Raw genomic sequence first — 53,821 nt, forward strand, 5'->3', positions numbered from 1 at the left:
TGTGTATAAACACAGTCCTCCTCCCTACTCTCACCAGAATCTCTGGGCCTGTTGGCTTGATGTGCTGAATGCCCTGCTAGCTCAGTAGCCTCATGTGGTGTCGTTGGGTTGAGCCACGTCTCCGTGATGACCATGATGCAGCAGTCCTGTATGTTGTTCTGTGTAGAGATGATGAGCTCCAGCTACTCCATCTTACTGGTGAGCGATCTTGTGTTGGAGATGAAGAGATTTGGCAGTGGAGGTTTGTGCAGGTTTTTTACTAGCCTAGCACGTCTGCTGGCCTGACAGCCACGTTTCTGCTTCCTCTCTCTCCGCTGACTTTGTCACCTCCCAGCTGGAACTATAATCCACGGAGACCCTGGCAGTCTGATGAACTCTGCTGGGATGTTATGATCTGATCTCCTGCTGTGCACTGAGCTGATGTGTATCAGTTCTAGTTGGCTGTATTTGATGTTTACATGTGCACATGTGATGCTCAGTAACAGGTAACCTAACAGAAAGCTGATTAAAGAGCAACGTTTCGTGGAGTTCTCATCCCCAGCTTATACATTCACCACCATCTTTCCCTTAAACGAAGTGAGAGTCAGCTGCCCCTTTTCTCTCAGAATGTTTAGTGCCCTTTTGGAGGAGTTCTAATGCTTAATATGCTGCTGTACAAAACCTGAGTGAACTTAAAATTTGTCCCTGGAGAGTTTTGAGAGCTCAGTTTGGTTGCATCCATCAAATGGCTGCAAAACAGCAGCCTGATCTGCTCATGCCTGAACTTTTTTGCCTGCCACTTTCAGTTGACATCACATGGCAGCGTCAGTGCCAACTTCAGAAAACAGGCTGCGTCCCAAACCACAAACTACAGAGCTAAATAGTGAGTTCCACCTTTAGAAGTTTGTTAATTAGTGCAGCATGTCAAACACAGTGTTTTGGGACGCAGCCTCAGTTACGTCATCTTTAATTTCACAGAGTGAGAATAAATATAAATCTGTCATAATGTAACGTCCACATCACAGAAGCAGCGTAGTTTGATCCTAATATGAAAACTCACTGAGAGAATCTGGGTTTATGTTAGTTAGAGATCTACTGAAGCCTGAACTCCTTCTGAACGCACTGACCACCGCGCCAGCTTCCCATTTGAATCCCTTCCACCTTAAATGGTTCAGCAGTTCCATTCTGGCACCTGTACAGGTGCAGTTAACTACTGCACGATTTAAGGTGGAACGGAAAACTCGAATGAGAAGCTGGTGAAGAAGAAGCGAATTTCAGCTCCATCATGGTGGCCGGAGTCATTCATGGTTGAACAGAATTTACTCTGTTATCTGATATCTTACATTGAATCCTTGCTGAAAAAAAAAAAGACCATTAGAACCATTAGGATTATAGCCTTGCACTCTAAAAAAGGTTGGGTGGAAATCCCAGAGGGGAACCGTCAGGGCCCTCTACGCTCTCAGAGAGCGCTTAAAATATTCTAAAATAATATTTTAAAGTTGAGCAGTTCTGGTTTTATCTGATCATATTTTGTTAATCAACATCTAAACAAATACAAATCTAAGCAAATAAATCCTTCAAACCTGCCTATTCAGTTTGTACCAGACTGTGAAGGGTTAAATTAGAGAAGCCCCTCTGTCTCCCCCTATCAGAATTTTGCTGTATCTGCTGTTGCTGAAAGACTGTTGGTGATTTGGTGGTCCAGCTATAAATCTGCAGAGGACCAAGCAATAGTAATTCACTGAGAGACCAATTTCAAATAACAGTAAAACTGACCAATCATATCGTCCCTCTAAATGGGTGGGCTTTGTTATCGCTAACTTTATGATAGGTTCCACCTGCTGTGGAGACACACAGGCTCTGGGGACACAAAGCTAGCGAAACAAGCTAGCTAGCTTGTTGGTTCATGATGGAAGCTGAGGGTAGCGTTACCGCTAGTGATGAGGACATCGCTGCCAGTTTATTATCGACACCATTTTCTAGATTAACTTTCAATGAGAAGTTGGAGTTAATCAGTAAAGGACGACCAACACCAGAGCTTAACCTGGTGCAAAAAGGGTTTTGAGAGGCATTTCAGCTTCAGCAGTTACACCACGACACCCTGGATGACGAGATGACCAAGGAGCTAAAGCTCTGCTGATGGGACTGCTTGCTGTTTGGCACAGAGAGTGGGTTTTGGAACAGAGATGGATTTTGTGATTTAGGAAGTTTATCAGCCCATCACCATCAGAACACTTGAGAAGGAATTGTTCATGAATTTACAGCAATGGATCGGCTGCAGAACTGCACCATCAACCGCTTCATCCAGAAGGACAGGAGGATGGACTTCGTTCTTAAGTAATGCCCTGATCAAAGAGTGGGTTATGAATTGTTGTGAATTGATGGAATAAAAAGGAACCAGGGAGCACAGAACTGTGGTGTATCAGCTGGTGGCGCTGTTTTATTTGCAGACTTCTCTTGGTTGTTTCCCAACAGGCAGCAGTTTCATCTTCACAGAACTAAACAGTGTTAAACAAGCTCAGTTTTAAAACTGGTTCAGACAGAATGAGTTATATAACTACTACTGCTAGTGTTGATTTACAGACTGTCTCTGCATTAGACAACACAGGCAAAGCTGAAATTCCCCACAAACACAGAATGCTCATGAAATATTCTTCAACTCCTGCACATCTCAGTAACTAACATTTAAGAAATAAAAGGCATAAACTGCATTTTTAGGGACAGCTGACTCTGCATAGAGAAACATGGCTGATTCCGTAATTCCCACATACAGATCAGCTCGCAGCTTTCAAGATAAAAACCACAACGATAAAGCACAAATAATTACTAATGTCCACCAAACAAGCGACGGAGTTTACTACATCTCTAATTTACACAGAACATCACTGGATATTCAAGACTTTCCAAGGATTAACAAGGATTGTTAGACAAAAACTCGGCCTGGCTCACCTTCACAGAACACAACAGTACTGAGACTATAGGGAAGCAACGTCACAGCAAGGAACAAGAGTAACGGTGAAGGCGCATAACGCCACCTACTGGTCTTAACTGGGAATAACACCACCTTATATTACCATCTTGTATGAAATGCTGTTGGTTGTGTGGTAGGAGGCCGTGACGTTTTGAACCCCGGCCCATCTCTCCATATTCCTCTGAAGTGCACACGGAGCTTGTATGATGAAGCGATCACCTGTAAGGAGGATTTGCACTTTGCCCAAGAAATGAGCTGTTTGTGTAGATGATAATCCTCTCAGAGCTGCTTCCTCACTGCATTTCTAGGGCATTGAGTCTTTAAGCTCATGTTGCTTTTTGAGATTTTAGTTGTCTTCATGCTGATATTTGAAACAGGATTTTAAAGGAGTTGTTTTGACTGTAAAGTCTTCACTACACTCAGGGTGGGATGTTAGTATTAAGATATTAACCCCCCCAACATGACTGAGGCGGGACAGTGCCCACCATGTTTATCCTGTCTGAGTTTCCTGGGTCATGGGGGGCTGAGAGCACTTTGTTTTGATTTGAGCTGATGGGGTAAAAAGCTACGGTTGTGTTTTTATTAAAGCCCAAACTTTTCTTAACACTTTTTTATAAATTGACTGTTGACCATCAACTAATGACATCAGTGGTAAATCTGCATTCCTTGTCTTCCATCATTAGAATGACATCATTTAATATTTTATCTGCTTAATTTGAATGATTGACAGGTTGTTCAAGTTCATATCTGATCTGCTTCTGAAGGGCTTTATTTGGTGGGGCAGATTTTCTCACTTGTGTCTATAAATAAGTAGAACAGAAGTAGATTAAAAGTTCAGTCAGAGAGTCTTTGGAAAAAGACAAACATAGCCAAAAATCTGTAAAATAACCGAGTTTATCTGCAGAACTTTTAGTGCCGTTACTTTATTGAAGGTGTTTGATCACAATGATTTCAGACAAATCTGTAAAATAACAGTTTTTATCTGTAAAACCTTTATTGGATTTTTCTGTAAATTTATTGTTTTTGTCCTTTTTTTGAATTTAGATATTTAACTGTAATTGTTGCTGCCAGTCATTTGAGTGTTTAAGACTTTTTTACAGTGCAGGCCTGAAGGGGTTTTTATACCATAATGATCTGTTTTTGCTTTTATTTTAGTTTAGTTTTATCTGGAATAAATGAAAATAAACATAAATGCAGTAAAACAAGGTGTGTGTGTGTGTACAATTTGTGTGTGTGAGTGTGTGTGTATGTGATAAATGTGTGTTTGTATGTAGTATCCGGGCTTCATGTGTTATCTGACGTTGCAGGTTTGGAATGTTTAAGTGAGGGGACCCCTGGTCCAAAGGTCCAAGGGTTAAGGTCTCCTTCCTCTTTAGTTCCAGATGAATGAGACTATTCTAAGAAAAACTATATGTTCTGCTCCCTTTTTCCACAACAACCACCCTATATAAGCAGAAGGTTATATTGTCCTGAAGGGGACACTTTAGAATTGGCACGGATCCCCTCTCAGGTACTTCATGGTGCTTGATATGATACTGTTCTACTTTGTAATAAACATCTTATACAAGCAAGACGGTGTCAGCGGAGACTCCTTCATCATCTTCACATCATCGCTATTTAATAAATAACAAGAATTTGGCCAACACCCTTAGCGCTCTTACTCCCGCACCAAGTCGGCAGATAAGGTGAGCGTTTTTTTTACATCATTGTGCGCTGGTTTGTTCGTTGGGGCTGTTGTGTGTTTGCTGTCTAGTTGCACTGTAAAGAATCATGTGTGTGTGAGCCATGCTGTGTTGATGTTTGGCGTATTTCTCCATTCTAAATTGGGTTTTATTGCATTGTAAACGCTGCAATAAGGGGGGAGTATAATAGGGAAAAGGAAAGCTGATGCAAAAGTGTAGAATAGCCTAATTAGTAACGATACGGTGAGCTAAATAACACCATGCGAGATTAATGAAGGTTGGGCCCTTATCTTCTTAACAGTAAGACGTGTATATTAGTCACTGCGTGAAAGTTGGTTTGAAGAAATAGTCGGATTAGGTTAGAAAGGAAAAAAAGTAAAAAGTAACACCCCGGGGCCCTGGGAAATTAGATTAGAGGGGGAAATTAGATTAATGGGAAAAAAGAAGAAAGACAATAGAGATGAGAAGAGTTAAAGAGAAATAAGAGAAGTTAAAGAAAATAGAGAAGAGAAGAAAAGAGAAAGAAGCCGCAGATTTGGACCAAAGCCCGCTGGGAGGCGGTTTTAGACGGGCTTAAAATCCGGGAGCCTCAGAAAAGAGGACTTTATGAATTTACATAAAACTTATGAGCCTCTTTCAGGGGACTTTGATAATATTTATAAGCCTCTTTCGAAGGGACTTTTGTAGGGGTAAATTGTATGAGCCCCCAAGAAGGACGTTTATGATTTTGGAGAGAAGTGGAGAGACCAGTGAGGATATGTTTGTGTGCATGGGTAAAGAAAAATTTAATAAGGTGTTATTAGAGTGAAATAAACTGAAATGTCTTTATTGATGATAACTTGGAGTTTAAAGGAGGAAAACATTTGTTATAGATACAAATGACCTAAGTGTTGGCAGATAACGTGCGTGAATCATATTGAATTGCATATTGTGTTGTTAAAAATACCTAGTGGATTCATTTGATATTTAATTCTTATATGTTTCTTCCTTTATCCACCTATGGTGTGTGAGAATTGGAGTGGAGAAAGAGAAAGAGAAGAGGGAGCAGCTGGTCAATGCTGACACGGATTGGGGTCTGCTGACGACCGCATGTCCATCTGACTCCAATTTCCAAGGCCAGTGTGTTTTATCCACGAAACTCTTTTTTGACAAATGCATTCTAAATATATGGATGTATAGTTATTTATAATCATTATTGTTGATACATGTGTAATCTGGTTTTACTTATAGGCTATTATAAGATTATTTCTCAATTTGGGGTTAATAGAGTATATCCATTTGTTTATACGATACTATATGTTGTAGTCTTTTAAAAGAGAGGTTTGGCAACAGACTGACTGATCAGTGCATTTAATTAATTAATGGAATACACTTATTTGGTTTAGTTTGTGGATAAGACGATTAAATTGATTTTGCAAAAATTGGGAATTAAACAGCGTCTTGGTGCAGTCTATCATCCGCAAAGCCAAGGGATTTGTGAAAAAATTAATGGTGTTTTGAAAAATCGTATTGTTAAAATCTGCCAGTACACAGGTTTAAATTGGATAGCGGCACTTCCGCTGGCGCTAATCGTGTGTCGCTTGAGTGAGCTGCATGATTTGCATATGACACCTCATGAGTTGGTTATGGGAAGACGAATGCCAACACCTTGTCTGCATACAAGCGGAAAGGGTCCAAGCGTAGCCCTTTTGGAAGATGAAATGCGAGCATATGTTACATATATGGCTAATTTGCATAAAAGAATATTTATGTACGTTTCTGACAGGCAAAGAAAAGAGGAAGTGCAGGCGAGGCTCAATGAGCAAAAGAGGAGCACAGTGCAACCTGGAGACAAGGTGTTTGTGAAGGTGTTTAGAAGGAAGTGGTATAACGAACGCTGTGAAGGACCCTACAGATCTCCAGAGTCAAAATCCAGAAGAAGAGATTGTCCATGTTGTGGACAACGTTGATGATTCTTTGCACCCTTCTGATGATGCCAGAAATGACTCTGCAGTTAATGGACAGGATAGAAAATTTGGTGACATTGATTTTTAACATGTCCCAGAAACAGCAGAGCCTATTTCAGTGGAGTGCAAAGTGCCAGAGGTTACAAAGGGCTGTGATTCCGCTGCAGGAGAATTCAGAGATTCAGTTAGATGAAGGAGTCCAAGACCAGTTCGGAACAGGGTCAGACTAAAACGTTATGAGGACTAGGGTTGAAGTGACCTTAGGGAATTCTACTCTTTTAGCATTGAAGTTTACTGAAGGTATAAATGTGTCACATTTAACTACGTTGGCGCCTCAGATGATTTCGACAACGTCAACTCCTTTGAAGAAGGTTATCAGGGCTAAGTTAGGAAGAGCGGTTTATCTCCCCTGTCGATGTGGAAGATTTAATGTTGGTGGTAATAATCCTCCTAAGTTGAAAAATAGTCATGGTGAAGATGTGTTGTTAACAGGACCTGAAGTTAATACGGTGCCTCGTGATCAGAGGAAGTATCTTTTGTTTAATGACCGGAGGTGGTTGAAAGTTAGGGATGATTGTTCACTTGTTGTGCGTAATGTTACATGGGAAGACCAAAGGGAATACACATGTACTTATTTAGAGCCAGAGTTTAAATTTGTTCCATTTCAAAATGTGTGGAGAGAGGGTTATATAACGCGTAAGGTAGTAGTTATGATAGAAGATTTGAGTTCTACTGAAGTTTTCATGGTTGAACCATTAAGTGCTAAATGTCAATCTTATGTGTTCTTGTGGCTGTTATACCAGCAGCAATCAGCAGAAGATAGGGTAATGGCTCTGTCAGAGCATCTATTTAGACCTAAACATAATTGTTCTTGGTTGAGGGGGAGTTATCATGTGTGAATTTACTTGATCAGCATGAAAATATGATAACAGCGATCCCTGATCCGTTGGAAGTGAAATCTCTGGGGGCTAAAGTTTTTGTTCAGATGATACTCATAATGGGCCTGGAAAGTTTATGGGAATATCAGACTGTAACAACTATATTATGGACTTGGGTGAGCATAAATATGAGGCTATGGGTGACTTGTATAAAGTGACTTTTCAGGTACCACATCACAAACTGAGTAGAACTTTGATGGTGCGGAACCAAAAGTTGCCTGGAAATGTGACTATAGGGAATGTTAAGGATATTTGGTGGGTTTGTGGTGATAAGGCATATATATTTCTACCATATGGGTGGATAGGATGCTGTTATATGGCGATGTTGAAGCTGCCGTATGAGGTTTTTACTGTCCAGAAGGGAAAAGTTTCTGATGAGATTCAATCTGATGCTATTTCTGGAAGTAGGAAGAAAAGGGAACTAGCACAATTTCATAATCTGGAGTCCTATCATTGGAGGATAAGCCTAGGAGAGAAGTGGGGTATAGGATTATTTCCATGGTATGGGGTGACATTTTTGGCAGATCATATTGATAATATTACCTACACCCTACAGGATTTTGCAAATGAGACTATAAGGGGTTTTGAATACTTGTTAAATACTCAAAAGAGTCACAGACTGACGCTGCTGAGACATGACATGGCTCTTGATTACCTTTTGGCCAAACAAGGTGGCCTATGTGTGGCTCTGAGCTTAACTGGTGATGCCTGTTATACTTTGATTCCTGATAGTTCTGACAAGATGACTAGTGTCATAGATGCATTGAAGCATATAAGGGATGCGTTTGGCCCAGCGGAAGGAGCTGGATGGTCTGCGAATGCTTGGTTGCAGGAGAAATTAGGACGATCGGGAGCAGTGTTGGTTCAGATTATGGTAGCAGTCCTTATATCATTGAGTTTGATGTTCTGTTTCTGTACGTTGTTGTTGACCTTTGTGAAGGCTATGATATTGAGATGGGTTGGAGTTGTGATGCCTGGAGATCAAGTTCAGATGCCATTACTACATAGGACTGACACAGATGATGATGAAGAAGGGGTGATAGAAGGTGAACTGATGGAGAAATATCCATTTTGAATATCTACTCTTATTATAGTCTTAACATTAATTTCTGTTATTATTTTGGTATTTAGTGGTCTCTTACTATAGAGTGGGATGAATGCAGGGGGAAATTAAAAAGGTGATTTATAGCTTGGAATAATGTGAAAGTATGATACTGTGAATTTCACATTTACTTATAAGGTGTTAATCTGTATTTGATGTTTTAATTTGCATCTGTTGTTTTTGCAAAAGATACTGGTTGGTGGTTTTCTTTTCTTTCTTTCAAGAACAATGCTGGGAGAAGACCACTGTAAGGGTGACTGGATCTTTGGGGACCCTGATGTTCATGGACAATAAGATGGGACTGAAGAACTTTGAATAAGGACACTGTGATACAATGCCCAGAGTCAACACATCATCGACACTACACTGAGAGTCGACGCTGCTGAGGAGCTGCAGTGTGATACATTTTTATGTCTTCATATATATTTGCATGGTATTGGAGTTTGTTATATTATATTGTAATGTGTGATATTGATAGAGGACATTTATAAGGAAGTGATAATCTTAGTAAGACATAATAGTAGGATTGAGTGTTTAAGTTGTTTATTGCATGAGTAGTACTTAAATGTATAACACTCTCTTGGGTTTTAATTGTTTGAAGACGGATGTTTTCTGTTATGGGGTAAGTACATTGGGACCTCAGATGTTTTTTTCTTTTTTTGGGAGTTTAGGGATATTGGTGTTAGGCAGGGAAAGGTCCATTGGAGGGTCTGATGGGTCGACCAGCCTGAATGTGGACATTGTTTTGATTTTATTTTCTGAGGTTTCCATATGTATTTGCTTAAGTTATATCCTTACACGACTTATTAAAATTTCTCCTTTTTAAATTGATCTGCAGTACTCTAGGCAGAGGGCCCGTGAGAGTCCCTCACCGTAACCGTAACGATCCCTCACCGTAACCGTAACGATCTGTTTTAGTCTTTATTTTAGTTTAGGTTTGTCTGGACTGTAAGGCCTGAAGGGGTTTTTATACCGTAACGATCTGTTTTTGCTTTTATTTTAGTTTAGTTTTATCTGGAATAAATGAAAATAAACATAAATGCAGTAAAACAAGGTGTGTGTGTGTGTACAATTTGTGTGTGTGAGTGTGTGTGTATGTGATAAATGTGTGTTTGTATGTAGTATCCGGGCTTCATGTGTTATCTGACGTTGCAGGTTTGGAATGTTTAAGTGAGGGGACCCCTGGTCCAAAGGTCCAAGGGTTAAGGTCTCCTTCCTCTTTAGTTCCAGATGAATGAGACTATTCTAAGAAAAACTATATGTTCTGCTCCCTTTTTCCACAACAACCACCCTATATAAGCAGAAGGTTATATTGTCCTGAAGGGGACACTTTAGAATTGGCACGGATCCCCTCTCAGGTACTTCATGGTGCTTGATATGATACTGTTCTACTTTGTAATAAACATCTTATACAAGCAAGACGGTGTCAGCGGAGACTCCTTCATCATCTTCACATCATCGCTATTTAATAAACAACATGTGTAACAGTGAATCTGAAATGTATCTCATTTATAAACTCATGTCTCTGTGTTTCTGTTCAGTGAATCTTTTTCTGAATCACATTTTAGAGAAAACAGTTTATTTTATTCTTTATTTACTCTGAAAAATTTTAACACAGAACTGTTTGATTTCTCTCATATTTACAGTCTGAGATCAAACTGATAAACAACAAACACATTTCAACCAACCTGACCCCCCCCCCTCTCTCCTCTCTCTGCCCACCCTGTTTTCTCTCTCTCTCTTACTATCTCTCTCTCTCTCTCTCACTGTCTGTCTCACTCTCTTTCTCTGTCTCTCTTACACACACTCTCTCTCTCTGTCCACCCTCTGATTTCTCTCTTTCTGTCTCTCTCTCTTTATCCCTCTCTCTCTGTTTGTGTCTCTCTCTGTCTGTACCTCTCTCTCTCACTCTCTCTGCCCACCCTGTTTTCTCTCTTTCTCTCTCTCTCTCTCTCACACACTGTCTCTCTCACACACTCTCTCTCTCTGTCCACCCTCTGATTTCTCTTTCTGTCTCTCTCTCTTTATCCCTCTCTCTCTGTTTGTGTCTCTCGCTGTCTGTACCTCTCTCAATTCAATTCAACAAGCTTTATTGGCATGACCGTATTGAGTTACAGTTTTGCCAAAGCATCATCAAAAAGGAACATGAAAAATGAACATTAAGAACATAGAGCTTTAGAACAAGAGCATAAGAACTCTTAATTTCATTTGATGTAAAAAAAAATAAGACAAGAATCACATAAAATAATAGCAAAAATAGTGCTTTGGAATTGAGTTGTAAAGAAAATTAAGAGGAAAAATAATAAATAATAGATTGTGTGTGTGTGTGTGTGTGTGTGTGTGTGAGAGAGTATGTGTGTGTGTGTGTGTGTGTGTGTGTTTGGGTGGGTCACTCACTGTCCCTCATATTGTGGCAGGCAGATACATATCGTGCTGCTAAGGCGCTGCTCTCTCTCCTCTCTCCTAGCAGGATGGGCAGCTTCTCATTATTACTGTGGCGGCTAAATTGGGGGTGAATCTTCTCAAATTTAGTAAAGTATATTTTCCTTAGTTTTGTATTTGTTACTCTCAGTGAGGAAGTGCAGCTCTGTCTCCACAGTGTTACTGTCACACTGCTGGCAGAGTCTCAGCTTTTTAGGCAGCCAGGATCTCTTATAGTGGCCGGTCTGCACGGCCAGGCTGTGGTCGCTGAGTCTGTACCATGTTCTTATAGCGGCCGGTCTGCACGGCCAGGCTGTGGTCGCTGAGTCTGTACTGTGTTCTTATAGCGGCCGGTCTGCACGGCCAGGCTGTGGTCGCTGAGCCTGTACCGTGTTCTTATAGCGGCCGGTCTGCACGGCCAGGCTGTGGTCGCTGAGCCTGTACCGTGTTCTTATAGCGGCCGGTCTGCAGGGCCAGGTTGTGTTCGCTGAGTCTGTACCGTGTTCTTATAGCGGCCGGTCTGCAGGGCCAGGTTGTGTTCGCTGAGTCTGTACCGTGTTCTTATAGCGGCCGGTCTGCACGGCCAGGTTGTGTTTGCTGAGTCTGTACCGTGTTCTTATAGCAGCCGGTCTGCAGGGCCAGGCTGTGGTCACTGAGTCTGTACCTTGCCGTTATAGTGGCCGGTCTGCACGGCCAGGCTGTGGCCACTGAGTCTGTACCGTGTCCTTATAGTGGCCGGTCTGCACGGCCAGGCTGTGGTCACTGAGTCTGTACTTTGTCAGCGTGGTTCTGTGTTTAGTGTCAGTCACTGTGTTCAGGTTCCCCGCTACAGTGTACTGACGTTTTAGGGCCAGAGAGCACTGCATTGTGCTCTGTGTGTGTGTCTGTGTGTGTCTGTGTTCCAATGGGTGATGTAGTTCTGTTTTTGGAGTGTTATGATGTGGTTTGGTCTGATTGTGTGTATTACAGGCTGGTCCTCTGTAGAGGTTATTCTGTGTCACACAGATCCACTGAGTCATAAACCCAGAATCCAGCGTAGAGTGGTTCAGTGAATGTGGTGGTGAGTGTGTGTAGGTGGGTCAGTGTGTGTGTGTTAGGGGAGATGGTGTAGAAGGACAGAGTGCCGGACCCCCAGTCCAGATACACTCCTACTCTCTTAGAGGGGGAGGAGGGGGCAGGTAGATCAGTTCTCTGTTTATTGTGATAGACAGAGTATCTGTTATTAGAGCAGTTCAGACTCCAGGAGTGTTTATTGTATCCAAACCCAGAGTCATCACTGAGTCCTTTCCTCCTGATTCCTCTGTATGATACTGATATATAAACCTCTCCGCTCCACTGAACCTCCCAGTAACAGCGTCCAGTCAGACTCTCCACACTCAGAACCTGAGGACAGTAATCAAATCTGTCTGGATGATCTGGATACGGCTGAAGTTCTCCCACATCCTCCACCTTTCTGTTCCTCTCAGACAGAGAGAGACGACTGTTCACTGTGTTTGGATCCAGAGTGAGATGAACAGCATCTGTACACACACATACACACACACACACACACACACACATACACACACACACACACACACACCCAGACACACACACACACACACAGATACACACACACACACACACACACACACACACACACACACACACACAGATACACACACACACACACACACACACACACACACCCAGACACACACACACAGATACACACACACACACACACACACACACACACACACAGAGGAGACATAGAGAATTTTAATGTGAGTGTATATAATGTTTGTGTGTTTACAGTGTATGTGAGTGTATGATGTGTATGGGTGTGTGTGTGTAAGATATGAGAGTGTACATGTGTGTATGGTGTGTTTGTATGATATTTATGTTTGTGTGTCAAAATGTGTGTTTGTATGTACTGTATGAGATGTGTGTGTATAGTGTATATGTGGGTGTGTGTCTATAGTGTATAGTGTGTTGTGTGTGTATAGTGTGGGTGTGTGTGTTTACATTTCTTCAGTCCTGGTTTCATCCTGATCTTCCCTCCATGATCCACCCTGAAGAACAAACACACACATTTATAGATCTATATCAAATAAAAACCAAACTAAAATAAAGAGTAAAACAGATTGTTACGGTATAAAACCCCCTTCAGACCTTACGGTCCAGATAAAACTAAAATTAGCTCTAAATCACACTGCTACGCTAGTCAGCTCTAAATCACACTGCTACGCTAGTCAGCTCTAAATCACACTGCTAGGCTAGTCAGCTCTAAATCACACTGCTAGGCTAGTTAGCTCTAAATCACACTGCTAGGCTAGTTAGCTCTAAGTCACAGTGCTAGGCTAGTCAGCTCTAAATCACACTGCTAGGCTAGTTAGCTCTAAATCACACTGCTCAGCTAGTTAGCTCTAAATCACACTGCTAGGCTAGTCAGCTCTAAATCACACTGCTCAGCTAGTTAGCTCTAAATCACACTGCTAGGCCAGTTAGCTCTAAATCACACTGCTCAGCTAGTTAGCTCTAAATCACACTGCTAGGCTAATCAGCTCTAAATCACACTGCTCAGCTAGTTAGCTCTAAATCACACTGCTAGGCTAGTCAGCTCTAAATCACACTGCTCAGCTAGTTAGCTCTAAATCACACTGCTAGGCTAGTCAGCTCTAAATCACACTGCTCAGCTAGTTAGCTCTAAATCACACTGCTAGGCTAGTTAGCTCTAAATCACACTGCTAGGCCAGTTAGCTCTAAATCACACTGCTAGGCTAGTTAGCTCTAAATCACACTGCTAGGCCAGTTAGCTCTAAATCACACTGCTCAGCTAGTTAGCTCTAAATCACACTGCTAGGCTAATCAGCTCTAAATCACACTGCTAGGCTAGTTAGCTCTAAATCACACTGCTAGGCTAGTTAGCTTTAAATCACACTGCTCAGCTAGTTAACTCTAAATCACTCTGCTAAGCTAGTTAGCTATAAATCAAGTCCTGTCAAGAGGCTTTTATTGTCATTCCATCTATGTACAAGTACACAGTGGAGTGAAATTATGTTCCTCCAGGAACAACACGGTGCAACAAGGAACAAAAAGTACAAAAGTACAAAATTACAAAGTGCGAATGTGCAGACAGTGTGCAAACAACAATTAAGCTAGAAAACAATACAATAAATACAATAAATTAAACAGACATTAGACACAGTAAACAGACAGGACAGTGCAGCATCGACACAGCACAGATTTCTGGACATGAGGTAGTGGAATAAGGTGCAGACATTTTTAACGTGATGTGATTTGTAAGTTATGTTAGATAACAAACAAACACAGCAGTTACTGAGGTAGTAAACAGTTACTGAGGTAGTAAAACAGTTACTGAGGTAGTAAAAACAGTGTAAACACAGTGTTAGCAGCAATGTTCCAGATAGATAGTGCAAGTAGAGCATCAAAAGAGGTGTGTATGAGTGTGTAGGGGGGGATTTAGTTCAGTCCTTGTGAGTTTAAAAACCTGATCGCTTGAGGAACAAAGCTGTTGCAGAGTCTGGCAGTGATGGCACGGATGCTCTGGTACCTTCTGCCAGACGGCAGCAGTGAGAAAAGTCTGTGTGAGGGATGGATGGGGTCGTTCACGATGCTGGTGGCTTTGCGGATGCAGCATGTGGTGTAGATGTCCATGATGGAGGGGAGAGAGACCCTGATGATCCTCTCAGCTGTCCTCACTATGTGCTGTAGGATCTTGCGGTCGGAGGCGGTGCAATTCCCAAACCAGGCAATGATGCAGCTGCTCAGGATGCTCTCCACAGTCCCCCTTTAGAATATGGTGAGGATGGGAGGGGGGAGATGAACTTTCTTCAGTCTCTGTAGGAAGTAGAGGCACTGCTGGGCTCTCTTGGCTATGGAGTTGATGTTGAGGGACCAGGTGAGGTTCTCTGTGATGTGGACGCCGAGGAACTTGGTGCTCTGGACGATTTCCACAGCAGAGCCAGTGATGGTCAGTGGGGCGTGGTCACCCCGCATTCTTCGAAAGTCAACAACCATCTCCTTAGTTTTGTCTACATTCAGAGACAGGTTGTTGGTTCCGCACCAGTCTGTTAGCCGCTGCACCTCCTCTCTGTGCTGACTCATCATTCTTGCTGATCAGACCCACCACAGTCGTGTCATCAGCAAACTTGATGATGTGGTTTGAGCTGTACTTTGCAGTACAGTCATGAGTCAGCAGGGTAAACAGCAGTGGACACAGCCCTGAGGGGCTCCGGTGCTCAGTATGGTGGTGCTGGAGAAGTTATTACCTATCCTGACTAACTGAGGTCTCTCAGTCAGGAAATCCAGGACCCAGTTACAGAGGGAGGCGTTCAGGCCCAGCAGGCTCAGTTTTCCAATCAGCTGCTGAGGGATGATGGTGTTGAATGCTGAACTGAAGTCTATGAACAGCATTCTGACATAGGTGTCTTTATTGTCCAGGTGGGTGAGAGCCAGGTGGACTGTGGTGGAGAGGGCATCATCTATTGAGCGGTTGGGGCAATATGCAAATTGCAGTGGGTCCAGTGAAGGAGGGAGCTGGTCTTTGATGTGCCTCATGACAAGCCTCTCAAAGCACTTCATGATGATTGGAGTGAGTGCAACGGGATGGTAGTCATTGAGGCAGGACACTGGAGACTTCTTCGGCACAGGGATGATGGTGGTGGACTTGAAGCACGTTGGAACGACTGCAGTGCTCAGAGAGATGTTGAATATGTCCGTGAGAACATCAGCCAGCTGTTCAGCGCATTATCTGAGCACTCTGCCCGGTATGCTGTCGGATCCTGGAGCTTTTCATGGGTTGACTCTGTGTAGAGTTCTCTGCGTATCAGCTGTGGACAGACACAGTACTTGTTCATTTGGAGGAGGTGTGGTCTTCCTCGCCGCCGTGCCGTTCTGTGCTTCAAACCGAGCATAGAAGTTGTTTAGCACATCTGGAAGGGAGGCATCACCGTCACAAACAGGTGGAGGTGTCTTGTAGTTGGTGATGGCCTGGATGCCCTGCCACATGCGCCGTGTGTCAGCAGTGTTTTGAAAGTGATTATGGATTTTCTTTGAGTAGGCACGCTTAGCCTCTTTGATGGCCCGGGAAAGCTTGGCTCTTGCTATCCTGAGGCTTGCTCTGTCCCTTGACTTGAAAGCCTTGTCATGGGTTCTCAGCAGCATGTGCACCTCTGCAGTCATCCATGGTTTCTGCTTGGGGTGACTTGTGATGAGTTTGGAGACAGTACCATCATCAATGCACTTGCTGATGTAGCCAGTCACTGATTCTGTATACTCCTCCAGGCTGATGGAGTCACCGGAGGTTGCTGCTTCTCTGAACGTCTCCCAATCAGTGTGCTCAAAACAGTCCTGAAGATCAGAGATAGCTCCTGGCGCCCAGGTTCTCACTCGCTTCTGGTCTGGTTTGGCACGTCTGATGAGCGGTCTAAAGAAGTCCTTGACCACAAAAATGCCATGGAAAAATGAACAGATAAACCTGTTGAAAAGGGACGCAGAGCAAACTGGAAATGGAGGAAAACTAAACTAAACAAATTCTTAAAAACTGTATTAATATTTATAACAATGCAGTACAAACAGAGAGACAGAGGTAATTGATCGCTTGTTAAATCCTAAATTCACCAATGATTCAACCAATGACACTTCAAGATCAAAATGTAATGATTTTGCATGATTTTTAATAGAAAAATCACTAACATTGTCACATTTTATTACTCCAAAACTACCAATAGACTATTTTTATTCAACAGCTAAACACTATGAATAGTTTTAGAAAGATAACTGAGACAGAACTTCAGAAAGAATGCAGTTAAATTCCTCCACCTGTGTTTTAAATCCTGTTCCAACAGCAATTTTAAAGAAGTATTTGACAGTCTTTGTCAGTTTACATTGTAAACTGTACTTTGGAAACCAGCACTTTTCCAGACACACTCAAAACAGCAGTTGTAAGGCCACTATTGAAAAAACAGATCCTTCAGTTCTTAGCAATTACAGACCAATTTTACATTTTTAAGTAAAATAATTGAAAAAATAGCCTCCCACAGCTTAATGAATTCGTAAATGAACACAATATTCTTGAAAAAATCCAGTCTGGCTTCAGAGCAAACCACAGCACTGAAACTGCTTTAGTGAAGGTGGTGAATGATCTGAGAATAAATGCTGATGCTGGTGATGTTTCGGTACTTATGCTTCTGGATTTAACTGCTGCATTTGACAATATAGACCACAGAATACTTTTAAGTCAACTTGAGAACTTGGTTGGTCCTAATAGAACTGTGTTAAACTGGTTCTCTACATATTTAACTGGAAGACACTATTTTGTAAACAGAGGTGAACATATGTCGGATCATGATATTCTCTGTGGTGTACCACAAGGCTCTGTACTAGGTCCACTTCTGTTTTCTTTGTATTTGCTGCCACTGGGTCAGATTATTAGGAAGCAGGGCATCAATTTTCATAGTTATGCAGATGATACACAGCTGTATATATCTGTGGCTCCAGACAATGTCAGTTCAGTAGATAAGCTCACTATGTGTCTGTCCAGCATAGTTAGCTGGATGAACAGCAATTTTCTAAAGCTAAATGAAGACAGAAATAATTATAATTGGTAGTGAAGCAAAGAGGAACAATGTGAATGAAAGACGTGGAAATCTGGCTGTACAAATAAAAACTGAAGGTAGAAATCTTGGTGTAAATCTAGACTGTGATTTAACTTTTAATGCACATATTATAATTAATAATATTACCAAAACTGCTTTTTATCATCTAAGGAATACAGCACGAGTCTGACCTGATCTCTGTCTGCAATATGCTAAGAAACTGGTCCATGATTTTGTGTTTTCTCGACTTAACGACTGTAATGCTTTGTTCACAGGACGTCCTGCAAGTACAACCAACAAACTACAACTTTATTTTAGTGTTTAATTCGTTTTTTATTGTTGTTTCCTTTGTTTTTACTGGAACATTACTTACTTTTATGTTAATCTTGCTACATTTTTATTGTCTTTTCTTTCTTTTTATTTATAGTTTAAATTGTATTTATGAATGAATCCATTTTCTTCTATTTATTATTTGTTTATTATTTTTGATTATCTTTTTCTCTCTTCTTCCTCTGTTGTTTTTACTTTGTATTGTGAAGCACTTTGAGATGCATTTTTAATGTATGAAAGGTGCTATATAAATTATTATTATTATTATTATTATTATTATTATTATTCGGTTGTTCCTGTGTGTAAATAATCGTTAATCCTCACTTTTCCTTCACAACAAACAGCACATCAGGACCTAAAGCTGAACACAGTGAGAGTTTAGTTTAATGTACTGAAGGCGCTGGTTGTTGGTGCCTCACTCTGAGATGAGTGATGAGTGTGATGGTGAAGAAGGCGACACAGGAGAGGCTACAGAATAACACACACATACATTTAGACTAACAGAACAACAACACTAACATCATTAAACCACAACACTGTCCCTTAAGGGCGGAGCCACGGCACAGCTCTGCATAAGACGCCTCTAAAGCTCTTTCTCGAAAGCGGAGCCGCCACAGTATCATATGAACAATATGAACACAGGACAGCAGAGCTCACAGCTTTAATCGTTTACTCTGGAGCTGTAACACAGTCACTATAATGAAGTTTATGATTAGTTTGTGAAACTGTGAAACGAAGCTATTTCCTGATTTTTCCACTGACAATAACAGAATAAAAAACAAGAATTGACCCATTTTTCTGTTTCTCAGTACTGTTTTTTAAATGAACATGGAATGACCCAAAGATACACGGACCTCTATAATACCAAAAAGACTTCGGTCATATGTAGAACCATCTACAGCACATTGTCTATCAATCTGAAGAACAATTTCACCACCAAAGAGCTCTTTAATCACGCAAATGGTTCTTTTTGTGTTCCTAGTTCTATATAGAACCCCTGTCTTTACTAAAGGACCTTTGAAGAACCATCTGTTTTTAAGAGTGAACTACCGCATGTGGGGGACGGGCATATTTGACTATAAGCGAATCAGAAACTGCTCATTTAAATGATAACTCTCTGGGCCAATCAGAAAACGCGACCATCAAATTCTCTCATACACTCTATCAAGTTCTCTCTCACTATCAAGAACACCTTAGAATTTGATAGTGAGTGTGAGAGTTTGATAGCGAGAGTGAGAGTTTGATAGCGAATGTGAGAGTTTGATAACAAGTGTGAGAGAGTTTGATAGTGAGTGTGAAAGAGTTTGATAGTGAATGTGAATTTGATAGCGAGTGTGAAAGAGTTTGATAGCGAATGTGAATTTGATAGCGAATGTGAGAAAGTTTGATAGTGAGTGTGAGAGGGTTTGATAGTGAATGTGAATTTGATAGTGAGTGTGAAAGAGTTTGATAGCGAATGTGAATTTGATAGCGAATGTGAGAAAGTTTGATAGTGAGTGTGAGAGGGTTTGATAGTGAATGTGAATTTGATAGTGAGTGTGAAAGAGTTTGATAGCGAATGTGAATTTGATAGCGAGTGTGAGAAAGTTTGATAGTGAGTGTGAAAGAGTTTGATAGCGAATGTGAATTTGATAGTGAGTGTGAAAGAGTTTGATAGTGAATGTGAATTTGATAGTGAGTGTGAAAGAGTTTGATAGCGAATGTGAATTTGATAGCGAGTGTGAGAAAGTTTGATAGTGAGTGTGAGAGGGTTTGATAGTGAATGTGAGTTTGATAGCAAGTGTGAGAAAGTTTGATAGTGAGTGTGAGAGGGTTTGATAGTGAGTGTGAAAGAGTTTGATAGCGAATGTGAATTTGATAGCGAGTGTGAGAAAGTTTGATAGTGAGTGTGAGAGGGTTTGATAGTGAATGTGAGTTTGATAGCAAGTGTGAGAAAGTTTGATAGTGAGTATGAAAGAGTTTGATAGTGTAAGAGTTTAATAGCGAATGTGAGAGACTTTGATAGCGAGTGTGAGAAAGTTTGATAGTGAATGTGAGTTTGATAGCAAGTGTGAGAAAGTTTGATAGTAAGTGTGAGAGAGTTTGATAGTGAGTGTGAGAGGTTTGATAGTGAGTGTGAGAGGGTTTGATAGTGAATGTGAGGGAGTTTGATAGTGAATGTGAGAGTTTAATAGTGAGTGTGAGAGGTTTGATAGTGAGTGTGAGAGGGTTTGATAGTGAGTGTGAGAGGGTTTGATAGTGAGTGTCAGAGGGTTTGACAGTCAGTGTGAGAGGTTTGATAGTGAGTGTGAGAGGTTTGATAGTGAGTGTGAGAGGGTTTGATAGTGAATGTGAGAGAGTTTAATAGTGAATGTGAGAGGTTTGATAGTGAGTGTGCGAGGGTTTGATAGTGAATGTGAGAGAGTTTAAAAGTGAGCGGGAGAGGTAAGTTAAAATTTTGGCCTAAATGACCTCTCATAAGTCTGTAAGAAGTTAAACTCAGTGTAAGATGTGTTCAGTCAGTCTGTAAGAAGTTAAACTCAGTGTGTAAAATGTCTTCAGTTACAATTCAAAAACAAACACATCTACAGTAAAACATTTCAGTCAGTAATGTGTATAATGTGTATAATCACAGTCAGTCTGTGTACAGAGACAGTAAGTCAGTAACTCACTGTAGTTTCTCCAGTTTACAGTGTGGATCCTCCAGTAGATCAGACAGCAGCTTCACTCCAGACTCTCCTGGGTGATTATAGGTCAGATCCAGGTCTCTCAGGTGGGAGGGGTTTGATTTCAGAGCTGAAGCCAGAGAAGAACAGCTTTCATCTGTAACCATACAGCCAGACAATCTGCAGAAAGGAAAGAAAAAGATGGACAGATAGCATTTAATTACAGCAAAACCCAACTGCAGTACAGAATTGGCCTCCAGCCAGTTCATAACAAAGAACTGATAGAGACAATGAGTGAAAGTTGTAGCGAAAACTTTTTATTTTCAAATTAATCTATTTAAAAATGGGCTTCAAACCAAATGGGCTTCAAACCACAAAGCCCTACTGCAGTCCACCTGGATTCCTGACAGCATTAGCCCCAAGATTGCCAGAAAATGAACCTGCAGTAAGCTTTCAAACCCATAGTTCCACAGTTCACATCCGCTTCTTCTGTTTTTTGCAGTGTTTTCAGTTTGTTCCTTTCCCTTCTCTAACTTTCCCTGTTAGTTTACCCATTTCTTGAGTTCAGCTTTGTACCTGAGCTTGTGTTTGTCTTCAGTAGGTGACGTGCCTTGTTGCCCATAGACCACTGTAGTTGTGTGTCATTCTGTAGTCCTCATTATGCCCATATTAAGAACTCCCGGTCTGAGCTCCATTTCTCTATGGCCAGAATGAGTAGCATTTCTAAAAAATCGCCTCTATCGCCCCCTGTGTTAAAAAATGTTCAGAACCCAATACGTTTTGTCCTGTGAACATTTTTCTCCCGAATATCACTGAATCCTCTGAATTACGAGGTTGTTACAGAGCCTTAATACTAATATTGCTACATGCAAGCTAAAGCTACTGCGCTAAGCTACACGAAACCAAGGCAGGCTGTGTCGGTGCTCTGATGAGTTATGCTATCTTATCGAAATGTTCTACTGTAGCGCATATTTACGGGTATAACCGTAAATAAAATTTCTGGGTGGGATATTTTGATAGACTAAAACTCCTCATTAAAAATACTACCTGTGTTAAACTATGAGGCTGAATTTAGAGAACTCAGAGAACTGCAGGGAAACCTGCTGATTTTGTTCTGACTCCTTTTCATTTCCTCTCAGTCTGAACATGGAAATATTTACTGCCAAAACCTGCTTAAGGAGGCTGCCAGTCTAATGACGTGAATTCAGTGCGCAATAGCTTTAGCTCACATGTAGCAATATACATATTTCAACTCCTTAACGACCTCATATTTCAGAGGATCCAGTGGTATTTGAGAGAAGAATGTTCACAGGACAAAACGTATCGGGTTCTGAACATTTTTATTTAACACAGGGGGCGATAGAGGCAATTTTTTGAAAACCCTATTCATTCTGGCCACAGAGAAATGAAGCTTAGACCCAGAGTTCCTTACATGGGCACAAGAGTATGGCGCCGAATACAAAATGACGACACGACTACAGTGGTCTATTTGTCTCTAGTATTAGAGGCCTAAGTTTGATGCACAGAGCCAGTCAGCCCCACTACAGGAGCTCTGCTGGGCTGAGCACTGAGACATTCAGCTTAAATAAAGTTCAAACACTGTTCAAATTCAAACACTGTATTTTCATTACTTTCTTTCATATATTTCTCCTTCTTCTAATCAAACGTCCTATAAATGTCCCATCTCTATCTTCAGCCCAGGTGATTGAGAGGAAAGAGACGCTGTTGTTTTCCTTTGATTTTGCATATTTGTCACACTAAATGTTTTGGGATACTCATATAAAATGTAATATAAAACAAGGATAACTTGAGGAAAAAATGAAAAATTTTCAAATGATCATTAAAAAAAAGTAACTGCCCATAAACTTAATAACTGGTTGTGCCACCTTTTGCAAGAACAAGTGTAACCAAACACTCAGCGTCAGAGCAGAGTATCAGGCACCACAGCTGAGCTGGTTTGTTTTTAGCCTAGCTTTTAGCCCTTTTTTAGCCCAACTGGGCAACCCAGCTTTTGTTTTTTACCTTTTTTAAGCCTTGTTTTAAGTGCTAAATTTTTATCTGTCTGAGCCCCTGCACTGACTACTTTAAACTACGGACTGCTTGTTATATTTTACTTTAATCAACGAGTTGTTTTTGGGCCATGCCTCCCCTCAGCTCTCCAGCTGGACGTGATGGCTGTGCGCAACTGAGCCAGAAGATTTGTGAACTTGAAGAAAGAATCTCTTGCTCTACCAGATCAAAAACGATGAGGATCTCCTCGACTCCTTGCTGGCTACAATGCAGGCAATCAGCACCAGGCTAGGCTGCAGTCTTTGAGTGGCTGCTACAGCTGTCCAGGACGAGGATCACTGGCCTCAGCTAGGAGCTAAACCCAAGGCCAGGGAGGTGTGCTGCTCCACGCCGTGCCAGGCTGAGCCGTGGTCCATTGTAGGTTGGGGTTTGCATGGTGGTAGGCGCTCCGCCCGCCACCCGATTCCACGAAAGGTTCACCTGAGCAACAGATTCTCTGTGTTGGAGGAGCTGGAAGAGGCCACTTTTGCTGACAAACAGTCATCAGTGCAGAACATCCAAGTAAGCTCTCCAGCCATAAACTGTGCAGCGGGCCCACCACTGCACCTCTCAGCTGGACGCGGCCGGACAGCCAAACTTCCCCAGGCCATCTCCACCTCCACCTCCACATGGCCACTCTGCCGAGTTCCCTCACAGCTGCCACACTGACAGCCTGACCGCCTGCTCCCTACACCGGAATTCTGCCGCGCTGACCCCTCGTCTCCCACCACCGCTGGTTACCGAGCCACAAACCCATCGTCCATCCCTGCCTCAGCCTCCACTGACCCGCAACCCTCACACTAACAGTAGGTGACTCAATCATCAGAAACGTTAAGCACCACACAGCCGTACAGTTCACTCTATCACTGGTGCAAAAGTCTCTGACATTACACAGCAGCTCCCCAGTCTTCTAAAGAAATACGACTCAGTAAAGAAGATAGTAATACATGTGGGATGTAACGATATCAGAAATCAGAACTGCTGAAAAAGGACTTCACAAGCCTGCTGTCTTCTGTACAAGACTGTGGTAAATCCATTTTTACCTTTTAACTCCAGATGACTATTACAAACCTCAAACTCAAGTATTTCTGTAGTTTTGAGTAGAAGACCCAGGACCAGCTCTTCATCAAAAAGAAATATCAAAGAAGTGAAAACTTTTAATGGTTTTATTAATCCAGACAATCTGATTTTTATTGATCCAATTCTAATTACCTTATACTCACAAGAAAACCCTGCAGTAATTTCTATAACAGATCTTGAGAGTTTTAAAAACAGAAAAGGTTTAGGCATAATTCATCTTAACATTAGAAGCCGACTTCAGAAAGATAAAATGGATCAACTTAAAGTCCTGATTGCACAATCTGATCCAGATATTTTAATACTAACAGAGACCTGGCTTAGACAGTCTGTAAGTGATGAAGGTGTGGCCTTAAATGATTTTAACCTTTATAGAATAGACAGAGAATCAAGAGAAGGGGGTTTACTAGTGAAGTTTCCTCAGTGTCTGTTAGTCCTGGTGGTGTCCAGTAGTCACTAGTGGTATTCTGTGTTTTCCTGAAGAGTTGATATCACGGTAAAGGATTCTGGTCATTTAATCCGGTGTTCTGTGACTGATTCCAGATAAATTTGATCGTTTCCTAATGGCCTCTAACGGCAACCATCAAGACAATTCCCGTTAGCAAGCAAAACCGTCAGGTTCTATTCCTAACGGCCCTGCAAACACAGCTACCTTGTGACAACGTACTGTTTTAGTGCCCACAGTGTCGTCTGCGTGGTGCTTTTCTACATTCTCACAATGTTGAAATGTAATTCCTCAGAAAGTTAAGACAATGTTGTCTGACAACTTTCTAGGAGATTGTGACATTGATGAGACAGCAAAAGTAATCAGTACCACGTTGACTGTACGTTGTCACAACCTCCTAGAATCCTTAATGAGTTCTATTTTAAATCAATATTACGGGTGTTGATAAGCGGTTCTGATCGTTTTAGCATGGCTTTCATGAGTTTCAGTAGCCTTTTTGTTTTTTCTGCAGATAAATCCAACATTCATGTCTTATCATCGTGGCAGGTTTTATTTTGAAAGTTTCTATGTTTAATTACTTTATTATTAGTATGGCAACATCAATATACATTCAGTGTAACTCTTGTTGCCCAGCAGTTCATGGTTCGCTGTTTTCCCTCAAAAAACCGACAAAAACACTGTTGTGGCAGAGCGTGCACTGACGTCATCAATAGGCTGGTGGCGCATGTAGGCTGAGAGTGCATGTCTGCAGCCAGACCCTTCTCAAAACTTTTGGAAAACTGTAAAATCCTTTAAAACAATTCCTCTACCCTTCCAACCAGCGTTATAGTTGATGATCAGCTGATATCTGATCAGAAGGAAGTCTGTAGAGCTTTTAACACACATTTTGCTGCAGCTGGGCACATTTTTGAAAATACAGACTCGAATCTGCTGTCAGGTCAAACTGATATGAACTCTATTGTTACCCAGAGCCATGGCCTCTTCACACTCCAGCTCTTCTCTCCAATCAGAGTAGATAAATCTCTTACTACTATTAATCCACGAAAGACTACTGGTGAAGATGGGCTGGACCCTAACTTCCTGCGTCTGGCAGCCCCAATTATTTAGAGAATTCTTTAGAGAAAGACACAGCACGATCTCTGCTACCACACTGGTTTTAAATGATCTCTATATGGCCACAGACAGGAAGAAGCATTGTGCTGCCATTTTTATTGATTTATGAAAAGCGTTTGATACAGTTGATCACACTCTTCTTTGAAGGAACTCACAAAAGATTGTCTTTGATACAAACGCACTAAAATGGACCCCAAATTACCTTTCAGACAGACAACAATGTGCAGCACTGAATAATTACAAATCAGATTATTTGACCATATCCAAAGGAACCACAAGGTTCAATTTTGGGCCCAGTTTTAACAGTTATATTCTATATATATATATATATATATATATATATATATATATATATATATATATATATATATATATAAACACACTGGTTTATTTTTATTTATAAAACACTCTCCGGCTGTATGCCAGCATATATTACTTCAATGACGTCTGTAAATAATGGTATTTATCAGACTCGCTCCAGTGGTTGGATCACATGTCAGTTACTGAAAGTTTTTACTGAACTGGGAAAATCTGCTTTTAGTTACAGCACCACCGAGCTGGACCCTCACTACAGGAACCACTACAGCTCAGCTCGCTGGGTCACTCGGTCACTTAAACTCTTACTCTCTGACCACCTCCACTCTGCCTCACACTGTTTTACCTGATTTTTTTACCATTTTCATCTTATTTTCATTATTTTATTATTTATTTTTTTTTCCTCTCCAGTCTCTTTCTAATGGTGGAGTCATGTACGCTGATATTATCTGAGAGTGAAGCCTGCAGTTTCTTAGATGTGTGTCTGGATTCTTTTGTGACTTCCTGGATGAGTTGTCATTTGGAGGAATTTCTAAGAAGATTGACCACAGATCAAAGTTTTCTCAATTTGGAGATAATGGCTCTCACTTTAGTTCTTTGGAGTCCCAGTGCCTTAGACATGGCTTTGTAACCCTTTCCAGACCAGTTTCACTTTTCTGGAATTTCTTTTCATCGTGGCGTAGTCTGCTGCTTGTTGAGACATTCTGGCCTACATAACATTGTTGGAGGAGTTATATTTAAGTGGTGTTTAGATTTAACAGGGCTGGGAGTAATCAAGCCTGGGGGTGTCTATTTTAATTGATCCCAAATATCAAGTAAATATCATTAATTGACTTAATGAGTAACTCAGTGGGCAATTACTTTTTCACATAGAGCCAGTTGGTGTTGGATGACTGTTTCCCTTCAATAAATGAAATCACTTAAAATCAGTGTTTACATTTAATCATGTTCCCCTTGTTTTATGTTACTTTTTGTGTGATTATCTAAAACTGTTTAGTGTGACAAATATTCAAAATTGAGGAAATCAGAAAATACTTTTCCACAGCTCTGTACATATGTAAATGTTTTGTGTCGATATTATACTGATAGCCAATACATATTAAACGAAATGCTTAAACAGAGCTGAGGTGCAACAAAGTAGTCTAATATAGCAAATTGAATTAATGTACTTTAGAGATCTGTCTAGTATCAGACTGTAAAAATGGTGTTTCCCATAATGTTGAAAGAAAGTAGCCTGTCTGCCTTTTTGATTGTTTTGAATCTCATATTGTTTAGATAACATACATTATTTTATTTGAGTATTTTTATGTGCCAGTCTGGGTTAGAGTGAGAGAAACAATAGAATTCAAATATCCTAAAGAATTCTGTTAGTATTTTATGTTTACATTTTATAGTGCCTTATCAGCTTATTTCTATTCAAGAATTATTCACAGGAAGTTCACCAGAGCAACAGAAATGATTATCTTACTCTCCATATTCTACTTTGACTTTACTTCCAGAAATAAGAACAAGATATTCATAGCTTGATTTTTCATCCATGTGATCCCATTTAAAACAGAAAGCACAGCTAGTGTTTTTTCTCTCTAAGTAGAAGTTCCTGTTTAGGACCATAAAAAGTTAACTGCCACAACAATCCAACCAATATATGATCTAATTAAACTTAGAACAGATCTTGCAATTTACTGAAATAAGCATTTCTGAAAAGACAAAGAGAAAAAAAGAATAATATGTTTTTTTTTTCAACAGTACACTATACTTTTAGTGTGTTTTTATATTTCAGGGATGGCTAGAGAAAGATGTTCAGTAGAAGTCTAAAACCATGTGAAATGAATATTATTATAGCCTGTCAATTTTTTACTAAAATTGAATTCACACAAAGCTCACCTGAGTATCTCCAGTTTACAGTGTGAGCTTTTCAGTCCAGCAGAGAGCAGCTTCACTCCTGAATCCTGAAGGTCATTGTTACTCAGGTCTAGCTCTTTCAGAGACGAGTTTACAGATTGTAGAGCTGATGATAGATTCTCACCGGAATTTGTGGTGAGACCACACCCTGCTAGTCTGTAAAAGCCAGAATAAATATATTACATGGTGTAATGAGGGAAACTGGAATAGAATTACTTTACTCTCCATATTCTACTTTGTCTTTACTTTCAGAAATAATAACACAAGATATTCATAGCTTGATTATTCATCCACGTGATCCCATTTAAATCAGAAAGCACAGCTGCTGTTTTTTCTCTCTAAGTAGAAGCTTCTGTTTAGGATTATAAAAAGTTAACTGCCACAAAAAGTCAGCCAGCATATGATCTAATAAAATTTAGAACAGATCTTGCAATTTGCTGAAAGAAGCATTTTTAGTAGAAGTCTAAAACCATGTGAAATGAATATTATTATAGTCTGTCAATTTTGTATTAAAATTGAATTCACACAAAGCTCACCTGAGTGTCTCCAGTTTACAGTGCGAGTGCTTCAGTCCAGCAGAGAGCAGCTCCACTCCTGAATCCTGAAGGTCAATGTTACTCAGGTCTAGCTCTTTCAGAGACGAGTTTACAGATTGTAGAGCTGATGATAGATTCTCACTGGAATTTGTGGTGAGACTACACCCAGCTAGTCTGTAAAAGTCAGAATAAATATAGTACATGGTGTAATCAGGGGAACTGTAATAGAATTACTTTACTCTCTACATTCTACTTTGACTTTACCTTCAGAAATAAGTACACGAGATATTCACAGCTTGATTATTCATCCATGTGATCCCATTTAAAACAAAAACACAGCTACTGTTTTTTCTCTCTAAGTAGAAGTTCCTGTTTAGTAACACAAAAAGTTAACTGCCACAAAAAGTCAGCCAGCATATGATATAATTAAACTTAGAACAGATCTCGCAATATACTGAAAGAATCATTCCTGAATAGATTAAGAGAAAAAGAATACCATGTTTTTTCAGCAGCACCTTATAGTTTTAGTGTTTTTATATTCAAGGATGGATAGAGAAAGAGATTCAGTAGAAGTCTAAAACCATGTAAAATGAATATTAAATATTGAGCATGAATCAGAACATACTAGTTCAGCTCTGCAGCCCTGGCACTGGCTGGCACACAACCACAAAGCATAAAACAGCCAACCCAATGCTGAACACCTGGCAAGACATTCTTTACTTTATTTGTTTATTTAGTTCCAAACGTGGATTGGTGATTGTAGAGAGTTCGACAACAGCATGTGATTCCACAATGCCTCTGCTTTATCTAACTGCTGTTTCATAATTCAGACACTGACTTTTGTAACGAGATTAGTTTTTTCTGATTACCCTCCTGATGACCCTTCCATGTATATGATGTTTGTACAACAACACTGCACAGATGACTAGCATCACTATTACCAGCCAAATCTTCCTGTAGGTCCTTGGCAGTGGTGTAGGGGTTTTACTCTGAATATCTCACTATTTTTCATGGTCTTTCTGATCTTGTCTCGACACGTTTTTTTCTTAACGGCATTTTCGACAGTGAAAATTACAAACAGGAAGTGTTTAGATATCTTTTATAATCTTTTCTTGCTGTGTACAAGTCAATTATCTTTAGCTTAAAATCCTCAGGGGTTATTATGCTATAGAATTATCCACACCTCAGGTGCATTAAGGCCTAATGAATCAAATTAGCTCTTACAAAAATTACACTGGTGGATTCACTAAAAAGCCACATTTTATTTTATTCTCAATATTTTGATTAAGCAAATAAAAGGTAATTGAACATTAAACTGTAAGATGATGCCAAAGTTTGTTCAACCCATAACACTAAAACACAACCTCTACAGCAAACTATTTAAAAATATATCACCAATTCAAAGTTAATTTATATTTGATTAATACTAAACACAGAAAAAAGCAAACAGTAAATGTGGAATGTTTAAAATTTGGACTCTATACTTAGTCAGTACTCAGTACCATCCCTTTTGGCAGATCTCATCTCTTTTTTTGTCCAGCTAGTAGTCTTTCTGTTCACATTTTAGGACATCTTCACCCACACATTCTTGATTCTTCTTACATGAACAGCATGTTTAAAATCTACCCACGGATTTTAAATGATGTTCGAGTTGGACTGTGAGGGCCATTCCAAAAGGTTCAGCCTCAGTTTCTTAAAGTAGTTCATAATGGATTGTAAGGTGTGTTTTGGATCACTGTCCTATTGTAGAATCCAGCACAAGCCTCTTTTCATCTTCCATTTCACAACTGACTCACATTTCCTACCAAAATGTACTGATATTCAATGGAATCCATTCTTCCATTATCTGTGCAGTGTTTCCTGAGCCACTGGCTGCCATACAACCCCAAAGGATACTAGATCCACCCCTTTGTGTTACAGTTAACATCATCAAATGCTGCTTTATTTTTCTCAGAACATTTGATGATTGTAGCCAAAGTTGTCTATTTTTACTTTGCAGACAAATAATATGTAAAAAATAGTTTGCTGCAGAGACTGTTTACCTCTATTCACTTCATATATCAACAAAATATGTACAAACCCAATTACAAAAAAAGGTTTCAACAGAATGTTAATTGAAGAAAAACTGAGGAAATGATTTGTAAATTCACTTTCTTTATTTAAGTAAAAGCAGTAAAACGAAAATAAATTTAGGGTGTGTCTCAAAACCCAGTGATCTCTCTACATGGACAGCATTTTACATCATAATATGTGCTCCCGACAACAAGGCTCTCAATTCTTAGATACCTTAAATATGCTGCCTACTGAGGTTTCGTATTTTGACCGAATATAGAGAGCATTTTCCACTGTTTCAGGGACCAGATCAGTGATCAAACCCTTTATAAAGGATCAGGAAAAACAGGAATCAGAAAAAAAAATTAATCATGAAAACCTGCAGCCCCACTCCGCAGATACAACTGGACACCAATGAGTTAGTCATGCAGACTCAGTTATTGTATAAAATGTTACATTAGCTAATCATTATTTAAAAGGAAGTAGAAGTAGTTTGCTTGTGTGTTTAAGCACTTTTCCTAATCTGGTTTGAATTTTAGTTGAATAATGTTGGATCTTTTAATCTCTTTATCTATTCTCTAACAAAGGTAAAAGCCCTAATTTTACTTTGTTTATTTGTTGATAGGACTATCCTTTGGAATTGGGGCTACAGGAAAAAGTGGCACAACCTAAAAAAAGAAATACAAGGTAAATTCCAAGGTAGAGTTGAAGATTAACAGTAGATTAGTAGATTCACTGAAAGATTAAGGATGTATCTCTTTTAAAGACTTGCATTTATTTCAAACATAAATACCTTTGATGTAAACATGGATAACTTTCTCCCCCAGAGCACAGCAGTCTCAGATCACTACCTAATCACAGCAGCCTGAGATCATTACCTAATCGCAGCAGTCTCAGATCACTACCTAATCGCAGCAGTCTCAGATCACTACCTAATCACAGCAGTCTCAGATCATTACCTAATCACAGCAGTCTCAGATCATTACCTAATATCATATGAAATTCACTTTAGTGGTAATGTACGTTCATCACCAGCTATCACGTTAAGCGGACTATAACTTCCTTATAGACTATAGAAGAGCTCTTACTGCAGAACGCTCAGCCTGTCTCTCCTCTCTCATAGAAAACAATACAAATAATCCTAGATTATTATTTAGCATAATTTCTAAAATAACTAAGAACCAAACAGTTACTGAACCCCAGATGCCATCAGCCTATAGCAGCAATGATTTCATGAATTTCTTCAATAATAAAATTGAAAAAAAATCAGGCACAAAATTCAAAATGCACAGTTAAACTCTACAAACCTGCTGCCTTACAAAGCCAATCCAGATATCGAGAATACTGTAAATACTCCAATTCCTACAGGTTCACTCAAAGGTTAGATTAGAGTTTAGTATTTATTTTAGGAGCTGAAGTCTCCATCGTCCAGAAGAGGGACAGACAACCATCACCAAGGATCACTCTGCCTGCTGGTAGGGAGTTGTGTGTGTAGGATCCTGCACTGTAGCAGGAAAAGCCTATAAAAGCATCCAGAACTCTGCCTGATGATCACATACAGCCTGCAGCTGCTCAGGATCTCCAGGAGCTTTAATTCAAACATGGCAGCATCTATAGCACCATGTGTATACATGCATATATTAAAGTGTATGCCCTATGTCAATATTCAAAACAAATAAAACAGTATCTGTTTTAAAACCCATTATTTATCTAACTGGCAGCTCGGTGAACCTTGGATGATGTGGAAAAAGAGTTTACTGTTTTCCCCCAAAGTGTTCAAAGGAATGTTTACATTGTGTTTACACATGTAGCAATATTCATATTTCAGCTCTTTAACGACCTCGTAATTCAGAGGACACAATGATATTCGGGAAAAGAATGTTCACAGGACAAAACATATCGGGTTCTGAACATGTTTATTTAACACAGGGGGCGATAGAGGCGATTTTTCAGAAACTCTATTCATTCTGGCCATAGAGAAATGAAGCTCAGACCCTGAGTTCCTAATATGGGCATAAGAACACGGCACAACCTGCTCCCCCAATTTTATTCCAGAAGGGGGCGTTACTAGTGGTTTCTAACTACTAACTACAAACAATATGAAACTAAAGCTGTACTTAGCGGGTCCCTCTGCTAACACTGTAATGGTGCTAATTTGCATAAATAGAAAGAAAAAATGACAGGTCTGTATCAGACTGAGGTGAACGAGGCTGACTCTCAGGTAGGTCAGTGTTCTCTGACTCCTAATTAGATTCTGGATCTGGTGGCTCAAACACTGAAGCTGCTAGTCGGAGCTTCCATTTCTCAGGTCTTTAGTATTGGACAGTTGAGAGAAGCTGCACTGAAATAAGAGTGAATTGTGTGTGTTTGTGTCAGACGACGCTAAACGCTAACTGGATCATTTCAGTCCAAGAGAGACTTTGCTGCCTAATATTTACTGCCTACTGCCCAGTTTTACTGCTCGGACTTCAGTAACTGTTCATTCACTGAAAGAGTTAGAAATCTGAAATGAGTTCTTTTATGTAACACAGTCAAAGTGTTCAACATGTGAAACGTCACTGAATGGGGTTCATCTGAATGTTTTATAGTTTGAGATCTTTTATTAGGAAAAGTGGAGAATGTAAGATTAACTTCTTCATATTCTTCATAACGTTCATATTTCATAAGCTACATTCTAAAGGTGGGGGTCGAATGAGAGCTGTAACTGTCTTCTTTCTAGTCAAATAGATGGGTGATGTCATTTTAAACTTTAAAAGAAGCTGAACTCACAAATTTTTTGTCTACTGAAAGTCGACCCATTTTTCCACAAATCTAAACTATAAACAGATGGCGTCTCTTCAGTGATCTGCTCTGTAAAAATTATTTTTATGAAATAATACAAACAACTTCTAAGATTTTTGGCTTTCAGCAGTAAATTGTAAGCATATAGCGATCATAAAACACATGTTCTGTTAATTTGACGGAACTATTACCAAAAAATAAAAAAATAAATAAATAAAATAAAAATTTAGTTATTTCATGCAGTTACTGAATAATTTGTCTTATGATTTGGTTATGAAAATTCAGATGGAAAAACCAAAATATACCCTGGAGAATAAGAGGTTCAATTAATTAATCAGCTCGAGCTCATTCTAATGTCATATAAATTCATCTCCTCCTGTGTAATTCTCCACAGATGGAATTAAGGTGTTGACATTTAGAGTAAAAAATCACTTGAACTTTATTATAAAATTCTATTTACTGTTAATGTGCAAAATTCAAAGACATGTAAATGAGCCTTGGTTTATAATTATATATAATTGTTGATTCTAGATAAAGCCATCTAAATTAGCTACTGTTTAACACTGTTTATTGAACATTTACTCAGTTACATGTACTTTTATAAAAATGCTTAAATATTTATAGTGTAATTTTAAGAATTTACGATAAGCTCATGCTTATTGTTCCTAAAACTGAAGAGCTCTATCACAATGTCAATATCACAGTGTATACTGACAATATATCATTCAGTCCTAACTCCAAAAATAGGGGGTTTCTAATAAAGTGGCCAAGCAGTGTCCCTGCAGCACTTCATAATAATAAACTATAATAACTAAAATTTATTTTTAATTGTCTGAACTGAAGATCTGATGTGTTCAGCCTTAATCAATCATCAATAATCAGATATTAATCTGCTGTATTAATGTAGATGTAACACTCACCGAGCTTTCCTGCAGACAGTCAGAGCTGGGATCAGTCTCCTATAACCCTCCTCTGATGTGTTGTATTTCTTCAGGTCCAGCTCATCCAGAACCTCCTCTGAGGTCAGGAGCACATAGGCTAGTGCTGAACACTGTCCAGGAGAGAGTTTCTCCTCTGAGTGTCTCTCTGAGTTTAGATACTCCTGAATCTCTCTGGAGAGAGACTGGTCATTCATTTCAGACAGACAGAGGAACAGATTGATGGATCTCTCAGTGGAGATGGGAGGTTGTTTATTTTCTCCTTTGATTAAACTCTTTATGTGCTCTCTGGTTCTCCATAAGCTCCTCTGTGTTGGGGTCAGTAGACCCTGTAGGAGTCTCTGATTGGACTCCAGTGAGACGCCCAGCAGGAAACGGAGGAAAAGATCCAGGTATCCATTCTGACTCTCTATAGCTTTATCCACTGCTCCCATCAGCAGCTCATCCAGAGGAACATCCTCAGACCTCTCTCTGTTTAGTGGTTTAAATATCTGCAGTGTCTTCATGTTTTTGCTCTCATAGCAGTGAATCACATAAACAGCAGCCAGGAACTCCTGAAAGCTCAGATGAACAAAGCAGTAGACCTTCCTCTGGTGAAGCACACATTCCTCCCTAAAGATCTCAGTGAAAATCCCAGAATACACTGAGGCCTCAGTGACATCAATGCTGTTCTCTCTCAGGTCCTCTTCATAGAACATCACATTGCCCTTCATCAGCTGTTTGAAAGCCAGTTCAGCCAGTTTCAGAAGAACGGTTCTGTTGGACTCCAGCAGGTTCTTTGGGTCTCTCTCGTCTTCCTCCTCATATTTCTCGTTCTTCATGTTGGTCTGAGTGATCAGGAAGTGTGAGTACATTTCAGTCAGAGTTTTAGGGATTTCTGTATGAGGCTGTTTCATGATGTGCTGAAGAACAGAGGCTGAGATCCAGCAGAAGACTGGAATGTGGCACATGATGTGGAGGCTCCTCACTGTCTTAATGTGGGAGATGATTCTCTGGGCTTGGTCTTCATCACTGATCCTCTTCCTGAAGTACTCCTCCTTCTGTGGGTCACTGAATCCCTGAATCTCTGTCACACACTTGATGTATTTAGGAGGGATCTGATTGGCTGCTGCTGGTCGGGAGGTGATCCAGATCAGAGAAGAGGGAAGCAGCTCTCCTTTGATGAGGTTCGTCATCAACACACCCACTGATGATGTCATGGTGATGTAAGATACTTCCTCACACTGTTCAAAGTTCAGTGGAATTCTGCTTTCATCCAGACCATCAAATATAAACACAGCTTTGATCTGATCATAAATCTCTGGGTCCAGATCTTTGAGCTCAGGATGGAAGTCACACAGAAGTCCATGAAGACTGTATTGATCATCTTTAATCAGGTTCAGCTCCCGGAACGGAAGCACAAACATGAGCTCTACATCCTGATTGGCTTTTCCTTCAGCCCAGTCCAGAATGAACTTCTGCACAGAGACAGTTTTTCCAATTCCAGCGATGCCTTTAGTCAGAACAGCTCTGAGCTCTGGCTCTTCTGGTCTGTGATCTTCTCTTTCTCTGTGTCTGAGTCTGTCAGCCTTCACAGCTCTAATGATCTCTTCTCGTGTTTCTCCTTCAGGACCTTGTAGAGGTTTAAAGATGTCTAAGCAGTTGATTGGAGAGTCTTGTAAGCGTCTCCTGGATGTTTTCTCCATCTGTAGAACCTCATGTTCTTCATTCACTCCTTCACTCTCTCCCTCTATGATGTAGAGCTGTGTGTAAATCCTGTTCAGGAGGGTTTTATTCTCTTCTGTTCTGATTCCCTCAAATAAGCTCTCGTACTTGTTCTTCATGCTGGTTTTGTGTCTCTCTAAGACTCTGTGTAGAACATCATCCACTGGCTGGTGAATATCTGCCAGAGTGTTTATCTGCAGTGGTGTTTGTGTGGAGTGCTGCCTAATCAGGACCAAACACAGTAACACAAACATCATTAATACAAATACCCAGAATAACCTTGTGATCATTTATTTTATTATATTTGAGCTATTTAGCAAAAAAATATTTTGTGTTTACCTCAAATTCCCAAGATAACTTAGCATTATGTGTTGTGCTTTTGATTTCTCCATAACTAACAATTATAAATATTCCCAGTCAATGGTGCACTACTAGAACATAACATTAATTGAGGTTAAATTTGGTTTTAAATATTATAGAACTGGTTATTAATAGTTAAAGGTTCACTATCACACACTGTGATCTGAGCAGCAGTCAGTCAGAATCAAACCTGTACTGAGGCGTGTGGCTCTGTTTGGGTCTCACTAAGCTGACATTAAGTTAGGTAATGAGGCTCTACAGACCTCTTAATGACACAAATCTCAGTGTACAGTGAAAATAACACACCTGTTTGTTGAAGCTGCTCAGCAAATTGTGAGCATGTTGAAAGTGATACTATTATTAATCTTATTATTAGTATCATTATTATTAGTGGTATTATTTAACAATACATTCAAAATAAAGCATGGATCAAATTATGTTAATGCATTAATAAATACTAAAATTAAAATAAAAAATAAAAATATATAAAAGTACATAAAAACAATGGATTCATGAAAAACAAGTTTATAAAAATGTCATTATCCACTTTAAATCATGTACTGTTTTCCTGTCTCTACTGGTAAATAATATATGTTGCAATAAACATCATCAAACATAAAATTTTGATTTAATTAACAATGTTATGAATTATTGGTTGACATATGTTCACCATAGTCCTGAAATTAACAGAAGTGAAAAAGGAGCTTTTTGAAATGATCATCTCACACCTGAGCAGCTCACGTTTATGAACTGGAAGGGCAAATGCAGAGGGCCTGAAGTAAACCAGTGAGAGCTCCCCCTTCTGGATGTTTATGGACTTAAACTATCAACTTCCTTTCACTTTCTTTAAACTATAATAATCAAAGCAGATCTGTTTGTTTTCTTATAGACCTTACAGATTAAAACAGCATTTAGAGCTGGTTTAAGGAACCATTAGTAACAGAAATACATCTGGTTTAAATTAACTGACTATAAATAAACCTATTTATTTATAATTGCATGTTTTGAAAATGTAAAATGAAAATTGACATAGAGTGTATTCACTGTAAAAATATGTGTTTAATGACCCCATATAAACACAGCACCACTGGATAAACAGACTCCAGGTTAAGAGCAGGTCATCCACCCTCTCCTGTCAGTGATACCCTGATGTCCTGCAAAAGCCCAGACAGCACCAATATGCTCCTTTTGCTAAAAATTAGCAAGACTCAAAACCAGACAGCAGTTTATCAGTTTAGCCAAGCTGTGTGTCTATTAAAGTGAGTGGTCTGTGGTGGAGCTATTTGGTCTACATGAATTCTGTAATAAAGTCATGTTTAACAGTGGTAGTTTATGTACAGGGTATATAAACCGAGAAGGTAAATAAGAGTCCTGAATGTTTCTCTCATTGTGGGTCACAGGACTGAATGTTCAGTGAATGTTCAGACCATCACTCCTCTTCCACACAGAACCGGACCCTGGAGAAGCTGCTCTCTGGGTTTCAGTCCTGCTGATATTAAATATGTGAGAAACTCCAGCCTTTATAAACTGATCTACAGCCCAGAGATCAGGAACATGTTTACAGTGATTCACTGTCAGAGCTGCTGTTTACTGGGAGCAGATATTTACCCTGAGTCAGAGGATCCTCTCCCTCCACTGGACTGTGCTGGAAACATCATGGACCGGTCACTCTTCATAGACACACAGCTGGATTCTCCTCCTTCTCTGCTGAATACAGGAGGGTTCTCCATGGACCGGTCACTCTTCACAGACACACAGCTGGGTTCTCCTCCTCCTCTGCTGAATACAGGAGGGTTCTCCATGGACTGGTCACTCTTCATAGACACACAGCTGGGTTCTCCTCCTTTGCTGAAATCAGGAGGGTTCTCCATGGACTGGTCACTCTTCATAGACACACAGCTGGGTTCTCCTCCTCTGCTGAAATCAGGAGGGTTCTCCATGGACTGGTCACTCTTCATAGACACACAGCTGGGTTCTCCTCCTCCTCTGCTGAAATCAGGAGGGTTCTCCATGGACTGGTCACTCTTCATAGACACACAGCTGGGTTCTCCTCCTCCTCTGCTGAAATCAGGAGGGTTCTCCATGGACCGGTACCTCTTCTCAGACACACAGCTGGGTTCTGGAGGTCCTGCACGCTTCACTCTGAGAAAAGTTCATCCACAGTGAGATTTCAGTGCTGAGTGATTATGATCTTCACTAAGACTCATTTATTCTGATTTCCTCTTTCTGTTTAATCAGATTAAGATCTGATATAAAGTTACTCACTTTGAGTCAGAGGTTCTTCCTCCACTGCTGGAGTGATGAAGCTCCATCACTGAGGTTTTACTCTCCACACACAGCCGGACGCTGGAGATGCTGCTCTCTGTCAACAGATCATCCATAAACATGTGTGTAAGATGCAGAAAGAATCTTTGTAAACTAGTGAGCTTGTTAACTTATCATGAAATAATACTAAATGTTTGGATTTTTTTAATTAAAATAATCCACCACTGTCTAGTACTAGGGATGATGGTGAAGCAGACACAGGCAAACAGGCTCTAGATCTACTGGCACCATCACATCTTCTGCTGCTCCAGTCTTTGTTAATCATAATCAGTCATTATATGATATTAATTTGCAGTCGGTGAAGGCTGTGTAGAGCTCAGACTGTCCATCACACAGAACTGCACACTAAGTTTTAAATCAATTTATACATGAACTCTGTGATTGGACGCAAAAAATTCAATCTAAAAGCCAAATAAAAACACCTAAACACTACAAAAGATGATTTCACATTTAACTGAGGTGAACAGACTCTATTAACACAGATGAGCTGTGATACAGAGTGATGGAAACAGTGTTGAGTAAACAGTGACGTTTTGGAGACGTAAATCTCATATTTCAGCTTCATCTGAGCTCCATAATAATAAAACATCTCTGTAATGTTGATCAAGAACTGCGGGTCATTCTCAGGTGGACGGTGTTGGAGTGGAAAGGTAATCTGATCTCTCAGTAAATGGTCCATCACTCTGAGCTGCTGTAGGTCAGCTGTGTACAGATGACCACTCTACTCAGAGCTAATACAGGCTCAGACTCTCCATTAGGCTACAGTCAAGTTCTCTTTAGTTCCACAGGACTAATCCTGTTATGGCCTCTTCAGGATCTTCATATAAGAGTAGCTGATGGAATCAGACACTGATGAACTGATCACCTCTATAATCCTGATAATCATAATCAATAATGTTACTGTCTCTCTCTGATCAGTTCATTATTAATAAATTGTATTTACTGATAGAATCTCAGTATAAACAGACACATTATACATATTTACTGTATTTATGATGATCAATGCTGATGTTATTGCACTTCTAATCACTTTTATTGATCTATGAAAGCTTCCTAGAGGTGTTCTATTACAAACTAAAGAAAACCAGTGGAGCTGCTTTGTTTCTACACACCCAGCATCTGGAATTCACTTCCTCCTAAAGTTCAACACCCTTAACACTCACACTCAACAAGCACATGAACACCTTATTTACTCTAGATTTACTCTGTCTTATTAAAATCATATTTATTTACTCTAGATTTTAATGAACTGTCTTATTAAAATGATAGTTTTACTCTAGATTTTAATGAAGTCTTATTAAAATGATAGTTTTACTCTAGATTTTAATGAAGTCTTATTAAAATGATAGTTTCACTCTAGATTTTAATCAACATCTACGTTTTCAATCTAGATCCTCTTTTAATCAGTTTCCTCTTGTTGCTTTAGAAATGTTCTTGTGTTTAATTTCTCTGAGAGCTGCTAAGTTTAAAGCTGTTATTATAATAAAGGTTGTTATTAATGCAGATCTGAACTCCTCAGTGATATCTGTGAGGAACTGAAAGCACTGTTACCTTTTCTGAGGTTAGTCTAGACGTCTTCAGTGAGAAAGTCCAAGTCCATCTTCATCTGTGTTCATTTACAGCAGATCTACAAGAAAAACATCACTGACCACCAACACAGACACTCCATCTCCATTTCAGTAGAGTATCTTCTCCCACTGCAGCCTTTAGAACATTACAGAGCTGAACTCACTCTGTCTCAGTCCAGACTGAACCAGAATACGGCTGAACTTTGTTTTCTTTAGAACCAGAGAAACCGGTTGGAGCTTATTTCAGTCTCATTACGTCAGCAGTGGATCTGGAACTACACTCTGCTGCAGATCTCACTGATTGTCCATCACCAGCAATGCTCTGAATATTACATTATTATTGTCATTATTGTTTTTATTGTTGTTTTTATTTATTCGTTTTTTTAGTGAGGGGTCCACATGTTTTGTCTCCAGTTAAATTTCTGACTAAAAGTTTTCATTTCAGTTACTCTGACCTTTCACCCATAAACTGGTTTAACTGGTCTGAGTTCTAAGAGAAACATGTTCCAGCGAAGAGCTGAACTCTTTCTAAAGGCTCTGCTCTCTCTGTGTTGTGTGTCTGTGTTTGTGCTCTGTCCAGGTCCCATGAAGGTCGGTTCCAGTACCCATGAAGTCCAGTCCTTGTTTCAGCCCCTACCAGTCCCTTCCATTCTGCCCCAGTGTTCCCTTCTGTGGGCCACATCACCACAGCAGGATCTCTATGACCACCTGCTCAGTGGACAGAACTCATTCTCCTGTTTTATTTCCTGTGGTTGCTGTTTCTCTGATTTACTGGTTTATTGGGTTCTAGACACTGTTAGCCTGGTTATTGGTGTACATTTGTACACACTGGGTCTGGTGGTCTAATCTGAGAGAAGGGTGGGGCTGACGTTTCTGTTGGGTTTGGATTTTGAGAGTTGAGAGAGTTATTTCCTTGCTGTGTTTGGATATTGTTACATTTTTTAAATTGTTTTATTTTATTTTCTAGTTTTATGTTGTTCATTGTTAAATGAATGTATGGCCTGTTCTCGTGGTCTGAACAGTAACAGTATTTGATGACTCTTCCTGGGGGCAGGAGCAGAGCACTCAGTTTACCACATCAACTGTGGTCGTTTGACGACAGTAAGGTTTTTATAACAGAACTCAAATCTCCCTCTCTGCTCTGTATGAGGCTCTTGGGGGTGGGGAGATTTAGAGTTAAGAGCTCTGGGTCCAAACCTGGTTTTCAGCCTGGTTTTGGGAGCAGAATATGGACAGAGTGCTCATTCTTTATTTATAAACTATCATTAATTCTGTGAATCCCAGTCTCTTAAATCTCTTCCACGGCAAGATCAAAGATTTTCAACAATGGCGGATTTTCTACAGTGGTGGTGAAGGTGGGATCAGGTCCGTCTCCGAGACCTGAGGAAAAAGAACTTAACCACCAAACAGAAGAGGTCCAGTTTGTGTTTTGTCTTGTGTTCTGTGTTGTGGTCAGTGACTGTGGTCACATGGGTCATAAGCAGTGAATTAGGTCCATAAGTCCCATCGATCTTAAGTTGCACAAATCCTAAGTAGTGAAAATGATTTGGCACAACGGCGTTCGTGGTTCCGACACTATGAGGGTCGTTAATAGTTTACCTCGGTGGGCCAGTGTTCCAGAGTTAAACCTACAGATGTGTTTTACTGTTCACCCAAACCTGTGGGATTTTCCCAGTTCAGTTTTTGTTTGAACATGTATTTAACACATTTTTGCGAGAAACCTTTATAACCGTTGCTGATTCTGCGTGGCTACATGGATGCAGGTGAGCAGGGGTTAAACTGGCATTTTGGAGGTGGGGGAGTCCTATTTTTTGATGTATTCCAATGTTGAGAACTGTTTTATTTTAATTTCTAGTTTTCTGTTTTTACTCCAACAATGTGGGATCAGTATTGTTCACTTTATTTGGTAAATGCAGTGATATATGGCATTCATAGCTCTGATATCCTGAACATGTGATTAACACTAACAGCCTGTTTCTCTCTTTTCATTTAGTTTTAATAAATGTTTTACCAAAATTCTACTGCAGCCTGCAGCAAAATAAACCATTCCAAAAAATCTTACCTTCATTAAAACCCCTCCACCTTTTCTTTTTAACAGTGTGCTCAGTGCAGCTTCTCCAGTTACTTATTTTTCAGAAGACTGGAGGTAAAGAGACAGTTTGTAAAATCCACTGTTAAACTGCAAAATAAGTTTACTTAAGCATCTCAAAGGTTTTTATGAATGTGAAAATGGAAACATTTCCAAGGAAAACAGGTTCTCAGATGGTGTTTAGAAGGAACTAAATTTAATAAACAAGCTTTTCTTTCTGACTGAGCAATGAGTGACACTGACTTTACATTCAGATGTTAATGTAGCACTAGATCATTTGAGTAAATCATTCCTATCTTTGGTAAATAAACACCCCCCACAGAAAGCTGAGAATAAGAGATGGATCGATTCCCTGTAACGGGTGACCCACTCTGAGGGAAATTCAAACCGAGTGTGTGACCATCACATGCTCAAAGAGAACCCGAAGGCAGAAATGAAAGCTTTAGCGCAAGTTCTGCCAGGAAGACTCCAATGCTACGTCACTCATTACTCTGACCAATCACAAGCTTCCACCTGTCTTTAAAATGACTCGACTTACACACCTGCTTTGCTGCTTTCAGATGCTGACGTTTTGTCGTTCCTTTTCGAGTCAATTCCCTCGGTGTTGCTACTCGCAGGTATTCTGGCAAGAAGCGGCTTGTTTTTGATTTGTCTTCTCCTCATTCAGAGCTGGTTGCTAGTGTGAACGAATGCATTCCTCTCGAGCCGTTCTCCCTGTATTATGCCTCTGCTGATGATGCTATCCGGTTTATTAAGGTTGCGGGTCGTGGCTAAAGCAGATATTACGTACGCCTTTAAAATATGGCCTATTCACCTGTCGGATTGGCCTCTCTTTGGCGTTAAGTGGGAGTCCAGGTTTCATTTTGCCGTCCGACTTACTTTCGGTTGCAGGAGTAGCCTCGTATTTTTGATTGTCTTTCCGAGGCTTTGTGTTGTTCCTGTTGAACTTCTGTTATTTGCCTTTCGTCCTCCATCTCTTGGATGATTTTTTTTGCTTGTGAACTTTCCGTCTTCTCGTCGTTCTGTGCTGGATGTCCTCAAGGGCGTTTTTGTGAATTGGGTGTTCCTCTCTCTGCTGAAAAGACTGTTGGTCCTTCCACCAGTCTCGAATTTCTCCGCATCGTTTCGGATTCTGTTGAAATGCCTGCATCTCTCCCCGCAGATAAGCTCGCTAGGATTAGATCGGTTTAGGAGCTTTTCTCTCAGCTTCGTCTGTTTCTAAGCATGACGTTCTCTCTCTTCTCGGTCTTCTCAACTTTGCTATGCGCGTCGTTCCTCGGGGTCGTTCTGTTATTTCTCGCTTACTCCATGGTTAATTTGCGTGATGTCGTTGCCTTGACGATGGCTGCCGGTCCTATCTGCGGTTCTGGTCTCGACTCCTCGAGCAATGGAACGGCATCTCCTTTTACTCCGACGTGGTTGAGTCCTCGGATTCTCTTGCTTTGTTCACTGTCGCCGCTTCTTCTGTTGGTTTTGGGGGGTACTTCCAAGGGCAATGGTTCACAGAGAAATGGCCAGCCGAATTCTCTGAATTTGCCCTTGGATCTGCTTCCTCGGCACTGCACGAGATTTATCCCATCGTTGTCGCTAGCATTCTGTGGGGTGAGGTTTGGTAATATTTTTTGCAACAACGAAGCCGTGGTTGCCATCATTAACAAAGGAAGGTCATCACGTAGCACTTAGACGTTCAACATGGCAATCAGTCATTCATAACTTTATTGTGACAGCTGAACATATTCCTGGCCATTTTCGATCTCGTTTACAGGAGTTCAGACGTCTCTGCCCCTCGGCCTACATGGATCCACACCTTGCCCTCCTTTCACCCTACTCATTTTGGACTAAATAACTATTGTAATGCCTGTAAGATGGTTGTTCTTATGCAGGAGGACACAGGTCGAGGTAAGTAACATGAACTTTATTCGCTTTATGAACAGCGTTAGATAACAGAGCTATTGTTCTCTTTTCCAGGTTACGTCTTGCAGAGAGGTCTCTCGTTCAGTCGGGGCTATTTCCCGTAGTAATGCGCAGGGCGCATGGATACTTAAGGTAAATAGTGCTCACCAAGGACAACATTATAGATCATTACGTTACATCCCCCTCTCTTTTGAGTTTTACATGCATTCAATACCAAATACATATATAAGTCATGAATTCAGGTGAGGATTGCTGTTGATTCTACAACACATACTAAACTTTGCATAACATATGAACATGCATAACAATATATATATTTTCTCCACAGCAAGATTCTAACTTGAGGATTTTCCAGGTAGACTGCCGGTCACCTCCATAGCTGCTGAGGATTATTCTGCCTCATGTAGCAAGCTATGTTTTAACTACAAAGTCCTTAAACTTTTCTGGGAAACGAATGACTCTGCCTCTGGAACTGATCTTATAAGTATCACAAGAAGGGTGCCGCTCAGTCTTCTCTTTTGTTTCTAAGTCTTCTTTTTCCGACACTTGAACAGGTTGGGAATCTGGTGAAGGTAGTGAACAAAGACCTCAATTCAGGGTCATCTCATCCAACATAGCTGTTCGGCACTCTATCGCGAAGTGACCTATCTTCCTGCACTTCCAACATTCTGTGCTTCGAGCTGGACAGTCTGCTGACTTTGGGTGAGTCTTACCGCAGCGGTGGCATTTCTTAGCACCCTTTCGGTCAACATGCTTCGTGTTCGTTCTGTGATTGCTTTGATTTGGCTTGCGCTTAGGTTTGGCACCTAAATTAACTGCACGCCCTTGATTCACCTTGTTTAACCGTGTGCTGGCAGCCCCTTGTTCGGAAATGTGACCTTTGACTTGCTCCGACTGTCGAACTAGTTCAACGACCCTTTCCAGCGTTAAATCTGCAGTTAACTGCAGTTTCTCCGACAGCCCCTTGTCTGATTTTCCGACCACGAGTCTGTCGCGAATGTTTTCTGCCTTAGCATTGGCAAACGAACATGTCTCCGCTAGCTCATACAAGCTCCGTATAAACTCTTCTGCAATTTCCCCTTGCCTTTGTATGCGCTGATAAAAGCGTGCTCGCTCATGGATTACGTTGACTTTTAGAACAAAGTAGTTGTTCATCTTTCCTAGCACTGTCGCATAATCATTTTTGTCTTCCCTCTCCTCAAACGTATTAAACACTTTTTCAGCTTCTTTTCCTAAAGCATAGATCAGAGTGCTAACCTGTACCTCTCCGTCCTCCTTGTATATATATATATATATATATATATATATTTCAAATGTAAATTGGGGGTCGAGCATTTTCCTACGTAGTCCCAAAATTGTGGAATCATCTCCTGACCTCTGTTCGGGACTCAGAGACACTACATTTAAAACTAGACTCAAAACTGAACTGTTTGCACAAGCATTTTACTAATATCAGTTGCTGCACTATTAACTTACTAATATCTCTCCATAAACTGACGTGTCCTGTTCATCAATCTCTCTCTCTCTCTCTCTCCTAAGCAACGTCTGCCTGAGTCGCCACAAGTGAGCCCCCAGAGCTGCCAGAGCCACCAGAGCTCCATCTCTGCTGGCTGACCTGCACCTCACCCTCATGAACTGACCCTCCTGCTGCTGCATAAACTCAAACTATCTTATTAACCGTTGCTCCTCCTGTTTTTCCCGTTTCTGTAATATAATATTTTATACTGACGCTGGTTACTGTCCAGTGTGGTCCAGAGGAGGATGGGTTCCCCTTTGGAGTCTTGGTTCCTCTCAGTGTTTCTTCCTCTTACTCTTAGGGAGTTTTCCCTGCCACTGTCTCCATTGGCAACGCTCATGGGGGCTCAGACCCGGACTTTTCTGTAAAGCTGCTTTGTAATAACACCCGTTGTAAAAAACGCTATATAAATAAACTTGACTTGACTTTGACTGCTGGTCACCATAGCAACACAGACAACAATCTCGCCTAGCAGCTAACGAAACGGCACAGAGATTTAAGACAAACACTGATAATTTGGAGACGAATGGACTTTTTGGCGTTTATAATCACTCCAGCTGGTTTCCTGATACGTTTAATCTGCAACTGACAAACACCAAGTCGTGAAGTCAGTTTCTCATTTGTATTGTCCCATTTCAGCAGTACAGTCCAGCACCTCAGGCTCCATTTAAGGTGGACCTGGACAATTCTAATGAGAAGCCGGCGAATGAGAAGCGACTTCAGCCTCATAAAAAGTCGAGCATTGAGAGACATTTTACAAGAAACTGTTCCACTTTCGCGGAAAAGTTTCCTGACTGAGATGCGAGAAAAGCGGCTACAACTGACCTAAAGGTTAAAGCAAAGTAAGTCTGCATTTTCGTTTATATATATTTGTTAGCTTGTTCCAGCACATCAGCACATACTGAGACTTATTTACAGTTAAGATGGTAAAACGGATATAAAGTGTTGCGGCTCCCATGGTGGTTTCATTTTTGGACAAAATGGCTCTTCTTAACATTTGGGTTGCGACTCCTGAGCTAAGCTTACTGTAATAAGGGGTGATCAGTGCGTGACCGTTCGCTCGAACTGTCCGCGGCTCAGTCAGGATTGCACAGTCGCCACCAGCCCCGTTAACGGCCGCGTTCCGTGGTTCAGATTTTGTGTAGATTGACTGAAGCCTGTAGCGAAATTGTAGTGAAAAGTTTACATTTCATACAGCTGTAGCAGCTACAGCTATTAGCTACATATTTGTAGTTAGCTACAAAAAGTAACGCACCACTTAGCTACTCCCCATCCCTGGCTATATCCCAAAATATGGTACCTTAAAAACATTCCAAAGTACTGATTCATTATAAACTGATTCTGAAAATGGATACCTGATCAATTCTGAACTTTCTGCAGTGCTGCTGTAATGTTCCTTCTCCATTCACCAACAGTACGTCCAGAAATGACGTCACACTCCTTCACTGGCGCCTCCTTCAGGGGTTACAGACAGAATTCTTATGAAGTCCTGATGAGAGTTCAGTGTTTTTCCTGCCACACCGACCGAGTACTTCACTATTTCTACATCAGAGGACAAATGACAGGTTTATATATGATTTGCTTAAAAATCTGAATCAGTAAGTTGTGTAACAGGTTTAACACAGCAGGGCTCACCTCTGGGTGGATCTTTCACTGAACTGACTAATGACTTAAACCATCCAGCCATCCGCTCTGGACTGTGAGTGACTCAGAGTGAGTCAGACTGAGTCTGAGAGAATCAGAGCGAGTCAGTGGGAGAGAGTGACTCAGAGTGACTCAGAGTGAATCAGAGTGAATCAGAGCGAGTTAGAGTGAGTCAGAGCGAGTCAGAGCAAGTCAGAATGAGTCACTGAGTCAGAGTGAATCAGAGGGAGTCAGAGTGAGTCAGAGTGAGTGACAGAGTAAGTCAGAGTGAATTAGAGCAAGTCAGAGTGAGTCACTGTGAGTCAGAGTGAGTCTGAGAGAATCAGAGTGAGTCCGAGTGAGTGAGAGAATGAGTCGGAGTGAGTCAGACTGGTTCTGAGTGAGTGAGAGAGAGAGTCAGAGCGAGTCAGTGGTGTCTAAAATATGCAGTGAGATCAGTGCTGTTGAAACGCTGTTTTACACTCAGAGTTTATTCAGGAACCTGATGAGGAAACACAGCGTTAAATATGACCATAAGGCACTTTATAAGAACAGTGTTTAACTTTACTGTACACAGTGCAGTGATGAGCTCAGTGATCAGGAATATCTGATAGTATTGATCAGAGCACAGTGTTCTCAGTACAGCTCCACCCAAATCACACAAAATCACAGAATCTTACATATTGAGCAGCGAACCAGTGATGATATTTAAATACACCAATCAGCCACAACATTATGACCACCTCCTTGTTCCTCATCATCCATTTTATCAGCTCCATGTTTATTTTAATATAGTGTCTCAGTTCTTTCCTCACCATCAGTTTTGTTTTTGTTTATGCTTTTGAATACATACTTTTTATTCACATTCATAGGTCAACAGACATTCTGTGTGTAAATCAGAGGATTTGTGCACTAGAAGCTTATTAAATAACAAGAACAAAAGTCTGAATACTTGTTTCCCCTCAATGTATCACTATTAATGTTATTAAGTGCTGTCAAGACTCCTGGTGACCATATGGATGGTGTTTCTCCAGAATGTCCTGTCTTCTGTTTGGGTCTTCAGGCTTCTGAATGGCTGGATCATGATTCCTCTGATTGTCTCCGTCCACCCTGTAGCTGGTCATCCTCTTCTTATTTTAACTGTTCTGATCATTTTGGTCTTTACCAATAAACTAGTTCTTCTCAGAATCCCTTTAATGGTCAGTAGAGTGGACGAACCTTCTGCAGCGCCGCCTTTAAAACACTCGTCTGAGTCTCTGATCTTCACACAGAGTCACAGCACTTTTCTTCTTGTTTCCAGGACTACAGAGTAAATACATGGTAAAAAGGTCCAAACCTGGTCATTATGTTATTTTGGTCGTTGAAGTTAAAGATGCTGTTTTTCTTCTTTCGAACTTTCATGGTTACAATTCAAGACCGGAAAATGAGTTGTTTCAAGTTTTGGACACTCACTTTGTGGATCATGAGGTCAGTAAATGCTTTAATTGTATTTGGAGGTGATTTTAAAATAACGTGAAATCGTTCATTAGACAGATGGCCTCCTCGTTACGTGGAGTAACAAAAGGAGACGTCACGCATCGACTTGTAGCTGATTTCCAGTTGTTTGGATGAACAAATCAAAGTTTATATTCTTACTACTCCATTAACAGATCACAAAGCTACATCAATACAGATTACGTTATGTTCTGCCAACATCACTAGGGGGCTGGGATCACACTGGAAACTAAATAACTAAAATATTATAAGTCAAAGTTGATCTACAGCGTTTTTGACACAAGGCTGTAAATGAGATGTTTTGACTAACTGGGAGCTTCTAAAATATGAAGCAGCAGTTTTTAAGAGAGGATGGGAGTTTTTGGCTTGTATGAAAAAACAATGAAGAGAATTATTTCAAATGTTGCCATGGTTACACAAAAACTCAGACAGTCTTACAGAGGATGAGAAGTTAGATTGAAGAAATTTTCAAACTAAGTTGGATGACGTGTATAAGACAAAGGCTGAACAGCTCTTGTAAGATCCAGAGGAGGATGGTTGGAGGAGGACGAGCAAAACAGCTTATTGTATATTTGAAATAGTGCAGTTCAGGGATTAAATAGTGACAGAGTTGGTACAAATGATCAAAAGAAAACAGCAAAGCTTTGTTTCAATTTTTATAGTAAATGATATGAATCTGAATCTATGAGTCCATTTGTCAGTGTATACAGTCTGTGATAGGTCAGTTACACTGGGAGATGTTATCTGTGCAATCGAGTGCTTAAAACCCAACCGGTCCCTGGAGGGACGGCCTAATTTCAGAACTCTGTAGGACATTTCTGACCGTCTCGCTCTGGTTCTGCTAGAATTATTTACAGAATGTTTCCAAACGTTAAAGCTTCCACCTCAACTCAAGGTTTACTGACACTAAAGTCCAAAAAGACCCCCTTTCTACTAACAACTGCCCCCCAAACTGCCTTTTAAACACAGTGATTTTGGTGAAATATATTAAAGCTGTCTTAAATAATATTATTGATGAGACTCAATGTGGCTTCATGAGACACAGACATGTATCTAACAGTATCAGGCTGGTTCTATAGCTCATTGATTATTGATTACTGTCAGGATAAAAGCTTCATTCTCTTCTTAGATTTTTATGAATATTCGATATGCTGGAGCATCATTTTATTTTCCCTGCTTTAGAGAGATTTGGATATTATTTTTGTCATTTTATTAAGACGAGGTATAAAAGCTGTAACTGCTCTATGAAACCGAACTCAGGCGTTTCTCCAAGATCTTATTTGCAGGGTGGTATTAAACACGGCTGACTGGCGTCTCCTTATCTCTTATTGTTTACTCAGCTCTTAAATTAGTTTATCAAATATAACCCTTCAAATATACAGGTATTCAGATTGTGGACAAAGCTGTGCTTATTAGCAACTCGCAGATGATACAACATACTTTCAGTCTGAAGGACGTCTCACAGGTGCCTGTAGCTCCTGCCTTAATTCAAACACTTTCTAGAGCATCTGGGCTCATTTAAATACTGAAAATGTGAACTTGCCTTAAAAGAGTCCGACTCACAATCTATTGGTGATGCACTGGTGAAAGATTCAGTCACGTACCTTGGAGTCGTTGTTATGAAGGATGCTGGGATCAGATGATCAGACAACTGTATTCCTGTCATTGATAAGAGCAAAAGAAATCTAATGCAGGGGCTGCAGAGACTTTTAACTGAGCGGAAGAATCCTTTAGACCAGAGCTGAGAGCATCTCCACTCACTTAGCTCCGCCCCTTGACGAGAATCAGCAGAGCTGTAAAACAACCGATAATGATGAATTCATATCACAGCGGTCTTTATGTTCTAGACTTTTTAACCCTCAACAGTTCTTTTAAAATAATTTGGATAAGATCGACCCCAGAAACCCAACCTCTATACAGATTTTCAATCCCAATGTCATTTTCTCTACATTGGAGGCTTTAATGTAGTTTAATGGTGCAACTATATTACTGATAAAACCCCTTTGAAGCTGTTAATCTTTCACAGACAGAAGCTTCTTTAATGGAGTTTGTGTGACGCTGCAAAAGGAGTCAGACTAAATGATGAAACGACTCGAGGCTTTACTAGAAAAAGATCATCCAGAACCGCGATCAGAAACATGCACGGGTCAGTAATAGAGATGTCCAGTCACAAAGGGACACCCAGAGAACAGAACCGGCCAAAACAGCCAAAAATACCAACAAAAAGTTCTACTAGGACGGAAGTGCTGACCGGAAACGGCACGTCTGGTTGTGTGAACAGACGCCGTGCTGCTCTCAGCGCTGGTCAGTCAGTCTGAAGATGACCAGGTGAAGCTGATTAGAATTCCTGAGGCTGATCTCTGCGGCAGTTCTGATTGGTAGAAGGTGTCACGTGGTCTCCAGTTGAACTCCTGGAGCTGGAGTTCGTGTGAGTGGTGGTCTGTACAGAACCGGAGGGGGGCGACATTTTCATTCATAAACATCATTTTTCCTCCACAGATATTCTGTATGAACAGCAGAGCTGCAGTGTATTAGAGAAAGCCAGACTCTGGTTTCTGCGCTGCTCCTGTGTCTCCAGTCAGTCAGTGATTCAGTTCTGATGCTGATTTAATAAAACACTGAGTTTTACACACACAGAGTTTCCACTGTTACTCATGCAGTTCAATCAGGCGATACAGCACCTTTAAAAGGACCTCAGCCTCATTGGAGGACAGGTCTCCTTCCTCAAGACCGGATCAATAACCAGACAATACGGACTTTGTTCCAGAAAGAAAGCAGTCCTGGTTCCACATGGAGTTTCCTGTTGGAATAATCTGGGTGGAATTTTCCCCTTAAAATACTTCCTTGTTAATAAAGTCAAAGAATGTCTTTTAAAATTCTTCATAAATATTATTAATATCTCCAGACTTGTACAGATATTAGAGAGTGTAGATGATAACGGCTCTTTTCTGATGAACTCCTGAGAGTTTCACTCATTTCAGAAAGATATTTGTTCTTTTAAAAAACAGGAAACTGACAGTAACGCTTCTCTTTGGGTTTATAAAGATCTCCTCCAACAAGACACAGAAACTAGAGTCACTCTGGTTTTATTACTGGCTACATTTCTATATTCATAAACGAAGATTCACATCAAACGGCCTTTAGTTTTATTTGTTAATGAAGCCAAAAAATACCTGAAAACGATTTCTGGTTCTAACGATATGAAAACTGTCAAAACACAAGATTAATGTGGATCTTTGGATATTTTTATATGAAATAGTGTTTGTAAGCTGGGGGTTGTTTTTTCTTATTTTATTAATTCTGTTTGGTGTTTATTCTACTATTGATGGTTTTTGATTGATGTTCTCTTAGAACATTTGTTTGTTTGCAATTAAAACAAATATATATTAAAACAAACAAACAAAAAAAAACAAAAAAAAACAAAACAAAACAAAAAAAACCACGTGTTTGTAATTAGTGCGCAGTCCTGGGCAAGAGCCAATCAAAATGTACATGTAAATGAGCTCATACATATTAAAGACCTGTCAAATGGAACGAAAACAAAGAATCAAAGAAAACTAAAATGGTCAGAATCAGAGCTGCGAATTTGAAGCGCTGACGTCAGTAAATTGTTCGGTGAAGATGTTTTTAATTTTTAATCAAGAAAAAAATTTAATATTTCCATCAACAAGTAATAATTCAGCTCTTGTAAAAATGCATTTTACTTGTAAATATGTCATTTTCTCGGGTGTGAACTGGAAATTTGTGTGTAAAATCCATTTTAAATTAAAAATAACATTAAAAGCTTAAACTCCCTGCAGTAAAATCGACTGAGCGTGTTTTTAGAATCTCAACATGTCAGATAATTTATTTGGATTAAAGCTAAATCTTCCACACGCAGGAGAAGGATGTGGAAATCAGAATCTGCCGCAGGAGTAACTCTGTTTGGAGTTCAGCGCCAGTTAGAGATGAAACGATTCCTCATTACTAAAAACATTGATGCAAATTCTTTACATCCAAACTTCGTTTAGTCCACATAATTATATTCAGCTGACTGTGTTTCACATGGGTGATTATTACTGTCTCACAAATTCTGGGATCATTTCCAGCTGAAAAAGAGTGTTTACTGTAAAACTGAACAAGCTTCCCCCAACAACACCCCGCCAATCATACAGCACCCCAGCAGGAGATCCAGTCCACACTACATTACCGTCTACTGTAAATCACTCTGGATGCTATGAAGGCTAGTAAAGACTACAGCGTTAATTATGGCTGTACACGGTAAAAAGTGGGGCGGGGTTAATTAATATTTACTAAATAACTAATATAATAAAACAGACTATGTTCAGTTAGAAATCAAACTGAGCTGAATCCAATCAATTTGAACGATTTATTTATTACATTTAAATTAGAAAGAGAAACGAAAACATGAGAAACAATATTACACGCTTCCACCCGTTTGCCGTACGGCTGTACTCGCTCCAGCCAGAGGACCATCGAGCGAGCGACGTCCAAACTTCCACCCGACTCGGAGGCGAATTACAGACTCTATCACAACTTTTACTGCCAAGGATTTGTGTCCGTTCTCGGTCGTTGAGAACCAGGGATTTCGCGCTGTGTTGGACACTTTGGAGCCCGGATTCAGCGCCCACCACACACACATATATACACACACACTCTCTCTACAACGAGACCAGAACCAAGTTCTAGAATCCCTGAATGAGCGGTAGAACCGCTGTAACGCGCTGCGGGACGTTCATCACCACAGGATCTTATTTCACTGTAACAGCGCATTTTATCACAGATGAGCGGCAGCAGCGCCGCATGAGCTCCAAACAGGAGCAGCGAATGAGAGCCTTCCAGTTCAGCCTCATCGCTTCTGTTTGATTTATTACTGAAAGATATATGAAGTAAATTCATTACGGATCATCACAGATACTTTACTGTAAAAGTACCAAAAAACAGAAATCCTGTATAGAAAAAAAGCTGCGTCGATAATCGATTAATAATCGCATCTCAGCCTCTGAATCGTAACCGAATCGAATCGTGAGGAGCCCAGAGATTCCCGCCCTACAGTGGACTCAGGTGAGCTTTACAGTAAGACTGTACTGAGTGATACGGCTGTGTTTATCACTGATAGACTGCAGTGATGTTTCTGGTGTTTCTGGTGTTTTTACAGTAATACAGTGATTCACTGTACAGATTTACAGTGCGATTCTTTAGAGTAATTAACTGTAAACAGCTCTCAGCAGTGAAATTTACGGTCTCCAGAAAAGCGTAACGTAATGTTTTCTATGTTGTCTCCATGTTTTCTACGGTGAAGGTCTTTAGTGTAGTTATACAGACACTGGCTGTGTCCCAATAAGGCCCTTTGTTAGACCCAGTAAGCGCTGCCTGTGACCCAGAGTGACCACTATCACACACA

The 53,821-nt window shown here is 40.3% G+C and overlaps 1 protein-coding gene across 2 annotated transcripts; it reads right to left on the minus strand.

Moving 5' to 3' along the window:
• Nucleotides 1–11,712: 11,712 nt before the first annotated feature.
• LOC118801199 (NACHT, LRR and PYD domains-containing protein 12-like) lies at nt 11,713–39,949 on the minus strand. 2 transcript variants are annotated; one of them, XM_036561375.1, is made up of 9 exons: nt 39,765–39,949; nt 38,154–38,250; nt 37,497–38,030; nt 33,807–35,750; nt 28,054–28,227; nt 27,500–27,673; nt 20,623–20,796; nt 13,047–13,093; nt 11,713–12,559 (listed from the first exon to the last, which is right to left on the minus strand). In XM_036561375.1, the coding sequence occupies exons 2-9, from the start codon at nt 38,198–38,200 to the stop codon at nt 12,027–12,029; spliced, it is 3,627 nt and encodes a 1,208-aa protein (XP_036417268.1). In that variant the 5' UTR covers nt 38,201–38,250; nt 39,765–39,949; the 3' UTR covers nt 11,713–12,026. The 2 variants fall into 2 exon arrangements, with proteins under 2 accessions (XP_036417268.1, XP_036417267.1); XM_036561374.1 differs by lacking the exons at nt 20,623–20,796; nt 27,500–27,673; nt 28,054–28,227 and having other exon boundaries at nt 11,723–12,559.
• Nucleotides 39,950–53,821: the final 13,872 nt, after the last annotated feature.

This window comes from Colossoma macropomum, unplaced genomic scaffold, assembly GCF_904425465.1.
Source record: "Colossoma macropomum unplaced genomic scaffold, Colossoma_macropomum, whole genome shotgun sequence".
Taxonomy (NCBI): Eukaryota; Metazoa; Chordata; class Actinopteri; order Characiformes; family Serrasalmidae; genus Colossoma; species Colossoma macropomum.

Bases quoted from the DNA above. Each gene is read 5' to 3' on its own strand.
- LOC118801199 (XM_036561375.1), bottom strand. From the start codon at position 38,200: ATGGAGCTTCATCACTCCAGCAGTGGAGGAAGAACCTCTGACTCAAA. The intron at 38,031-38,153 runs GTGAGTAACTTT...AACTTTTCTCAG, and splicing joins GGAAGAACCTCTGACTCAAA to AGTGAAGCGTGCAGGACCTC. The intron at 28,228-33,806 runs GTGAGTGTTACA...TGACTTTTACAG, and splicing joins ACTGTCTGCAGGAAAGCTCG to ACTAGCTGGGTGTAGTCTCA.